The sequence below is a fragment of the Prionailurus bengalensis genome, chromosome C2 (assembly GCF_016509475.1).
Source record: "Prionailurus bengalensis isolate Pbe53 chromosome C2, Fcat_Pben_1.1_paternal_pri, whole genome shotgun sequence".
NCBI lineage: Eukaryota > Metazoa > Chordata > Mammalia > Carnivora > Felidae > Prionailurus > Prionailurus bengalensis.
Window position 1 is genome coordinate 14131697 of NC_057350.1, and position 72089 is coordinate 14203785.

The window sequence follows — 72089 nt, forward strand, 5'->3', positions numbered from 1 at the left end:
ACAAGTAATCTGGTTCTAGAGCCCAAACTGTCAATCACCTTGATAGAGTATTCTTTGTAGATCTGGCCTTTATAGATTGGAAATAGATGCAGTGAGGAGCCATTTTACCAAATGCTGTAGTGAGAGTTTAACTTGAAACCATTAGTGATAAGGAAACACTTAAGTACAGGGAGATATTGCCAAACATATTACATAAGTGCTAATAGAAGTTAATGAATAAGAACGTACTTGATCTACAAAAATTACTCCAGTGAGGAGTGAATTGCAAGTTTATACCTGTCCATTGACTTTTTAAATGTCAATTGCATTGAAGTATAAGTTGAAAGCAAAAAAGTACACATCAGTTTGACAACACAATCAATTTTCACAAAGTGAATACACTCACGTAATCTGTACCCAGACCAAGAAACAGGGCATGACCAGTCCCCAAAGGATCCCCATGTTCTTTTCCAGGTAATATACATTGTTTTTTGAAGGGACATTCCTAATTTATTCTATCAGTAGTTAGAATTCTATCTTGCACAGGGGCACCTGGGTGGCTTAGTCGGTTGGGCGTCTGACTTTGCTCAGGTCATGATCTCGCAGTTCACTAGTTGGAGCCCCACATCCAGCTCTGCTGACAGCTCAGAGCCTGGAGCTTGCTTCGGATTGTGTGTCTCCTCTCTCTGTCCCTCCCCCACTTGTACTCTGTCTCTCAGAAATAAATAAACATTAAAAAAAGAATTTAAAAAAAGAATTGTATCTTGTGCTTTTGTATAAACCCTTTTTGTATATGTAGTTTTGCTTCTTTAAATAGGCAAATCTTCCGAATAAATTAGATATGGATGTTGAGAAAGAATGGCTTCAGGTGAAGCCTGTGCTCGAATGTTACCAGTTAATAGGGGTTCAGGCTGCTGCCTTCACCCTACTGTGTCACATAGCTCTGGTTTGCAAACTGTGTTTTAGCAGTCTTATTATATATTTATATGTGTGTATTTCTTTTGGAATTAATTGATTAACTCACACCATTTTAGAAGTAGGTATGGTCGTATACAGATGAAATAAATATGTGAGATATATATACGTGTATATGGGATGATAGCCATATACAGTGTTATGTTTTCTAAGCTTCAATAATCATTTCTTAGCTAATGACAAACTGATATCTTGGTTTTGGTCATATGTATATAGGAAAGGAACAAAGATAAAGGGATTTAAAATAAGAGAAATTAAGTTTTGGCCAGGGGTTAACACCTGGCAGACAGTAGTTCCCATGTTGCTAATATGCATGCTTTTTGTTGTACATATTTGTTTTAAAATTTGACTTTTGAGAGTTTGGATAGACCATGTGTTCTTCCATTTTCTGTGGCCACCAAAGCCTTTGCTGTCTTTCACCTATCATGATTCGGGGACTTATATTCTTTTTTGTTCTTTAAATTTTTTTATTACGTTTATTTATGTATTTATTTTTGGGAGGTAGAGAGAGACAGAGCACGAGTGGGGGAGGGGCAGAGAGAGAGAGAGAGGGAGACACAGAATCCGAAGCAGGCTCCAGGTGCCGAGCTGTCAGCACAGAGTCTGACGCGGGGCTCCAACTCACAAACCTCGAGATCACAACCCAAACTGAAATCAAGGGTCAGATGCTTAAATGACTGAGCCACCCAGACGCCCCTATTTTTTTGTATAACTCTTAAAAGTATTTGAGTTTACCATCATCTAGACTTTTGAATACAAGAGCAAACATTTATATTTTTTAAATGTGGAGGGCAGAATTTCAGAATTCAGTGTATTTTGTTTCATCTCATTTCCATTCTGTTGTGGTTTGTTCATTTCCAGGCAGAAATAGGAACCAACTATTATTATTTTTTTCATCCTTAAGAAAACAAAACAAAACAAAACTGGAGCAAATTTCTAAAGTTCATCCTTCATTATCCAGACTTGCTTTTCTATACTGTTAATTCTGGTTTTGATTCAATGCGATAAAGGCGTAAATGCTACTACTCCATTTTGAGGGGCAATATTTTATCACATTTTTGGTAAGCTTTTCATCAGAGCCTGCATCTCAGAAAAGCTCCTGACTCATGTCATTTTGTCTTTTTATCTTATTTTCATCTTTTGCTTCCTATTTTATTTATTTATATTTTATGGTGAGCACGACATTTGTATTCTTTAAAGTTTTCTTCTCTTTCCTATAATAAATTATTTGAAAAGGACTTGGCTCTCTTTCTTTGGGTGCAAGAACTTTTTTCTCGTTTGTTACAGAATTCTTTCGTAGGCAATAAAACAATTTCATTTTGTGGTGAGATTTTAGCAAAGTTTCTAAGGCCAGCTGTGTTTCATCCATCCATTTATAGTAAATTTGCAATAAACTTTTTGCCCTAAGTTTAGGCAACAGCTACCATATATAACTTTTCATAATCTAAACTGTATCTACATAAAGAGCAAAATTCACTATATGTTGAATAACGATTCAAATATAGCACGCGTCTATTTCTTTCCTGCTTTTTAGAGTTTCGTGAATGTTTCTGTTTCCCAAATAAACATGCTTACGCCAACAATGCCACCCTGGGTTGGCATATGATGTGCCGCATTCCTGAAAAACTTGTGTGGGGTTTGGAAACAAATGATTAATCATCTCTCTTCCCCCCACCACATTACATAGAGCCAATTTCAGAAAATAAACATAGGTTGCTGACAGATGGTGATTTATACAAAAATAACGGCTTCGTTACTTACAAACGAAATTAGAAAACACAGCCCAGTCGCATCTGGACTCTAATGGTTCTCCGCTGCCACCTGCAAATAGTGCTGCTGGCAGGGTCGCAGGTAAGCGCGGGACACCTGCAAGTCCCCGCATCAGGCAGCTGGAAGGCCACGTGGCAAAGGAGGAGAACGGATGTATGTTCTAAGACGCAGCTCAGAAGGAACTGATTGTCCTCTGCACGGGTTGTAATTCTGCAGCAGGAAAGCCTGCAAGTCCTCTGCGTGTGTCTCACGGAAGGACATTCAGCATGCGGCATGTTGTGTGTGTGTGTGTGTGTGTGTGTGTGTGTGTGTGTATTTGCGTGCGTCGGAAAGAGAGAGAGAAATTTGTGATATTTTTTCTTATTTTAAGTTTGTGAGAGGACGATGTTTTTCCTTCTAGCTCCAAAGCATAATTTCATCTCTAACTTGTAGAGCTATGCTAGTAAAACATGCAAACAAGGACCGTGTAAATTGTTGCCACACTTCAGCTGAATATACTGTATTTGTTTTCCATTGAGTTGTAAAAGAAACAAGTTACAGAGTCGTAAAATCTGAAGTGAGAGGGACCTTGGATGTGATGTGGCATGACTTTTTCCTGCCCACCTCATTTAATATTTAAATCCCTTCAACAATATTCATGTTATCAAACATCCTCTCCTTCAATGTCCTTCATTGCTCTCAAAACTGAAGAGATCTACATGCCTTAGCTGCCTGGAATTAATTAAAAAAAATTTTTTTAGTGTTTTATTTATTTTTGAGAAAGAGTATGAGTTGGGGAGGGGCAGAGACAGAGGGAGAGGAGACACAGAATCCCAAGAAGGTTCCAGGCTCTGAGCTGTCCGCACAGAGCCTGACGTGGGGCTTGAACTTGTGAACTGTGAGATTATGACCCGAGCCGAAGTTGGATGCTTAACTGACTGAGCAACTCAAGCACCCTTGCCTGTAATTAGTTTTAATGCTATTGTCTGGGAGTAATTATAATTTGCCATATTTTATGGTTATAAAGTTTAAAGTTTAGAATTCTTAAAAAAAATTTTTTTTAATGTTTATTTATTTTGAGAGACACAGAGAGACAGAGCATGAGTGGGAAGGGGCAGAGAAAGACACACACACACAGAATATGGAGCAGGCTCCAGGCTCTGAACTGTCAGTACAGAGCTCGATGCAGAGTTTGAACTCATGAACCTCATAAACCGTGAAATCATGACCTGAGCCGAAGTTGGATGCTTAACCTATGAGCCACCCAGGTGCCCCTAAAGTTTAGAATTCTTAACTTTGGATATCATGTCTAATTTAATGATGAAATGTATCAGACAGTGACTCTTCAGGTTATGCCCTATCTCCTTTTCTAAAACCTTTAGTATAAGATTTTAAGACTATTTTGTCCTGAGGTTTCAATACGTAACACAAATGAAAGTTTATTCACCAGGTCATAGAACTCCCTCTTAGCTGGAGAAGTCCTGCATTAATTGTGAGTAGTTGACAACAACAAATTGTGCTTTCCTGCTTGCAAAACATATTTCTTTCCCATCATCTCATTTAACCACCAACATGTTCACATTAGAGATGAGCAAACAGTGGCTAGTTAGTGTCCGATTTAGGGAGACTTTGACCCCTCCTCCTCCAGTTCAGATCCTGTGCTTTTTCCTTCCACCACTGTGACCCTTGTGAAACAGATTTGAATTCATCAATCCATTAGTAATGTCTTCAGGGGGATGTTCGTGTTGTTAGCTGCTGGGCATGGGGCCTTGGTATTGCTGGCTTACAGTAGGTTCTGATGACCTTGAATCCCAGGTCATGGACAAGGCGCCTCTTTGACTAGCCAGCACCTTCAGTGATGTGTTCTCTGCAACAGCATTTTGCAAACTGGCTCAGTTTCAACGATCAATTTTTAGTTAATGGCTGGTGTCAGTACCTTAGCTGAATTCATAGTTCTTAAGAATCCAGTTTATCTTTATCCAGAAATTACTTCCTTTAATATTGAGTGACCAAGGGCAAGCTTTTTGAAATTTTCAGAGGAGCCTGAAGGCTTCTCCATTCGCTCTATTTAAAGGAGGTAAGGACTTTCTGTTTCTGTTTTCTAATAAATAGTCACAGACAGTAAAGCAACTGTGGTGTTCACATCTTTTCTCTTAAGTTCTTTCAAGTGTGCAACGTGGGCCTGCCAATTGTAGGCTACTCAAGGAATCGCTTTCATATCCATTTTCTTCAAAGCATTTACTCTTGGACGGCGATAATGAGCAGTATGTTGAAAGTATGTACTTTATGGAAATGATCAAGCCTTTGCTGAAATGTGATGGCGCATATTAATTCTCAACTCCATTAGGTGAGATGTTGGATTTATTATCTCAGTCTCCAGGTTTTTAATCTTGAAAGTGTAGAAGCAAGTATGATATTTTAAATGTCAGCATTCTTCATTAGCCAAGTTCTTGACCAGGCTAATTCAGTTTCTGCTGCAAGCAGGGCATGGAAGAGAATGAAGAAGAATATTACCAATTTCTCTCCCACAAGGCCATGCCCAGAGTCAATTTGACTGTGGATGGAATAGTACCTAGGACGTGATTTACGGCGCTCCTAAAGGTCCTTTGAAATGAAATTTTCACCCAAATTCTTCCCTACCTCTGTGACTGAAATTTCACCAATTAAAGATTGATGGTCATATAAATTAATTCAATATAATTGATTTATTTAGAGTCTTCTGCCCTATTCCCCAAACCCCACATCTTCCTGTTCCTAAGAAACCGGTCCTGAGAGAATGGAGATCTTATGAGGAAGGAGAATTGCAATTTTAGATTGAAGTGTTAAGTATTAAAAAGAGTTGGCTGTGGGGGACTTACAGTGTCTTGGGGTTTTCTTAGACTTCAGAATATAAGTTTATTAATATAGTAGTGGAAAGAAAAACCTCACTGACTTAAACTTCTGTTTAGCTCAGTTATGATTCTTACTTGAGACAGAGGAGTTTACTTTATTCATTTATTTATTCCTTAATGAATCAAAAAATAATGACCTTTGCTAGGGTAAAGTACAGCCCACCCGAATAGAACTAGATCTTGTTCAGACCCAATTCTGCTTCTTAGAATTCTGAATAGTAGATGGAACATGACTGCACATATTAATTCATCCCTGTAGTTAAGGTACTGTTTTTTTTTTTTTTTGACGATACCTGATGAGTTTCATTTTATATAGGAATCTTGTAAAGATAGTGAAATTAATAGTAAGGAGTGAGTGAATAAATATATAAAATGTAGTTTTAGCAGAGTCAGTATGTGCACCCAAACCAACAGGTGATACACAAATGGAGACACAGTGTGATTCTGGGTGGACTGTAACACATTGTAACTGGACTCCCTTGTATCAGCTGTGTTCTCACCCGGTGCTGACCCAATGCCAAAGTTTTGCAAGATGTCATATTAACACAAATTTCAATGTCAACCCGTCTGATGGAGAATGAAGATGAAGGGATTATACTGCACACCTTGCAATTTCCCAAATGTCTCTTTTCATTGTTTTCCCCTTCTCAAAGATTCCACTCCCCTTAAAATTGCCACTTGATGTCTTTTCATTGCCGGTATTTTTGCCTTTTCACCTCTTTTTTTTTTTAAATTTTTTTTTCAACGTTTTTATTTATTTTTGGGACGGAGAGAGACAGAGCATAAACGGGGGAGGGGCAGAGAGAGAGGGAGACACAGAATCTGAAACAGGCTCCAGGCTCCGAGCCATCAGCCCAGAGCCCGACGCGGGGCTCGAACTCACGGACCGCGAGATCGTGACCTGGCTGAAGTCGGACGCTTAACCGACTGCGCTACCCAGGCGCCCCATCCTTTTCACCTCTTAACCTTGGCATCCTTCTCCTCCACTTCCTCCTTGCTTTCTTCTTCAGCCACAATTACTACAGCCTTTCTCCTTCCCTTCTGAGCTCTCACGTCCATGACGCATCCTGTTACCCTTGTTGTTAGGTAAGTTAATTTACAATTCTCTCAGTTTCCCAAAGTTTCACCCACATGTCTCAACAAGTCAACAAAGCAGCCATCATTCAGAGGTATCTGCTTTTGAAAAGCTCAGCTAGAGAGGATGGGTGGGTCAGTTTTTTGTTTTTATTTTATTTTTTTTCCTGTTGTATAACCCTCGTTCATTGGAACTTTGGCAAACCCACAGCTGGGTGGGTCTAAGTAAAATGTCTGCAATCCTTTCTTTAAGGAGCTCATGGTATAATTCAGGTAAAGAAAAAACAGAAGAGGCACATTGGTTCTAACAGCAGTCCAAAGAGCTGGGCAAAATCTATTCTGATGGGTTGGTCAAGTTCCTTTCTTAGAAGTGGCATATAAGTGAATCATGACTTAAATGGAGTATCTTACAAAGGCAGAGATAAGGTTAGAGAAGGGGTCATCCCGTAACCTGAGTCAATGGCAACTAAATTTTTAGACAGGAAGCAACAAGGCACATATAGAAATGGTAATAATTCTAGCTGCCTCATGCACAGAAAGGAAGAGGCATAGTGGCTGATATGCTTGGAAAGTTTGGCTGGGGATGAATTCCAATGGAGCTCAGCAGCTAATGAGAAGTTTGAACTTCAGTAGCAATGGGGAACCAATGATAGCTGTTGAGCCTGCAAATAACATAATGAAGTGGGACTTTATGAAGATATATTTGAAGAAATGAAGAAGGGGTAGGAAGAGGAAAGAGTCTGGAAGCAGAGATATTAGAAGCCATTGTGATATTGCAGGAAAACCTTAAGATTTGCAATCATTTGTCACCTTGGTATTTTTTTCTTTACCAAATGTGAAGAAGAGAGATTTTCTTTCCTTTTTTCTTACAAACAGATTTTTGGCTTTTTGTTTGAACAGATGTAATGGTTCATTTTTTAATATCCCCTTGAAGTTCAATAATTTACTTGGAAAGATGTTTTAGAAGTTTCATATTCCCTTGAAAGGAAATAAAAGGAAAGAACTGCAGTATTTCTTAGAATAGTATTTCAATGGTGAATTAATGACTTGAACAGTACATGCCGAATATATAAAAAGTATAACCTATTAACTGTTGTCAACTGCCTAATCGGTTTTTCTACTAAGAGATAACATCCAGAAGAGTGTTTCTGGGAATATTAGAAAATTAAATGAAAAATCTTTCCCCTTTATTTAAATGTTATAACATACCATATCACACTTTTGTGCCTATGTAAGTTCCTGCTGAATTTTTCACTAAGGGTAGTGAAAATTTTAATGTGCAAAGCAGTTTTCTATAATTCAGGGGCTATGATAACTAACTCTGGAGGATTGTTCATTAAATTAACTTTTATTCATATATTGGTGAAATAAAGCCATTGTGAAAAAACTTTGTTAAACTTTTAAATTTCTCAGAGTGTTCGTCATTCATTGTTAAAAGTGAACATATCTTAAGGAAATATAATCTTCTATTTAATTGTAAACTACTGTTTTTAATTTTTCACACTCCATGCAAATGTCTCCCAGAAAGGATCCCTAGTCATTGACACAAGGGTGTTAGTGCTTTTATAGTCACAGGTGCCATTTTGCTGCAATCTTGTGGATATTAAAAATTGTTCATGAATTAATTGACATCCCCTTTTGGTGCCTAACATTCCAAATTGCTTTCTGAAGTATTTTGTTATTTTCCTCTCCTACATTATAAACATAAATAAACGTACCCCTCTCCATTTAGTTTTTTTTTTTGGGGGGGGGCACACACTGTCTACACCTGGCCACCACCATCCTCGTTCGTATAGTGGTGAATGTCCCCTCCTGTCACAGTCTCTACATCTGTATTTCTCTTAGCCTAAATATTTAAAAAATTTTTAATGTTTATTTATTTTTTATTTTTTTATTTAAAAATTTTTAATGTTTATTTATTTTTGAGACAGAGACAGAGCATGAACAGGGGAGGGTCAGAGAGAGAGGGAGACACAGAATCCAAGGCAGGCTCCAAGCTCTGAGCTGTCAGCACAGAGCCTGAGGCGGGGCTTGAACTCACGGATGGTGAGATCATGACCTGAGCCGAAGTCGGACGCTTAACCGACTGAGCCACCCAGGCGCCCCTATTTTTAAGACAGAAAGAGACAGAACATGAGAAGGGGAGGGGAAGAGAGAGAGGGAGACACAGAATCTGAAGCAGGCTCCAGGCTCCGAGCTGTCAGCACAGAGCCCAATGTGGTTTTGAACCCATGAACCATGAGATCATGACCTGAGCCAAAGTCGGACGCTTAACCGACTGAGCCACCCAGGCACCCCAGCCTAAATATTTTAATAGGAGTTATGTCTTTAAGTTGAGTCAGAATAAAAGTACTTATTACAATCACATTCAAATCCTGTGTGTAGCATAATGTGAAATTATATGATTTTCATCTGTTACTTTATTAACGGTGGGGGGGGGGAGGAATAAGCTAATGAATATTTGTGAAGTCTCAATACTTATGGCAAATAAAAGAGAAGAGATGGAACTCTCAGAAGTCAACAGGTTCTTTGAATAATAAATAAAATATGACAGTAGGTAGCGCTATTATTTTTATCAAATTTTATTATGAAAAATTTCAACCTTACACAAAACTAGAGACACTAATAAATCGAAACACACTTGAACTCTTGGGCCTATCATAGCTTCAACAGTGATCAACACTTGCCTGTATTATTTTGCTGATCTTCCCTCACTTTTTTCTTTGCTTAAGTGTTTTAAAACAAATCTCAAGAATCACTTTACTTTAAATAGCAGATGTTCTCCTATCTCTCTCCAGCATGTTGCCAACCGCCAGTGTCGATAATCTCTGTGCCTGAGTGCTTTTTTCTGGAGCTATGGGGAGCTGTTGAGCTCTTACATGGAGCAGGCTGGAAGTGCCAAGGAACCAGTAGAGCACCCCAGTCCATAATCCACGATCCAAGGAAGTTGGTGTAGAACAGCCCCAGCTTCCTAGCTCTGACAGTTTAATTCTCAAGTTTGCATTTTGCACTGTTTCCCGAGTGGCTTACCACTGTTCCATTGACTGGCTTGCCTCCCTTCTCTGTAACCCTTCCCTGCTTGTTACCAATATTAGCAGCATTTCCCAAAGGAACAACTTGTTCTCAAACTTGATCTCAGTTATTGCTTCTGGAGGAGCACCAGGAAACAGATGCCCAAGTTTGGATCCTGGATCACTAACAAGTCAGATGAAGAACTCCCACCAACTCTTGTTGGTGGGAAGAAGCAGTATGGTGACAACCCATTCTGGGTTTGGCCGATTGCTTCCTTGTGTTTCATTTAGCTTGGTGCTTTGTATCCTTTATTTACTCTAAAATGGTAGTTAGATTTAAAGTAGTGTTTCTACACAGGGATGATTTAGACTCTTCTGGGACCTTAGGCTGTGTTTGGAGACGGTTTTAATCATCACAGCTTGGAGAAAGATGTGGTACTGGCATTTAGTAAGTAGGCGCCGAGAATGCTGCTAAATTAACACCCTACAATGCACAAAGCAGCCCCTGCACAAAGAATAATTGGGCCCCAAATGTCAGTTGTGCCAAGGCTGAGAAACCTGATTCAGAGGCTTGGTTGGACTGTTCCTTTCTTTCTTTCTCCTCCACTCTCCTTTCCTTCCCACCCCTTCCCTGTGGGAACAATGTCTCAGGCTCATTTTGTACCTTTTCTGCTCCAGACCTGGAATGTCATTTCCCTTCGAGTTTCTTTCCTTTGGATACAAAATGGTGCTAAAACACAAAATCTGGATGCTATGGGTCCTCATTGCTGTTGAGTTGTCACTGTAGACATTTTTTTTGTAGACACAGCCAGGAGATAATATTTGAAGAGAAAAATAAGTAATGAATTTCTTTCTGATATTTCTAGTTCAAATTTCAGGGCGTTTGGGGTGCCTGGGTGGCTAGTTGGTTGGAAGTCTGACTTTGGCTCAGGTCATGATCTCACCGGTTGTGAGTTTGAGCCCCGTGTCACGCTCTCTGCTGACAGCTAAGAGCCTGGAGCTGCTTCGGATTCTGTGTCTCCCTCTCTCTCTGCCCTCCTCATCTTGCACTCTGTCTCTCTTTCTCACTCTCTCAAAAATAAATAAACATTTAAAAAAATGTAAGGGGGTTTATTTAATTTCTTTGGTTTTTAAGCTCTTTTCCTCCTCTTAAGCAGACAAAACTTAGTTTTTTATTTCTATTCTTATAATATACCTGTAATAGTTTCAAAATAACAAAAGAAATATTGCTACTAATGCTAAGATTGCTGAATACAGTTTAAGGGGTCTTTATATTTCTTTCCATCTTAGGATATTATACTTCTAGGGATGCATAGCTAAGATTCCTTATGTTAGAGTCACTTGAAATAATTCTGTTATGCCACCAACCTGGCATTTAGTTAGATTCATTTCTTTCACGTTGTTTTCAATTTTCAGATTGCTTTTTCCTTTTAGTTTTTAAAATTTTTGAAAATAGTTACATGATTCCAAAGTCAAAACTACAAAATGAGGTGTATCCTATCACCTGTATCCTGTTCTCCTTGTCCCCATCAGTAATTTTTTATGAGTTTTTGATTTGCTTCCATTGTTTCTTGTAAAAAATTGTAAGCCAATATGGATAAATCCTTGTAAATCCCCATTTCTTACCCAAATGTAACATAATGCAAAATGTCCTGCACTGATCCTTTTTTTTTTCTGCTTCGTAAATTTTGGATATAACTCCCTATGAAAACATAGGAATCTTAATCTTACTGTATCCACTTTAGAGTTGCCTACTACCAAATTGTATGGATGAAGCATTGTTTATTCAAACATTCTACCACTGGGATGTGGGTTGTTTCCAATATTCTACCTTTATAAATAATGATGCAATGAATAGCTGTGTGCATATGTCATTTCTAACTTTTGTTCACTGCATCATCAGAATAGATATTTAGAAGGACATCTCTGAGTCACACAGTAAACGCGTGTGAAATTTTGCTAGAAAGTGCCAACTCTTCCTTCATGGGAGTTGTGCCATTTTGCTTTCCTGATGATGAAATTATTAGTAATTTGCAACATTAAGCAAGTACTTTTACTATGAAAGTTGCACCGTGAAAGAAGGCTACTTTCCTCTTCACTACGTACTTGCCTGTCGATTCAGTTTTGTCTAGATACCACTGTCCCTCAATTTAATTAGGCTCTTTGAGGTAGCCCAGCATCTCTTACCATCCTTAATTCCTTTCTTTGTCACTACAGTTCAGACCTAGGGGATCTACCAATCCCTGCCTTCTGTTCCTTCTTTCTAAACCACTGTTAATGCTAAAACGTGCAATGAAGCCATAATACAAAAGACAGATGGATGTGACCCAGCTCAAATGTTAACCTTGATTTTGTTCTAAAATATTATTTTGTTAGACTCTTGTTTATTGCATCACTTTTTTTTTATCATTCCCTCAGACTGCTCGGGTTCAACTTCTGGCTCTGATACTTAAGAGCTATGGGGCCCTGGGCAAATTGCTTCCCCTCTCTGTTCCTTAGTGTCCTCACCTGCAGTGTAGGAATAATAATAGTGCATACCTCAGAGGGTTTTTGTGAAGATTAGAAGAAATAACGCATGCCACCACTTAGAGGAGTGCCAGACATTATTGTATTCAACAAATAATAATTTTTTGTTATTGTTATTGGTGCCCATATTACTGATATATAATATTAGCAATAATGAGTCTGTCAGAACAGAATTCTTGGGCCCATGGAAATTCCATTGATGCTCCAAATGCAGGAGAAGGTATTTGTGTTCAGAAGGAAAAGTATAGTGAGGGGTTCCCAGGTGGCTCAGTTGGTTAAACATCTGAGTCTTAATTTTGGCTCAGGTCACGATCCCATGGTTTGTGAGTTCGAGCCCTGTGTCGGGCTGTGCACTGACAAGGAGTTTGGTTGGGAGTCTATGTTTCCCTCTCTCTCTCTGCTCCCCCTCCCCACTCTTTGTCTCTCAAAATAAATAAATAAATAAATAAATAAATAAATAAACTAACTAACTAAAAAAAGGAAAAGTATAATTATTAGAAATTAGAAAATCCAGGTCTTTATTTTGAAAAATGATCACAATTTTTTTTTTACTTCTACCTACCTTTCTTCATACCCAGTGACCTAGTGGTAGTAAGGATTTCTGCTTTTTTTTTTTTGCTAAAGGAAATAATCTGAATTTTGTAGGTTTTTGGAAGATGTCTCAAAAGATCTTAAAAATTCACCTGGTGGTCAGACACGCCATATAGAAATAGTTTTATTTTCCATCTTTGCCATAAGAGAGTGCTCAGCAAAGAAAAGATGAAAGTAGCCTATATCTCAAAAACATCTGGGCAACTTGCCTGGGATTAGTTAAAAATAAGTATGGTCTTTCTGGTGAGGGGATGTCTCAGTTCTCTGCTAGACCTGGGAAGCCACCTTGATTCTCCAGGCTTCCCACTAATCCTTTGTTCCTCATTCTCCAAACTCTTTTCATGAACCTCAAATCTCTCGGCTGATGTGTATCCACCTGCTCTCAACCCAAGACCAGTGAATTTTCTCTCTAATGGCACTTGGTATTCTTTTTTTAATTTTTTTAATGTTTTTAACGTTTATTCATTTTTGAGAGAAAGAGACAGAGCATGAGCAGGGGAGGGGCAGAGAGAGAGGGAGACACAGGACCCGAAGCAGGCTCTAGGCTCTGAGCCGTCAGCACAGAGCCCGATGTGAGGCTTGAACTCATGAACCGTGAGATAATGACCTGAGCCAAAGTCAGACGCTTAACCGACTGAACCACCCAGGTGCCCCAGCACTTGGTTTTCTTACATATTAACCCAGTTTTGACCTATCTCCTTCATTCCTGTCCCCCTGCCCCCATTCACAAATTTCTTTGAGACTGTGACTGTACCTTTTAATCTTGATATTCTCAACAGTGACTAGTACTTTGTACACAAAGAATGCTGAATAAGTATTTGTGGACTGTACAAATAAATACATTTAATGATTATTTTTCTTTTGAATTATAGGACCAACACTTTTTAAAAAATCTTTTAATGATTCTTTAGAATAGGTGTTTACTTATTTGCTGCTGGTTTTGAAGTTATCTCCAAATTTTTCTGTCCAACTTCAATTTTCTGGAGGGTGTCAAGCCTGGTGTAAGAACATTCTAATGTTTTGATTTCATTGTGTGCACTGAAAAGAGTGTCTATGGATTCATATATGAAAGAATGCATAGAATTATTGGATAGAATCATAAGACCAGTCACTGCAAGGCATTTTGGGGTCCACTGTTTATGACATTTAGGAACCCTGATAATTTGCTGCTGCTGCTGTTGTTGTTATTTAAAGTTTATTTATGAGAGAGAGAGAGAGAGAGAGAGAGAGAGAGAAAATCCCAAGCAGGCTCCACTGTGACAGTGTGGACCTCACAAACTGTGAGATCATGACCTGAGTTGAAGCCAAGAGTTGGACACTTAACCAACTGAGCCACCCGGACTCCCCTGCTGTTGTTGCTTTTTCACTTTTATTTTTTTAAGTAACTCTATGGCCAGCATGGGGTTTGAACTCAGAACCCTGAGATCAAGAGTCACATGCTCTACAGGTGCCCTATTGTTTCTTTTTGTTTTTTTGTCCCTTAAGTTTATTTATTTATTTTGGGAGATGAGAGATGAGAGATGAGAGATGAGAGATGAGAGAGAGAGAGAGGGAGGGAACGAGCACATTAGGGGAGGGGCAGAGAGAGGAGGAGAGGGAATCTGAAGCAGGCTCTTTCCCACAAACCGTGAGATCATGACCAAAGCCGAAATCAAGAGCCTGATCCTTAAGCAGACTGAGACACCCAGGCACCTCATGTTGTTGTTGTTTTTAAATCTGTTTGTTTCTCTGTGTGGGAAATCAGGGAAATTGGATATTCTTCGACTAAGTGAGACAACAAGCATCTTTTAGTTCCTGCCTAAAGCCTATGCTCTGTTCTTCACTAACCAGGGAATGGAGAGACACAGAAGGGATAGACAAAAGGAACATCAGGATAATTGTTCCAGGACAATCTCTGCTGAGACAGGTGGAATAGGGACTCAGAAGTCTAGCTGAGTTAAGTTAAAGGTATTTGATAAGGATTTATGGATTGCTTTTGGAGAGCTAACATTTGCTGGCACCACTTGGTTGGCTCCAGTCTGTACTATGCCTAGGAAGATGCTGGGACGAGGAGACCAGGGCAGTTTCAGAGTTGGATGGCTTGCCCGTGCAGCACACGGATTGGAGGCTGCCCAACGCCCTGGCTCCCCTGAATGGGGTCTGTGATGGTGGCCGTGTCTGCAGAGGGCAGCAGGCTTGAGGATGGGCTCCTAAAAGCGTTCAGTGTTGGCACTGCCTGTTTGGCTGCTATCTAAAGGCTACAATATTGATTTTATTCAGAACCATATTTGTTTTACTTTACTAATTAGTCAATTAGCACCAGTTCATTAAAGTATTTTAAAAATTGCCATTGATCCCTTTTGTGTGCCAGGCCCTACGATACCGGTATCTCAAGGCTTAACATTTGCAGTGTTTTTCTCATCTTCCTTTTCCTCCATTGATCCTTTGATCCATTATTCCTTTGCTCAGTTCTCTTGGCTCCCTTCTCCTCAGGCTCCCTTCTAGGTCTTTACGAATCAATTCGCTTGCATCTTACTCCAGGAAGCCTTCCAGGATTTCCACAGTCTTGTTTAGTGCCCCTCCCCCCAACCCTTTCTGTGCCAGCTGTCCCTCTCTCTACTTCTGCTCTCAGTCTCTTAGGGCTTTTGCAAGGTTCATTCTTAGTCTTTCTTTCTTTCTTTCTTTCTTTCTTTCTTTCTTTCTTTCTTCTTTTTTAATTAAAAACTTATTTAAATTCAAGTTAGTTAATATACAGTGTAGTATTGGTTTCAGGAGTAGAACCCAGTGATTCATCACTAACATATGACACCCAGTATTCATCCCAACAAATGCCTTCCTTAATGCCCATCGTCCATTTAGCCCATCCCCCCCCCACCTTAAAGGGATTTAAGGGTCTCCTATGGTTTATCTCTCTCTGTGTTATCTTATTTTTTCTTTCCTTCCCCTATGTTCATCTGCTGTGTTTCTTAAATTCCTTGTATGAGTGAAATCATATGATATTTGTCTTTCTCTGTCTGACTTATTTTGCTTAGCATAATATACTCTTATACAAAAATGCTGATTCAATGGGGCACATGCACCCCAATGTTTATAGCAGCACTATGGACAATACCCACATTATGAACGGGGCCCAAATGCCCATCAACTGATGAATGGATAAAGAAGATGTGGTATATAGATACAATGGAATACTACTTGGCAATCAGCCCGCCCTTTCTATTTTCTTGTGGATGTCATTTATTTGTGTGGCTTAAAATTTTGTTTCAAGGAGGAGGAAGACTCAATATACAGTTTTCATAAGGTCTTATTACTTATCACTGTAGTGTGAGCATTTGGCAATGGCATCAAATATTCTTCATAAATATAATTTGTAGTGGCTGCATAGTACTTACAAGAACCATTATGAAAAGTTCCTGCCAGAATTTGGTTCCAAGAAAAATGTCTATAAATGGATTTTTGGGGAGGCAGCATAATACAGTAAAAATTACTCTGGAAGGGGTATTGTATCAAAACGACAGACTAAACACAGATGCCTACCTCCTACTCCTCCATATCCCTAGAAATGATAGGAAAAAAATATATATATTTTAAGAAAAGGGCAAATCATAACAGTCCTGGAAAAAGAAAAAGATTGTCCTCAGAGGAGAAAAGAAATAAGGAATTCTTTAAAGGCAGAGTGGCGAGGGTTTGTGATGTGCTGAGCTGCTAAAACAGGTGGAAGCAATTTCGATAGCCTGGTGCAATGGGGGAGCCGGCCCGTCCACCTTCTTCCCTGTGCCGAGTAGTGTGCAAAAGAGCAACTCACCTCAAGTTTGAAGCAGTGAGTAAAGAGCAAAAAGATATGTCTGTTCGTGGCTGGTGATGGCGGAGGTAGAGAAAGGTGTACAGATTTGGGTACATTTTGGAGCCTATTGGATCAGTGACAGATTGGATCTGTATGCGTGTGTGTGTGTGTGTGTGTGTGTGTGTGTGTGTAGGGAGTGTGTATTAGTGTTCTCTTGCTGTGTAACAGTATCGCCACGAACAGTGGTTTGAAACAGCACACAATTATTTTCCCAGTTTCTCTGGGTCGGGACTGTGGGCATGGCTTTGTTCGTTCTGTGTTTCCGGGGCTCATCCTGCATCCAGGATGTCTTCTGGGGCTGTATTCTCATCTCAAGGCTGGATTAGGGAAGGATCCACTTCCAAGTTCACATGGGTGTTGGTAGAATTAAATTCCTTGTGGCCTCTCGGACCGAGGGCCTAAGATTCTTTTGTTAGTTACTGGCTGGATGCTGACTCCAGTTTCCTGCCACGTGGGTCTCTGCAACGTGGAACTAGCTTTCTCGAAACCAGCAAGGGAGAGGGTCTCTCATCAAGACAGATGTTCCAGTCTTTCATACTATAACCCCAGAAGTGACACCCCGTCACTGTCATTATATTATATGGCACCATATTCTTTCTATTCTATTCATCATATTGTATTCATTTAACATATTCTATTCATTCTATTCTATGCAAGTCACAGGACCCAGAAACACTCAGGAAAAGTATTTCTCGAAGGTATGACTATAAGACACAGGGGTCATGGGGCCACCTTAAGTCTGCCCACCACAGGAGGTAAGGTGTAGAAAAGGAACCAATGATTTTTCTGAGAAGTTGGTTTGGGGTCAAGCCTGGAATGGATAAGGACAGAGACTTTTTGATTTTAGGCTCCAATCAACACTGGCAGTGCAACATAGGCATGCCACTTTCTTTCCTGAATCTCGCTTTCCTTGCATATAAAATGCAGGAGTTGTAACATTCGGATTTCTTCCATTATATATTAAAAACCCAACAAATAGCAGAAACTACTGCTTGATCCTACCTGTTGAGCTATGTTTTCTTATTATTTTTCTTCCCTTCCGTAATAAACATCTGTGAAGGATGGTCTACATTTACGAATTCTTTTTAAAATTAGCGCTATTCTTTTTTTTTTTAATGTATATTATTTTTGAGAAAGAGAGAGTGCAAGCAGGCGAGGGGCAGAGAGAGAAAGGGAGACACAGAATCCGAAGCAAGTTCCACGCTGTCAGCACAGAGCCCGACGCGGGGTTCGAACTCACGGACTGTGAGATCACGACCCGAGCCAAAGTTGAACGCTTAATGGACTGAGCCCCCCAGGCGCCCCAGTGCTGCCATTCTTAATCACTTACAGTGAAGATTCTCCCCTTCTCTTTCACTGAATGTTTTTCCTCAAAGGTCGTTAATAGGAATTTTTGCCAAATTCAGTGAAGTGATCCCTCTCCTATCCTCTTTGACTCTGTTCTGGCATTAGGTGCTGTGGACTTTACTGACCATGAACGTTCCCCTTTGTTATAGTGCCCATTAGCTTGGTGAACGTGACTTTCCTACTACTCTCTGTTTACTGTGTCTTGTTTATTGACATCTCTGAGTTCCCTTGTTCCTCATCCCCCCTAGAAATATCCCCCACTTTTTCTTTATTCTTCTTCTTTCTTTAATGTTTATTTTTGAGACAGAGAGAGGGAGAGAGAGCAGGGGAGGGGCAGAGAGAGAGGGAGACACAGAATCCAAAGCAGAGTCCAGGCTCTGAGCTCTCAGCACAGAGCCTGATACGAGGCTCGAGCCCACAAGTCATGAGATCATGACCTGAGCCAAAGTCAGATGCTTAACCGACTGAACCACCCAGGAATCCCTCAGACTTTTCCTTTTATCTGGTGGATCATATTTGCCAACAATGTTTGGAGTATTACCTTAAAGAAGATGAAGGCCCAATTGTTCCAATTGGCTTTTTTTCTTCTAAGCTGTTTCTTTTTATGTTAAAAAGTTTAATCACAGTGTTGTAATTAAAAGTGCTTCACAGATGTTGTCTTTTTTTTTTTTTTTCTTGATAAACTGAAGGTTGGTGGCAGGCCTAAGTCAAGTGAGTCTATCAGCACCAATTTTCCAACAGCATTTTCTCACTTCGTGTCTCTGTGCCACATTTTGGTAATTCTTGCAACATTTCAAACTTTTTCAGTATCATTGTGTTTGCTGTGACGATCTGTGATCAGTGGCTATGACTCGTGGAAAGCTCTGAGGATGGTTAGCATTTTTGTTTTAGCAATAAACTATTTTTTAATTAAGGTGTGCACATTGTTTTTGTAGGCAAAATGCTATTTGACACTTCATAGACTGCAGTATAGTGTAGACCTGATTTTTGTATGCACTGAGAAACCCCCAAATTCATTTGACTTCCCTTACTGGAATATTCTCTGACTCGTGCTGGTCTGAACCTGCAATATCTCTGAGGTGTGCCTATATAACTTCCTTGGCACAAGTGACCCCTCAAAATTAGCATCCTCTTCCTGATTTCCCTCTTGCCGTTACGAGAAGTGCATTTGCCATGTGTCAGGAGTGGTTCTTTGAGTTCTTTCTTTCCTTCATGGTGACATCTTATCCATTGCTAATTAAGTCCTGTACGGTTTCCTTCTACAATGTCACTCAAGTCTGTCTTCTTATCCCTATTTTTATTACCACCAGCTTAACTCAGATTCTCAATTATTTTTCAAATCGACAATTCAGTAGAATACTAATAGATGTCCCTCCCTCCATAGCTGTCTCCTGAAACCCATCATTCACACGAAGTCAGCTCTAATCACATCATTTCCTCAATTAAATCCTTTAGTAACTGCTCTTTATCTATCCCCATACCTGTCATGCATATAAGGCCATTCCTTCTCTAACTCTGCCCTCATTTGCCCAAAAATGTCTCCTTAACTTCCCTACACAGTGCAGTCCCCCATCTAAATGGATCAGCTCATCAATCCCCAAATGAACCCCGCCACTTCTGCTCTGCCTTTGCCTGTGATGTTCCTTCTTCTTAAATACCTTTTGTTTTCCACCTGTTGATATCATACTCATCTTTCATGGCACACTCCAACAACCATCTCATTCATCCATTCATTCAAGAGATTAAGATATATGAATGGGTTCCAGCTATGTGTTAGGCACATATCAGACAAAGTGCTACCGTCAGGGCATTCTAGTGAGGAAAACAGACCGTGAGGAAGAAGACCATTGGGGCTGGATCACAGGATCTGGGAGGAAAATTAATATGATGTGAGGTTGGAAGGCTGATAAGAACCAGACCACGTAAGAAGTTTGAATTTTGTTTCCCTAAGAGCAATAGGAAATCACTGAAAGCTTTTTAACTAGGGCAAAACACATTTTATTTTGAAAATGACAGATTAGTGGTTGTGAATGGGGAGTGACTTTTAATGGTTATGAGGTTTCTTTTTGGGATGATGGCATGATAAAAATGTTCTGAAATTGGATAGCAGTGAAATGGAAAGGTTGCACAACTCTGTGAATATAAAAATCACTGAATTGCACGCTTTTAAAGGGTGAGTTTTCTCATGTGAATTATATCTCAAAAATGGTATTATTTAAGACAACTTTTTTTGAGCTACTGTTCTGGCCTAGGTTCTCCAGAAAACGGTTTCAGATAAAGGGTTTATGTGTTGCTTCTTTCTTAGGGAGCAGGGCTGTGGGGCAAGAGGATGAAACAGAAGAGTGCACAGTGCCACTCAGAATGCCTTATTGAGTTGACCTCACTAAGCACCACTATGTGCTCGATTGCATGACACCATTCCCCAAGAAGATGTCTAACTGTCCAGGAAAGTTCATCTGCAGAGAAGATGGGAAGCCTATATCCCCCGACTCCCATCTTTCTTGGTCAAAGAGAAGCATCGACTCCCCTACACTTCTGGCTTACACATGTATGGACACCACATAGGCTTGCCAGTGTCTTTTCTAGAAGTTAAAGGTATGGGAGGTATGAGATGTCTGGTGAGGGAATGAGGCAAACACCATTGTTTTATACCAGCTTGACATGGGTTGAAACCATACAAAGTTGACCCCTGCAGGAGCAGAAAGGATGTGAAGTGAAGCATCCCCGCCTAATAAAGATGCCCATTAAATCTCCAAGTGACCGTGTGAAGTAGACCTCCTCTCTCTTCTTTCTTCCTTCTAGATACTACCGTGTTGATTCATTTTCTCTTTTCTTTTTTTTTTTTTAACTTTTTAAAGTTTTTATTTTATTTCTGAGAGAGAGACAGAGCGTGAGCAGAGAAGGGGCAGAGAGAATGGGAGACACAGAATCTGAAGCAGGTTCCAGGCTCCGAGCTGTCAGCCCAGAGCCCGGATGCGGGGCTCGAACTCACAAACTGTGAGATCATGACCTGAGCCAAAGTCGGACGCTTAACCGACTGAGCCACCCAGGCACCCCTTTTTTCTTTACACTGAATATACACATTCAAATAGATAAAATGAAATTTGGTATTAGAACTAAAGTTTTTTTTCTCCAAATTAATTGGCATGGAGGGTTTTTCTTTCTCAAACTATTATTTATGACAGCTTTTCCCTCAATTAGATTACAAAGTGACCAAGTGGCTATGGAAGAAAGAAGAGAAATAGAAAAAATTAAAAGTATCAAATAATCTGTAACCACATGGCAGATTGATGGCGAATGAATTGCACAGAAAGTTGTGTATTTAAGATTGCCCAGGATCAGAACTATTTTATTAATTTATTAAAAAATTTGAAATGTTTATTTATTGATTTAGAAAAGGAGAAAGAGAGTGGGAGAAGGGCAGAAGCAGGGACGGGGGAGAGAAGATCTCTAGCAGGCTCCAGTGCAGTCAGCACAGAGCCCGATGTGGGGCTCGATCTCATGAACTGTGAGATCATAACGGGAGCCTAAATCAAGAGCCCGCCACTTAACTAACAGAACCGCCCAAAGCTCCCCTGGAACGATTTTAAATTATGCTGTCTTATAATCAAAATAAAATGGTAAACTATGCCATTTTAATTATGTGATACTAACATTACATTCATCTTAAAAAAACCCTCTTTGTTTCTGCTTTCATCTTATTTTCTAAATTTTGGGAAATGTGTTTAAAAACATTAAAATACATTTTACAGACTTTTTAGTGTGTGGAAGGAATAAAAGCTCTCTGTGGAAGTCATTAATGTTGTTCTCGGCATTGTGGATTTCCTGCTGCTCATGGAACTTCCTTTACAGAATGAAAAGAATGTGAAGACGATGCATGATGTTTGGTGGGAGTCTTTGGGAACTAACGATGATTCTGATTCGACACGCTCTCTTCCCTTATCAGCAGTATTTTAGAGAATGAAGGCTCTGTCGCCTTGCACCTGTGAATGAGAACGTCTATCCAAGAGGCCCAGAGATGTGTCCTGGGAGCCAGAAACAAACCTCTGATCATAACAAGCATTGAGATTTGGGGTGGCTTGGTATAGCAGCAAAACTAGCCTTTCTTTATTGATGTGTTCTTCAAGAAAATAACAAAGTGATCTGAGGCACTTTATTAGCTGAAGCCCTTTCAAGTATTAATGACATATCAAAGGCATTTCAGCAAAGTAGTTAAGAGCATGGCTTTGGAGCCGATTCTGCTTATTAGCCATGTGACACTGAATAATTTACTTAAACCCTCTGGCCTCAGTGTTCTTATAAAGTATCATAATACCCACATCATAAGATCACTGTAAAAATTAAATGGGTTAACATCTGCTACGTGCTTAGAAAAGTGCATAGTAAGTCCTCTCACTACACATACTGATAAAACATATAAATAAATAGCACATGGGAAGTGGTCAGAGCAGAATCTAGTATAGAGTAAGCCTCCCATGAATATTGATTATTACTAATATTTAAAATAAAAGCAACTGTTAAATCATGATCAAATACCTGGCTGGGATTTTTCCCGGCTCTGGGGAAGTCTGAAAGAAGATGGGAAATACAAACAAATAAAAGCGGGGGTGGGGGCGGGGAAGGAATTCACGGCTCCGCTCTGGTGGGTTTTACCTCTGGGGAGATGCCTGGATTCCCTGCTGTTACTTCCCTTTCTATTCAGGTATGTCCTGAGAAAAGCAACAGAACACAGGGGAATGGAAAAGAAAAACTAAGGGTTTTTTTTTTTTTCTTTAATTATCTCTGTCACCCAGAGTAAAAGGAAATAGGCCACCTGTGACTGACGCCGCACACGCCTGTCCAAGAGAGATAAGCAGCCTGGGGCAATTTCACACAGCCCAAGCAAAGACAAATTCCTTGAAATCTCATGAAAGGCTGGCCCGGAATTTATCAGGATGATTTATTCATGAGAATCACCTGAGAGATTCTCATTAAAAATACTGATTTCCAGAATCTCATGGCGGTAGTAGGAGAGGAGGGCTCTGGAAATCCAAATTGCAAACAAATTCTTTAGGACGTTGTCCGGTCTGCTTGTTATTTGAGCATCGCTCCCCGGCCGGCAAGTCCAGTCCCGCAGTTCAGACCCAGTAACTGAAATACCACTGCCACCAGGTGGCAGCAGATCCAAATTACAGGTTCCAGTGTCCTACTAAACCGCAGTTAACACTTTTCAAGTAGGCACCGGACTGTCGCATTTAAATGAGGGCAGTCACCTCACAGACATATTTCAAGTTTTCTGGATGAGCTGATGTAGAGTTGATATAATTTGGACCCTTGAAGACACAGCGTCTTATCATTTTAATTCATTTCTTTTGTTAAAAACTGAATGTGAAAAGAGACCTTATCTTCGGAGTCTCTCCAACTCTAAACTCTCACAACATGTAATCAATATGTAGAATAAAAGAAGCCATATTTACTTGCGTAAAAGGATCTGTAAAAAGTTTCTCCTCTTTTTAAAAAAAAATTTAATATAAATTCTAGGTTAGTTAACATACAATGTAGTGTTAGTTTCAGGTGTGCAATACAGTGATTCAGCATTTCCATACATCACCTTAATCCCCATCACCTATTTCACCCATCCCCCCACCCACCTCCCCTCTGGTAACCATCAGTTTGTTCTCTATAGTTAAAAGTGCTGGATTTTTGGTTTGCTTCCCTCTCTCTCTCTCTCTTTCTCCTCCCCCCATTGCTCCCGCCCTTTGCTTACTTGTTTTGTCTCTTAAAAATCTTTTTTTTTTCAACGTTTTTATTTATTTTTGGGACAGACAGAGACAGAGCATGAACGGGGGAGGGGCAGAGAGAGAGGGAGACACAGAATCAGAAACAGGCTCCAGGCTCTGAGCCATCAGCCCAGAGCCTGACGCGGGGCTCGAACTCACGGACTGCGAGATCGTGACCTGGCTGAAGTCGGACGCTTAACCGACTGCGCCACCCAGGTGCCCCTTGTTTTGTCTCTTAAATTCCACCTATGAGTGAGATCATATGGTATTTGTCTTCCTCTAACTGACTTATTTCACTTTGCATTATACTCTAGCTCTACATGTCATTGCACGTAAACAATTCTTCTATCAAAGAAACTGAGAGAGGTGAAATCTTAATAAAGAGAGAGATGTCTGACTGAAATAATTAGTTTTGCCTGTTGGGCTTTATGATTGTCCACTAAGGAGACAATAAGCAAGAGGAGTTGATATCGACATTTTCTACCTTCAGAGAATCCAGACCCTTATTCACCTATCTACCAAGATTATTTCCTAAATATTTGAATTGATGTAGACTTAACTTTGCTGAGCTCAAATTCTTTCTGGTTTACCTTCGTCATGAGAAATGGTCAGACGGGGCAAGATGTAAGCAGAAATAAGTGCTCCTTAATATAACTGGTATTTCGTAATGGATCACAGCATCCAAACTTGTTTTACTAGGAGTCGGTGAGAAGCAAGCGTGGTACAACGTGACTTTGAAATTGAGCATCGTTCCACTCAGCCCCAATGGAGCAGTGTTCAAGATGATTTACAACAAAAATTGTATGTTCTGCATGAAAAAAGATGTTCATTAACAAGGAAGATGCTCATAAATGAAATACATGAAAATTACCTGTAGATTAGCCACAGCCATCTTATTGTCTGGTGTCCCCGCAGCCTCGGTAAAAAGACTTCTTTTGATGGATATGTGTAGCAATGTTTTAAAAATTGAAAACTAAAAAACAAAAACCCCAAAGAAGAGAAAAAAAAGAAAGAAAAAGAAAACAAAATTGTTGAGGTGAAATTCACATAACATAAAATGAACCATCTTAAAGTGAACAATTCAGTGGTGCTGAGTCCATTCACAGTGTTTGTGCAACTGCCACCTGTAGTTGCAAATAATTTTCTTCGCTCCAAGAGGAATTTCGTACTTATCGAGCAGTTGTTATACTGATATTTTTGAATGGCATATGGAGAGAATTTCAAGACTCCGTAGAACAGCTTACATTGTTGCCAAAGGTTTTTTGGTCCAGCTGTGTCTTGGGAGGAGTTTATAATCAGAGGATTTAAAGAGTCTCACATGATGCAATCAAAACGGTGGTTAAACTGCGGGACACTGATGAAAAGAATTCAGTTGTGTGTCAAGGACGGCCCTGGCTTTGAAGCTACAACACATTCCTTTGCAAATAGAAAAGCCAACAAAAACGTGGGCAGTGAGTCTGTGGGTTCCTTTATGGGCATTTTATTGCCAAGTAAGAGAATTATTTATGCAAATTAATGGGAAGATGTTTAGACAACTGTGTCATGCCCACCAGCTGGAGGTATAAAAAGCCCTCTGCAAGAGGAGACCTGCATTCACACTTGGGCAACTTGCTCCTCACAATCCACCCTATTTCTCCTCAACTCCTGCCACCATGACTCGTTTCTTCTGCTGTGGAAGCTACTTCCCAGGCTATCCTTGCTATGGAACCAACTTCCACAGGACCTTCAGAGCCACCCCCCTGAACTGCGTCGTGCCCCTGGGCTCTCCCCTGAACTATGGTTATGGGTGCAATGGCTACAGCTCCCTGGGCTATAGCTTTGGCGGTAGCAACATGTACAACAGGGGCTGTTGCTACGGTGGCAGCTGCTGCAGGCCATGGGGCTCTAACTCTGGCTTCGGCTACAGCACGTACTGATGGACCAATGGCTCCAGACAACTGTAGAACTCTCTGTCGCTTCTCTGTGTGCGAAACAACCTGAAGAGCAACGGCTGTCTTCTTGCCTCCAGATGTGCTTGGGAGATATCTCTTCCACCTTGCTGCTTTCTTACTGAGGCCCTGGTCTTTGACGATGCTGAACAAGGCAACCAGACATCAGATGCTGAACTGATCCTCACCTTACAGCCAAAGAAAGCAAGATGTGTTTCTCTGACATACCTGACTTTCAGCAGTGAAGCAAGTCGTTTGTCTCTTTTAGTTACTTTGCTCATGTACTGTTAAATTCTACATCAACATCAATGTATTACAATAGGGTGTGGGTAGGAAGGGGTTTTGCTGTCTGTCTCTCAATAAATCTATTTCATTCAGCACAAATATTTGTGTTCCAGTTATTTATTTTACTCTGCTTTTATGCTTTTGAATTCATTAGCCAGTTTCTACTTATGATGGTTGACTTTAACCAAATCTTATTTGGACTTAAGACTGCATTCCAGGAGAGGGTGATACCCAATCATTTTTTTCCCCTTTATGTTGAGATTCCAATTTTTAATTTTTTTAAATGTTTATTTATTTTTGAGATAGAGAGACAGACAGAGCACGAGCAAGGGAGGGACAGAGAGAGGGAGACACAGAATCCGAAGCCGGCTGTAGGCTCTGAGCTGTCGGCCCAGAGCCTACAGTGGGGCTCGAACCCAGGAACCGTGAGATCATGACCTGAGCTGAAGCTGGATGCTTAACCGATTGAGCCACCCAGGAGCCCCATGGTTTCAGTTTTTAAAATAAAGATATAAAATAAATATGAAATAAATATATAAATTTTAAAATAAATATATAAATAAAATATTATATATATGTATGTAAATATTAAAAAATAGATAATATAATCCAATATAAAGTTCATTCATGTGTGCGTGTAATATTACTGGGCTCTGGCCACTGTGTTAAGAATTTGGGGGCTGTAACAAACAACTAAGATAGAGACCAGCTTGAGAAGCTGCCTGTTTTCAAGAGATACTCACTCAGCAGACACTCACCAAGTAGACACAACACCAAAGATTGTTGTAAGATTTGGAAACATACAGATAAATAAAACATAATCCTTGTCCTGTAGACTTCAATATACTTTACTCAATATTTTTTTCACAGTTAATTATTTATTTTGAGAGAGAGAGAATGCGAGGAGTGTCAGAGAAGGAGAGAGAGAATCCCAAGCAGGCTCCGTGCTGTCAACATGGAGCCTGATGCGGGGCTCGATCCCACAAACCATGAGATCATGACCGGAACTGAAGACAAGAATCAGATGCTTAACTGAGCCATCCAGATGCCCCTATTTTATTCCATATTTAAAAGGCACTTGAGAGTCTCCTATTTTATACCAATTAATGTGCCATAAATGATTATCCAAAGATAGATATTCTTTACTTATTTCCTTCCAAGGACTTAAAATAGAAAACAGCCTATGATAACATCCATGTGTATATATGGCACTTAACCTAAGATCAAGGACTGTGTAATTATTAAAATGAGGAAATTTAATATCGATATAATATTACCATCTAAATTACAGTGCATACTGTACGTACAATTTTTTTGATTGTTCTATTAATGTCCTTTGGAGTTATTTTTTTTCTCATCCATAGAAACATAACATAAACAGTGTTGTAAGCTTTCATAGAAGGGAAGTTTGGGTCTATAGACATGACCATGAGAGAGGCTAGTAAGAGTTGCATATCAAGACAGATGTCAGTGTGCAAAAGGGACAAAGAGCAGGGCTATCCGAAGACGAAGTGGGCTTTCACTTGCAAAGCTCCAATACATAGGCAGGCTGACCCATTTGTGGGAAGATTCTGGAAGCATCAAGTACCAAACAGGTGATCTGGGATATCTATCAACCAGTAGAGTCTAGATTCTGTCATCATGGCTAACATTTACCTAAAGCCATAATTGTTCTAAAACCATAATCATTTTGTTTCACCAATTAGATTTTTTTTTTTTATTTTGACACAATTCTGGATTCATAGAAAAGTTGTCAGGACAGGGAAAATCAGTTCTGCATGTCTGGGTTTATTAAATGTTTACACTTTGCCCCATTTACTTTATCACTATATATAATACATATACATTACTGTGTGTATGTATAATATTATTTATATTTCATAATATAATATTTACAGAGTGGCAAATCCATTTCAGAATAACTTTTAGGTATCATGCTCATTTGTCCTTAGAACAAGGACAGAATGATTATGAACATTAGAATATTTAATATTAAAACTGTTATTGAATCCACAGTTCATATTCAAACTTTGTTAATTGTCCCAATTTGTCCCTCATAGTTATTTTTCCCCTTGTCCAGGATCTGAGCCAGGATTGTGTGTGTCTCTTTAGTCTTTTAGTCTGGATCGGTTCCTCAGCCTTTCTCAGTCTTTCTTGACCTCAACTAATTTCAAGGTTGCAGGTTGATTATTTTCTAGAATATTCCTTGATTTGGGATTATCTGACGTTCCTCATGATTAGGTTCATGTTGAATATCTGTGGTACAGATGCCATAGAAGTGGCTGTGTTCATTTAAAAAAAATTTTTTTAAACGTTTCTTTATTTTCAAGAGACAGAGAGAGACAGAGCGTGAGCAGGGGAGGGGCAGAAAGAGAGAGGGAGACGCAGAATCTGAAGCAGGTGCCAGGCTCCGAGCTGTCAGCACAGAGCCTGACGTGGAGCTGGAACTCACGAACCAAACTGTGAGATCATGACCTGAGCCAGTCAGTGGCTCAAACAACTGAGCCACCCAGGCACGCCCCAGGCTGTGTTCTTCTTGGTGTGTTGAATCAGGAGTCACATGACGTTGTCCTATGCAAATTTGGTTGGTATGGATTTTGATCACTTGGTAAAAGTAGTGTCCTTCACGCTTCCTCACTATGCAGTTGCTGTTTCCCCTTGACTATGAAGTTCTGTCATCAGTCATTAGTGTGTTGATACCCAGATACTACGTAAACATCCTATTCCTTATCAAGCTTTTACCCACTAATTTTAGGATGCATTTGCAACTTTCTAATTTTATAAATCCTTCTTCTATTTATTCGTTGGCATTCTACCCTAAGAAAGAACTTTCTTTTCCCCATTTATATTTTGTGCGCTTATGTATCTGTATCAATGTTTATAGCAGCATGGGCATGTGGATTTTTATTTTACTCAATGTTATAATCTGTGAATGTTACTATTAATTTTGATGCTCAGATTGCCCCAGATTTGGACAGTGAGGAAATCTGCACACAGGCTCCTAAGTTCTTTAGAAATGGCCCTCATCACTATTTGATCAGTTCTTTACTTTCTGGCTCAGCAGAATGTTCCAGGCTCATCTTGAACTTCTCTTCTCCAGTCAAGGAATCAGTCATTTCTCCAAGACTCCAGACTTCTTGAGTGAAGATGACTATTTAGAAGCTAGGATATGGGTGTGAAGCATGCTCATTGCTACGCTATTATTGCCATATATGCTCATCTATGCCTCATCATGTGCTAGAATAATCAGTGCCGTGACCTGCCAATTGTCCTTTCAGATTTAATAATGACACAGGGACGAAGCTGCACTGGAGCGCTGTGTATGGGGGAAAAGTTCACAACTGATTCACCTTAGGGTGAAAGAGGGGCTGGCTGACCTTTAGGCTGGGGCGGGGTGTGTCTCCAGATGTCAGACTGTAAAGGTCAGTTGCCCTCCTACCCTCCTGTTCTTCAACTAGATTTTCATTTAACCACCCTACCTCTGTTTCAGCCCCAATGCGTACATGTTTCTAAGTGTTGTTGGCCTTGATTCTCTCTGGGGATTTGAAGGGAAGATTGGCTTGCATTTTGCTTGTAGTCCCCTTTCATGGTCTCTGCTGTAGCTTCCTCCTTCTTTTATTTTTATTTTTATTTTTATTTTTATTTTTATTTTTATTTTTATTTTTGCTTTTAATTTTTAAAAAAAAAATGTTTATTCATTTTTAAGAGACAGAGATAGACAGAGCATGAGCAGGGGAGGGGCAGAGAGAGAGGGAGACACAGAATCCGAAGCAGACTCCAGGCTCTGAGCTGTCAGCACAAAGCCCAACGCGGGGCTCGAACCCACGGACTGTGAGATCATGACCTGAGCTGAAGTTGGACGCTCAACCGACTCAGCTACCCAGGCGCCCCTTAGCTTTTAATTTTTTTAAAGTTGTTAAAATGTTTTTATAGCTTATTTTTGAGAGAGAGCACAAGTGGGAGCATGGGAGGGACAGAGAGAGGGGAACAGAAGATCTGGAGTGGGCTCTGTGCTGACAGCAGCAAGCCCGACGTGGAACCTGAACTCACAAACTGCAACATCGTGACCTGAGCCAAAATTGGACACACAACCAGATGAGCCGTCCAGGTGCCCCGCTTCCTCCTGCTTTCTGTTTTCTCTTCTTCTCTTTCCCGTTGTCCGGAAATTTAGTTAATCCCTCCTCAGTTGATATTCTGGGGAGCAGCAGGGGCAAAGTCTGTTTGGTTTGTGAGCTATCTTGAAGTTTAAAAATGTAAATATCTTGAAAAGCACAAGAAGGGATGAAGTACAACAATTTGTCTCCTTTTCTCCTGCAGTAATGATGTGACAGGCACAAAAATAGATAATTTCACTATTTATATGCATAACAGTTATTTTTGAGGTAGGCTTCATTACTACCATGCTACTGAGGAGAAAACAGATGTTAAAAAGTTAAATAGTTTGGTTGAGTGATATCATCCATTTGTAAAGAAAAAAATGTCAAGATATAGCCAAGGAGCATCTGACTCCAAATTCATCCCTCCATTCTTAAAACAAGTTATACAGCACTTTTATTTACTTTTTTAAAGTTATTATCTTTTTAAGAAGTTTATTTATTTATTTTGAGAGAGAGAGAGAGAGAGAGAGAGCGAGCAGGGGAGGGGCAGACAGAGAATATGAAGCAGGTTCCATGTTGTTAGCACAGAGACTGAAGCGGAGATCATGACCTGAGTTGAAATCAAGAGTCAGATGCTTAACTGAGCGAGCCGCCCGAGTGTCCCTATATGGCACTTTTAAAGTTATAAAACTCTGTCCCAGAAATATCCTGTTTAATATCACTTCCTATGCCATTGATAATTAGGTCTTATATGTACATAGTGATTTACAGTTTACAAACAACTTCTAGAGAATCTTACTTAACTCTTTTTCTATTGGGATATAATTGACAACATTACATCAGTTTCAGTTGTACAACATGATTCAAGATTTGTATACATTGCAAAAAAAATCCCCACAATATCTAGTTAACATCTATTCCCTCTTAAGATTTACTTTTGGCAACCTTCAAAAATATAATACCTTATTAACTATAGTTACTATGCTGTACATTATATCCCCAGAACTTATTTGTAACTGGAAATTTGTACCATTTTATTACCTTCACCCATATTGCCCAACCCTGCTTCCAGCAACCACCAATTTTTCTGTATCTATGAGTTTAGTTTTTTTTTTTTCTGTTGTTAAGATTCCACATAGAAGTGACATCTTATGTTATTTGTCTTTCTCTATCTGACTTAGTTCACTCAGGATAATGTTCCATCTATGTTGTTGCAAGTGACAAGATTTCCTGTTTTTATATGAATAAAATTCCATTATATATCATATTTATATACATCACATTTTCTTTATCCATTTATCCATCAATGAACACTTAGGTTACTTTCATGTCTTGGTTATTGTAAAACATGCTGCAGTCAACACGGGGGCACAGATATCTTTCCAAATTAGTGTGTTCATTTTCTTTGGATATATATCCAGAAGTGGGATTGCTAGATCATATGGTAATTCTAGTTTTCAAGATTTTTGAGGAACCTCCATACTATTTCCCAAAATAGCTGTGCCATTTTACATTCCCACCAACAGTAGGTTCCCTTTTCTCCACATCCTCACCAACACTGAATTCTATTTAATTCTGACAATTATCTTGGGAGGTTAGGTATCCTGAGGAAATTGGTAAGAATTGTGTAATTTTTCTGTAGGCAAATACTCCCCAAGTAAGAAAGTGGAGACTCAAATGAACTATCAAGCTGGGGTTTCTAGATTCCTTCCAAGCCCATCTTTCTACCACTGATAAGAGAGACAGAATGTCAACCATGTGTTGATTTGACTCTGGGATTATCAAGATCCTCCGTTATTTTACAAGCTTGCCAAACGACTTTTAGTGAATATTAGGCTCCATTCTCTACCTTGCTACCGAGTCCTTAGATTTTGCCTCCTCACTTTCCCTAAGAAATGCTGTCAGATCTTTATTCCTAATATTTCTGCCTGATTCACATCCTTGTCATTTCATGCCTGGATTACTACATCAGCTGCCTATCCAGTCTACCAGCCAGGTCCCAACTGCTTTTCCATACAGCAGACATAATCATCTCTCAAAATGTGAATATAATCATATGGCGTGCTTTTTTTCCTCCTTCCTTCCTTCCTTCCTTCCTTCCTTCCTTCCTTCCTTCCTTCTTTCCTTTCTTCCTTCCTTCCTTCCTTCCTTCCTTCCTTCCTTCCTTCCTTCCTTCCTCTTTCTTTCTTTCTTTCTTTCTTTCTTTCTTTCTTTCTTTCTTTCTTTCACAAACTCAGGTAATTTTTTGGTTATTTACAGTTTTCAGGATAAAGATCAACTACCAATTCCTCTAGCCCCATTTCCTATTTGTCCCTACCATCCTTTCCTTTCTCCAGTAATCAGACCTGCCATATTTCTTTGCTCCTTTCTACCCCCTTCTTCATCTGGTGAACTCCTACAGATCCTTCAAAACATCCTCCACCCCAGGAGCTTCCCTAGTTCCAGTTTAAAAGCCCCACCTCTATTTACTTTAATATCACACCGTTCCCACTGCCAGAGCCCACCACCAAGGAGACCATCAGGGACACACCTGCAGTCAAAGCTGGGTTATTAGCTTGCTGCAAAAGCAGAAATCCTGCAACAGGAGAACTGCAAGATTCCTCGATAAAAGGGTTTTAGGGAGGGTTTCTTCTAAGATCTGGGCTGGCATGAGGTGATTTTGGAAAGGACCAAAGCAGGCAGCAGTCTCTTCTGGATTGGATATGATCTGCAACAAATTGCCACAAAGTTAGTGGCTGAAAACAGCACATATTTACGCTCTTACAGTTTTGGAGGTCAGAAATTCACAGTGGGTTTTACCTGGTTCCAGTGGAGGTGTTGGTAGGACGGCATCCATCAGATTTCCTTGCCCTTTCCAGTTCTAAAGGCTTGCCCCCAATCCCTTGGTTTGTGTCCCCTTCCTCCATCTTCACAAACAGCAGCAAAACATCTTCCAGTCTCTCTCCCTGATTCTGACTCTGACCCTCCTGTCTTCCTCCTTCACTTTTGATTACATTGCCCCCCCCACCCCCAACCCGCCCCAGAGGATCCAGGGTATCTCCCTGCCTTAAGCCAGTGAGTTAGCAACCTCCACTCCTCTTTGCCACATAACATAACATACTCACAGCTTCCAGAATGAGGATGGCAGCTTCTTTGGGGACCATTATTCTGTCTCCCACAGGTACTGTCGTGAAGCAGGCCTTATTCTCTGATTGGATGTTTTAACAGTTTTTAACAGTTTTCACTTGAACAGTTTTTACATCCAGTTTTACTGGACAAAGCCTGAAGCTTTTACTGGTAAAGAGACAGTGGTCACTGAAGACGATGCCTCGTCAGTTTTGTGTTGGAATAGTGTTGCTGTTTTCATCTGTTCTTGGACGTGATTACAGAGTAGTCTTGTTTTTACCTGCTCCGTCATTGTCACAGACTGACCTTGCCTGACTTGATGTCCCGGAGCTGGTGTATGGACCAGTATGGAATGCTCTGGTTCATCATTAATGAGGTGAGGGCTGCCGTTTCTCTTTCTTGCCCCCAGCGATTCCCTCACTAGACTGCGAGTTCCTTACGGATATGCACTGTGCCTAATTCAATGTGCTGCATCGCACACACTTGATAAATATTTATGGGATTATTATAATTATTTAAAACCCTAGGGAAAAAGCTAATCCTTTGCTCCTTAAAATACGGTCAGAGGACAAGCAGCATTGTCATCACCGTTCAAAAGGCGGAATCTTGGGCCCTTCACTGACAAGATCGCAGGTGATTTGTGTGCACGTAAAGTTTGAGCCCTGGCCCCGTCCGGTAGATTCTTATCCCTAAGGAAGTAGAGAGGGACGTGCATCTCACTCTTGATTTTGCAAGTATTGACGGAATGGTATGAAGATTTTCAGCAAAAAAGTAAAGTTTTTAAAAATACTATTTTTCCTATGTTTTTGTTCTACTTTTACTGCTATTTATGGAATAACTAGTTTACGTTTTTCATTTCCACTGCGGAGAGAGGAAAAGCACTTAAAATTGAAGCAGGAGAACTTTCTATCAGATAAATGGAAATATTTCTTGCTTCTGAGGACTGCCAGGCAGAGATCTCTTCGGATATTCTATAAGACATCCTAAATGTGCTGAGAATCATTGTCTCTAAACATACTCTGTTATTTCTCAGACACCAGTTCCTTTGCAGTGACTTGCCTGTGAAACTCCTGACATTATCTTTGACAACAGTGTTAGCAGTTAGGGTGTCCTGTTCTTTTCTCTTCCCCTTCCAGTCACTCTCCCCTCTTAGGTGATCTCTTTACAAATGTGCCTCATTGCCTCCACGTTGAAACGTCTCTGTCCAATGCAGTCGATTGCAACTTCAGAATTTTCAAGACTTTCCTAATGAGCAGCCTTAAATTTTAAGATAAAGAAATCTTTGGGGACATAGGTCCTGCTTTTGAAATTCATATTTATTTTTATGTTTAGTTTTTGGTCAGCAAAGACTGAGGAAACGATGCTTCAGGTAAACAAAGCTTGCCATCGTGTGTTGTTAGGCAGTTAGTACAAAACATTTTTAAGGCAGAAGGACATAACCTTAAGCCTTCCAAAGGGCAACCAGTGGGTAAAGATGCTGAAGTGTCATGCTTATAGTCATCAGTGAGTCTGTTTAGTGCTGAGGTAGCACAACAGACCATAATTTCTTAACCTTTTTCCTTTGGACTAACTCAGTTTACAGGTTGGTGCTCTGCTTTTAATTTGTACACATTTCCAGTTTCTGGCTCGAACCCTCCCTTTGTGTCCAAAAAGTGGACCTCAGTTCCTGGTTTTGCATTACTATGAATAGAAAGTAGATGTCAAAAATGACCTTCCTCTGCCACCAGGGACTAAAAGCTGACAGCAAAAACATACCTTCCTGGGGATGACTTTTCATGTTGGTCGTTAAGCACCTGTGAGGTGCTTCTGACAAGAGTCAGTGAGCTGATTATGCATCCAGGCATCACTGTGGTGTCACCTTACTTCTTAAGGACACATCATGGGTTCTGCATCAAATAGCAAGCTTCGGTAATTAGGTGCTTGCCCTGATAATTAACCAAGTGACCTCACAAACGTGGCTTAGCCCCACAAGTGCTGAGATAGCAAGGTGTTGAAATTGTGTCTCAAGTTAGCCCCAAGACTTGGTCAGCAAGTTCTGGGCTTGTCCTGTGACACTTTGGGGTGTATTGTCTGGCAACCATATTTGACTGCATGTGATCTTGACTTGAGGACCGTGTTTCTTGACTTTGGCTGTATTGACATTTTGGGCTGGATAGTTCTTTGTTGTGAGAGTTCAGGGGGTGGTGCTGCCCTGTACGTTGTAGTCTGCTTGGCAGCAACCTTGGCCCCTACCCATTAGATGCGAAGCAGCATCACCCCAGTCGTGACAAACAAAAATGTCTCCAGACATCGCTGAATGTCTCCTGGGAAGCAAAGTTACCCATGATCATAAGTCATATTAACTCTGGTTTATCAAGCCTGGCTAAGAAGGTGTCTCCTTTTTATCCTTCACCATTTCACACTCATCTCATTTTGAGATTTGTGTTTTGTTAAAGAGGACACCTTTCAGAGAGCTTCCCATTGAACACTACAGATTTCTCAAGGTGTGACCGAAGCACTGCCTTTACTGGAATCCCTGGGACTGCTTATTAAAAATGCAGATTCCTTGGCACTACCTCAGACCCAGTGAATATGAATCTAAAGGAATGGAGCTTAGAAATGTGCATTTAAAACAAGTATCCAGGGTGATTCTTGCAGAGACCAAACTTCGGAAACTATTGTGGTGGAATGTTTTGCAGAAACTTCCACAATTCTCTTCTGTGATTCCATCACTGCATTTTGTTTTTTAAAGTGATGGCAGGTGGGAGCCCATTACTTTGTCTTAGCAGGGGTGTGTACTGCAGTGAGCAAAAGTGTTCATACAGCCGTGTGCTTAATTGACCAAATTCCAAGGAGAGAGGGTTGCATTGTACTCTTGGCTCATCTGTGATTTTGATGTGAGGATCATACCATGGTTGAGGTGTTGAGTCCCAGGAAGTCAGCTCATCTCATTTTGTAGTCAAATGGCTTGGGGCCCAGAAAAGTGATGAGCCTGAATTCTCACAGCAAGTGAATGGCCAAATTACATTTAAAATATTAATTAATTAATGCATCCATTCATTCAGTTGATATTATTGAAAACTTACACCATGCCCAGTAATGAGCTAGAGAGGGATCAAGGCTGATTAAAGGCATCATTTCTGCCCATGATTGAGCAGGGTAGTGAACCAGATATCCGTCACTTAGGTAAGAGTTAAAGACAACTATGAAAAGTACTGCAGATACGGGGCAGATGGTGGTCTTCCATGATGCTGTCGGTGGATGTAGCTCAGTCAGGGGAAGGGAGTGCAGAAAGGCCTTCCAAAGGAAGTGGTTGAGCTGGTGTCTAGAGGTTTCTGGGAGGGGAGGGAAAAGAATTCCATCAGAATAGGCAGCAAGTGCTAAGGTTCTAGAGTGAGAAGGAGAATGGTACCTTTCAGAAGGTACATTGACAGTGAAGGTTAAGCATTGATTTGGGGCTTTTAGGACAGTTTAAAGATAAATTTTAAAAAATTATCCTGAAAGCAGTGGGAAGCTATTGAAACATTTTGATGTGTGTGTGTGTGTGTGTGTGTGTGTGTGTGTGTGTGTGTGTATCATAACCAGATCTGCCTTTTGTATACACTTTGGTTATTGGAAGCAGATTGTAAGGAGGAAGCTGTCACTTGACTAGCTCTGAAGGCACTACAGCAGTGTAGGTACATAAATAAATAGCTTGCTTTGGGTAATGTGACAGGCTGAAAAATGGGTCCCCCAAATTGTTTGCTCTGAATCCCTGCAACCTGTGAATATGTCACCTTACCTTACTTTTCCACTACCTTACCTGGTAGTGAGGCAGAAATGGGTAAGTTAAGGATCTTAATCTGGGGAGTTTATCCTAGATTATCCAGGCAGGCTCAGTGTGATCCTTAGAAGAGGGAAACGGGAGGGTCACAGTCTGTAGTGTAGTAAAAGCAAGAGATCGGAGGAAGGCAGGGAAGGGGCCACGGCCAAAGAATGCAAGTGACCTCTAAAGCTAAAAAAAGCTAGAAAACAGATTCTCCCCTCAGAACCTGCAGAGGAAGCCAGCCATGACTACACCTTGATTTCAGACTTCTGACCACGAGAGTTTTAAGATAATAAATTTATGTTGTTTAAGCTACCAAGTTTGTGGTAGTTTGTAGCGTTAGGAAATAATAAGAAATGAACAGAGGTAGTGAAGTGGAGATGGAGAGAAATTAATAGATTCAAGAGACTTCTAGAAGGTAAAATTGACAGCACGTTGTCATAGATTGGATTTGCAAATGAGGGGGTGCCAAGGGTGACTCCTCGGTATTGATTCTGATTGTTCAGATAGTATCATCTCACAGCATGGGTGTAGATCTTATTTTAATATTGAAAACCAGATACAGCTTCTGAGTATGAGGCCCTAGATGACAATAATTAAATTTTGTATGCAAGTTAGTAAATTAACTGAAGGGAAGTCATGCTTTGAGGGTCACAGTGTTTGACTGTCAGACAGTAGTAACTGAAAAGCAATAGTTAGGAGGATTGAAATCAAGGGTCTGAGCGAGCATCTTCCCCGGGATAACTTTACATTATAGAAGCATGACAGTTCTCTTTATAAGCTTCTTATAACAATAATTAGATGCTGTCTCTACTGGCTCTTTTATTGTCTCTAATTGTCCCAAGTGCTCTACAGAGCTTCCTAACTGGAGGATCTCAGCACTGAATGACCGGTGTGCCAGAAGCACTGCTCGTCTAAGCCTCTGGACGATTTGGGCCGGATCTGGAGTGGCAGAGCTCAGGGCATGGCTATTGTCTCTCAGCGAGTCCCACTTGGTTATTCTACTATATCCTAAAGATGTGTAATGTGCCATGTGGGAAAAAGATTGGGAAGCCCTGCCCTTCGGTATTCCTTCTTACAGTGTCTTTCATGGATGTCTTGTATCAGAATCCCTGGTGGGGGTATTGGGTAACAATCCTGATAGATGAGTGTTAACCCACATGTGTTCAATCTACCTCTCTAACAGTTCTTTTTTTTTTTTAAGTTTATCTATTTATTTTGAGAGAGAGAGAGAGAAAGAATCCCAAGCAGGTTCTGCTCTGTCAGCTTAGATCCTGGTGCAGGGCTTGATCCCATGAACTGCAAAATCATGACCGGAGCTGAAACCAAGAGTCGGACACTTAACTGACTGAGCTCTCCCCCCCAGGCGCCCCTACCTCTCTAACCACTCTTACTTTTATCCCCTTGTTTCTACTGCCACTCTAGTTTAGGCTCCTGTCCTCTCTTACCTGACTTGGTGTGATGGCTTTCATGAGACTCTATTGATTATAAATCCAGTGACCATTCCTTTCCTTCTTTCTAAGTTGGCAGAGTCTGCTTAGCACTATACCGGCAGAAAATGCCTGGTACATGCTTTTCCACCCTTCTCTGGGGCCCAACCATGAGAGGTGATTCCATTCTGGATCATGGGAATCCACTGTAAGGCAAATATGAAATGAATTCTTTGGAGATAGCAAAGGAGCTGTGGGAGAAGTCCTCTTTTATGCTTCTTGGTTTTGGATGTTGATGCAGAGAAATATGAAGCATGCACCTGCTACAGCGATCCTGCAGCCATGGGAAGAGACTGAAAGTGTCCCAGCTCTGCACCCTGATATCGTCAAGCCCTGAAGTAGCCCTGGAATTGCTTGTGTTCTTGTTTCCTATTAGTTGTGAAAGATAAACTTTTTGTTTAAGCAGGTTTCGGCTTGGGTTTTTGTTACTTGCATTCCTACTAGATACAATTTTAAATCTGGTCTTCATACATACCTCCAGGATTTCCCCATTCTAATTCTTTCCACACTGTCAGAGTAGTGATCTTTTAGAAATGCAAAACTGGTCATGCCACTCCTAGCTTACTGCATGAGTGGTTCCCTTTGCCTCCATGGCACATACAGTCTCATATGCCCCCAACTACCTTTGTAGCCCCACCTTCCATTAATTCTCCTGTCACTATGGCTATGGACCCTTTGGATCATCTGTGACTCCTGTACTATTTAACACTGTTGAGGCTTTGCTTTAAAACACTTCTTCCTGGAATATCCCCTAAAGCCACCATCCACCGCCCACCCCATACAATGCCCACCGATAAAAAACTCATTTTCAAGACCCAGCTCAAATATGTACCCCTTCCATAATGAAGTTTTGCATTCCATGGCCACTGCCGCCTATTTCAAGGAGACTTGTTCACTCTCTCCTTCATCCCTAAAGTCTACAGAAGGCAGCAGGGACTTCCAGAGTAGAATGTATAACATTGTTTATTCATTTACATATCATTTTCCATTTAATTACCATTTCTCATTCATCTTCAGATCCCTAGTACCTAACAATATACCTGGAACACAGCTGATGTCCAATAAATGTCTGTAAGAATCAATGTCTGAAAAGACAAATGGAAGAGAATTCTTGTATTATAGAGTAACCACTGGCATATATTTTAAAACTCATTTAAAACATTCCCTTGTAATTTCTCTCTCATTACTAATGAATACTCATATTTTGAAGCTGAAAACTGTATCTTTGAAGCTTATAAGACAAGAACTGTTATTTAAAGTTTATATATTTATTTTGAGAGAGAGAAAGAGTGCATGAGAGCAGAGGAGGGGCAGAGAGAGGCAGAGAGAGAGAGAGAGAGAATCCCAAGCAGACTCTGCACTGTCAGCATGAAGCCTGACACGGGGCTTGAACTCACAAACCATCAGATCATGACCTGAGCCGAAATCAAGAGTCGGATGCTTAACTGACTGAGCCACCCAGGCACCCATGACAAGAACTATTTTTATTGTGCATACTGAAATTGACTCTTAAGATCTGTACATAGTGCATTTCTTGCTTCTTTGTAGAAAATCGAGCAAGATTCTTCCCTATGTTTATTCATGTCAGAACTTCTTTAAAATCAAAGAAATATGAAAGGAGAAATCAAGTTATTTATTAAGTAACATCTTAAGATTTTTATTAAAAGAGAAAAGGGTCATGAACTTTATCCAAACCAATAAATATCCAGTAATGATTAATTAGTCCAGTACTGTGTCATTTTTTTTATGTGAGAATATAGTATTTTTCTCCTTGTCAAACCTTTATGTCACATGACCCTGTTTTTTTTTTTCTTGTTTTTTTTTTTTTTTAGACACAAAAGCGAGACATTTTACTGCAATTGATTTAGAGAATTTCTACTAGGGGCTCCCTGCATCGCATTTCCTCTCATGTTAGGAGGCTCTGGAAAGGCTGTGGACCTTTTTGGTACCTGGCTTAAGGAGAGGTTGAGTAGGAGATACATTTAATGTGGATATTGGGGGACAGACTTATGTGGTTTGCAGTCACTTCCGTGTCTAATTAGGCTATTTCTAGCCATCGTTGTGTGGGACTGGTTTCCAGGAATTCTCTACCATCCACTCAGCCAATTCACCCCAAATTTTTGACACGATGATGCAGGGTCAGAGGTCATATCTCAATATGAATTTGCCCCATGGAATTCAGCACAGGATGCGTAGTGGAGAAAATAGTTCGAAATGTTGGAGTTAGAAGCTCATCTGTGGAACAAATATTATAGAACCAGGACAGGCAGTCAAGTAGTAAAAATACTTTTTTCAGAATTTTGTAATAATTGTAATTTTTGTTAGTGTGTACGTTTTTTGGTGATTTCTTTGAGCATTTAACAAATGTTTAATTTTGCATTTAATTTTATATTTTTACGTTGTATTCTTTTACATAAAAAAGACTCTCAACATTGTATAAACTTCACACTTCACAGGCCCTAGACCTTCCCTAAATAAACCTATATCAGAATAAAGCTTTCATAGGCACCGCGTAGGATTAAGCTAGCTACGAGTTATGTTTTACAATGACTTGCTGCTAATGTGTCTCCTTAAAATTTTCTTGGGTTAGGCTTTTTTGTAGACTTTCTAGAGAAAAATCAGGATGTTTACTATTAATAGGGCCTGAGATTTTAAAGCTTTTTAAAAAATGTTTATTTATTTTGAGAGAGAGACAGAGAGAGAATGCATGAATGAGTGGGGGAGGGGCAGAAAGAGAGGGAGGGAGAGAGGGAGAATCCCAAGCAGGCTTTGAGCTGTCAGTGCAAAGCCCAGTGTGGGGTTCCATCCGATGAACTATGAGATCATGACCTGAGCCAAAATCGAGAGTCAGATGCTTAACTGACTGCACCACCCAGGTGCCCCCAGGGACTATTTTAAAAAGACAGTTTATTTTAATTTTTATTCACCATTACTACTCAGATACAGAGCTGGGTATTGTGCCCTGGAGGGCACAGCTAGCATCTCAGAATGGGTAGGTGGTGAGGGAAGAACTCATTTAAACAGAGAGTCATAATTGAACTTTGGCATTAATTCAAATCTTTTTTCCTTTCCAGTGTACAATGCTATATTTTGTTTCATTTTTCTTTTTTTAAAGGTTATCAGTTTTTCTTTAAAGAGCAGAGCAATGTGATGGCAGAAGAAATATAGTGTAAATCATTCTATGATTTTTAGGGAAGGCTCTACTGTTGAATACCTTTATATTTTGGGAGCAAAGCTAATTTGAATTCCCTGAACTTATTTAGGCCTAAGTCACATGAAGTGTTTGGATTTTAAGATCTGAGTCATCCTAAGTGGCCATGGAGCTTTGTTCATGAACAAAGATGGCGGCACAGCTCTGTGAATTTTCAAAAAGGCGTCTTCTGTAGTTAATCAGTCAGTGGTTAGAAGGCTGGCAGAGTTTTGTGTTTTTCCAGGTGTTTCACCTTGCCTTTGGATTCAACTTGTGACCTCTATGTACTCCCAGAAATTTAGACCTTAGTTGCTGGTGACGGGGAGGAAAGTTATCTCTAGGATCTAAAGTAAAATTTGGGGGGCAGTATGTAAGATGTATTGTTTCCATGGCCTTGTGAGAACGATTCGTGATAGCTCTGTGCCTTTCTATTTCTGTGCCATGTGTCCTGCTGTATTTTCTGTATGTTTTCTACTAAGTGCCATTCTGGGCAATCTCAGTGCAAGTATCTAGAATAGGTTATTAGCTCTTGTGTGACTCAAGTTACTTTTGATCCATCTTGTCCCTTCTTTCATTCATATTTGAGAACTAAATTTCTATTTAAAGAGGAGTGCTTCCCTTCCCGCTCCTGAGAAGTGAGAAGTGAAATATTGACCTCGTATGTTACCTGGCCCTTCACAATTTCATCACATTTGTCAGATAATCTGCTTTTATTAGATTCAGTGAAAAACAACAACAACAACAACAACAACAAAACACATTTCAGGATAAAATTTGCCATTCATTTTTCTGTTTTTATTTTGTTACTATTTTCAATATTTATTTGAAATGCTTTTTTTTTTTACAATAAGGTTTTCTTTAATTTTTATTTTGAGAGAGAGAGCATGAGTAGGGTAGGGGAGAAGAGAGAGGGAGAAAGAATTCCAAGCAGGCATCCCCTTGCCAGCACAGCTGGCAAAACTCCAGCTCACAAATCATGAGATCATGACCTGAGCTGAGCTCAAGAGTCAGATGCTTAACTAACTGAGCCACCCAGGCTCCCTTCAATATTATTTTAAAAATAAGATCAACAAATCATAATTATTTGACAGTTCATTTTGAGAGTAAATCCACAAACTCCATTTTTTTTTTTTTTACAATTATAAGGTTATTAGTTCAGGCAGTGGTCTCAAAACGTGATGTTAGATATAGTTCAGGTGGGAGTTATAATTATGATTAATTTTTTAACCGGTTCTTAAACCAGAGTAGCTATAGACAGAGAAAAAAATAAAAAGGAGACTTTCCTGCGAGTTCTGTAGCATTTGTCTTGCACATCACCAAAAAGAGAATTCTTTAATCAAGTGAACACTAAGAAATACGTCAAGTGTTAGTTGGATTCACTATTTATTATTTCATTTGTTAATTCGTTTGACACAGATTTATTGAATTCCAACTGTGTCCTGTGGACCCTGAGAGAGCAAGAATAAGAATTAACAAGCTCAGAACCTTTCTGGGTTGTATAAAGACTGCTTGCAGAGAATTAGATCTCGGGTCGTGGGACTCAGTTCTTTGAAGTCACTGCAATGCTTTTTTTAGTGGAGGGACACACTTTGTTTGAAGGGATCCTATGCCCGCATCGGATGACATCACAGCTTTCTTAAGCAGCCGTAAAGACATCTAAAGCAAGGGCAAATCACATTAATGAGCTTTTTGTGGTGTCAAGAATGAAAATGAGGGCCTGGTGTTTTTCACCACGCCCCACCGCCGGGGTATATAAAGAAGGTTCGGAGCCTGGGGAATCCATCACACAGAGGAAACACATTCCCCTGCTCCCTGAGCCCTCCACTGCGGACACCATGCACTGCAACACCTTCTCCGGGGCCGTCTTCCCAGGGTGCTACTGGGGCAGCTGCGGCTACCCCCTGGGGTACAGCGTGGGCTGTGGCTACGGCAGCACCTACTCCCCCGTGGGCTACGGCTTCGGTTATGGCTACAACGGCTGTGGGGCCTTCGGCTTCAGAAGATACTGGCCATTTGATCTCTACTGATTTGCTGAAATTTGCCAGGCGCTGAATCTTCTCTCCCAAGGCTGAGAGGCACCCCTCCACGTCCCTCCCCCTACCTCCGTCTTTAGTCCTCATTTGCCGCTCAACCTCCCAGGCGCTGCTTCTCGGGCCTAGCCCTGGAGTCCGGAGGGAAGAACAGGAACGAGCCGATGACGCCTCCAGCTGCCTTCCCTGCATGATGTTCTTTGAGACATTTTCAGAAACCTGATACCCAAACATGTATTTCTTCTGAATTTTTCACCACGCTCACAACTCTTGATAAAGTTGTGGGTGTGGGTGTGGAATTCTCAATAAACTTGTCTTAACCAGCATACGACTCACACCTGAGCCCAGTTTCCTTTCTTGGTGTGTGCACGTTTTCTGTTACACCGAGTGGGGGAGGGAAGTGGATTTATCTTTCTCCCGTGGGCTTGAGAAGCAGTGAGAAAGCGAATAATCCTTGATCTGGATGTGATAAACAGTCCGAAGGGGCTGCTTGTGAGGAAAAGAAAAAAGCTTGTCTTAACCTTCCTTTAACTCTGACATCCACCTGCAATCTCTGAGCCAACAATGTACCATTCAGTGCTTGGGGTCTGTCATCTCCCGACTCCTGCCCCTCCTCAAGGAAACCCAACATGGTGGTGGTGGGGGCATGGGGTGGTAGGGTGGTGGGAGGTGGGGAGGTGGGGAGGGTGGAGGGGTGGGTGGAGGGATTTTCCACTTATGTCCCTATGAGTGCAAATGAAACCCACTCTGTTCCCTCTCCCAGGGACAAAAAAAAAAAAAGCATAAAATACCTATTAAAAGATTCTGAGGCCTCATGTAATAGAATAGCTATAGGTTTATTTTAGGAGTCTGAGAGTCTTTTAGGGGAAGGAATAGTTCTCTCATAGCAAAATATCTATGGTGTTTATTTTACAGGTTGGAAACTCCAGGTTAGAAACAGGGATGGAAAGCTTCTTAATCTTTGTACAGTCAATAGCAGGTAGTGAGTTTTACTCTTTAAAGATATGAGTGACTTCATAAACATGGGGGGGAAAAGTAACTCTAAAGAAGTGTTTCTGAAGATATATCAGCCTTCTTTTGTGTTCCTTTAGAGAAAAGAGCATTATTTCTTTTATAAGCCAAGTCAAAAAGGTCTCAATCCTCCTGTTGAAAGCATTTTATGTATAGTACAAATATTCTTGGTGACAGCAGGCTTTGCTTAACCCTGCTCTTTTCTTGAGTATCTGCACATATTGCCTATGATTCACCTTGTAGCTGAAAACATAAAGGCTATTTGGAGAAATTACTTTGAAAGAGAATATTTTCTCCACCATATTTCATCCAACAGATATCTTTTAACAAAATTCAAAAAGACATCTTGTTCAAGGATTTACCTAGTGGATTCTTTCCCAGTACACCATTGTGATAGTCAATACAATTTCCAGTTTGAAACTTTCTAGGAGCTGCGTATTAATTCATACTGGGAATTGAAATTTAAACATTCATGTTAGAATAGAATAGAAAAAGAAAAGAGGGATTTCTCAGGAATCAGAGGGTCAGATAGAAGCTGGATGTCTATTCCACTGTTCTAGAATGATGACTAAGTTACATAAAATTTGTGCTTGAAGAGACCTCAGAGAGCTATCTCACCCAGTGTTTCTGAAAATGTGGTATGTGGGAGAATCACCTGGGGAGTTGTCTGGGAGGATAAGTTATTATGACTCACCTACAGGAGTTCTGATGTGGTACATCTGAGGTGTGATCTAGAAACCTATTTTTTTTCCAACTTAATTGAGGTATAATTGACGAATAAAAATTGTATAGATTTAAGGGGTACAGCAGAACGTTTTGAAGTGTGTATACATTGTGCAATGATTACCACAGTCAAGCTAATTAACATATTATTCACCTCATATACTTCTTATGATTCTTATTTCAGGTATATGAAAGGGTGTTCAACATTGGCAGCCATTATGGAAATACAAACCAAAGCACAATGAGTTAACATCTTATGTGTGTTAGAATGGCTATTATCAAAAAGATAGGAGATATGTTTGGTAAGGATGTGGAGAAAAGAGAACCCTTATACACTGTTGGTGAGAATAGAAATTGGCTCAGCCACTATGGAAAACAATATGGAAATTTCTCAGAAAAATTAAAAGTAGATCTCCCAGATGATCCAGCAATCCCTCTTCTGGGTATACACCCATAGAAAATGAAATCATTATCTCAAAGAGATATCTATATTCCCATTTCATTGCAGCATGATTCATAGTAGCTAAGATATGAAAACAGTATCCCTTCATGGAGAGGTGAATGGATAAAGAAAATGTGGTATATATACAATGGTATATTATTCAGCCTTAAAAAAGAAGGAAATCTTGCCATTTGCAACAACGTGGATGAGCCAGAAATCTAAAGATTCTAGGAGTACCCCAGGGATTCTAGCTCAGGTGGTCTGAGGACCACACCATAAGAAGCATTGTTTTAGGCCATTACTTACACACACACACACACACACACACACATACACACTCACACACTCTCTCTCGCATTTATCATCTATCTATCTACTCATCCTCAGGTAAATAATTCTTAATAAAAGAAAAACATTTACATCACAAGCTAACAAAGAAAGGGAAAAATCTTAGATATCCAAAGATATATGAGATATGCATTGACGTACATCTGTGCTTGGTACCTTTCAATCGCAGTACTGGGGTATGGTGCCATACTCTGCCTAAAGGAAAAAATGTATTATTGGATAATTTTATAAATTCATATTTTCCTAAGTAATATGAAAATGTTCTACATCTCTTGATATTCAGCAATTTTTAACTGCAATTCACTTCTATTACCTATGGTTTTAAAAAATGTTTGTACTGGGGCATCTGAGTGACTCAGTCGGTTGAGCACCTGGCTTTGGCTCTGGTCATGATCTCACAGTTCATGAGTTCAAACCCTGCTCCAGGCTCCTCACTTTCTCTCCATTTCTCTCTCTGCATGTCATGAGATTCACTCTTTCTCTCTCTCTCTGCGTTTCATTCACTAGCACCCCCCATCCCCCCCCCCCCCCCCCGCAAAAAAAACACCAAAAAATGCTTATGCTCAGTCCTCCCTCTCCACCATCCTTTAGATGGGAAAATCTTCTCCAGGGTCTGGGAATTTATATTTAAACAAATACCCCTAAGTGATTTACCTTTGTGCCACCAATTTGGAACAATTAGAGGGTCCTTTATTATGGCTTTTTATTTCCCATTTCCTTGTCAGCTTCTTCTATTTGTCATTGACATTTATGTAGGATTCATAAAAATAAAAACTGAATAAATACATTTTACAGATAAAGTGAAAAGAGTAGGAAGATGCTACACCCCAGCTCAGCTGTGGTCTTTAGGGGGTATAGTTAGGTATTTGTTTCTAACTGTACATCAGTTTTAGTATTGAGCTGAGCCAAGTTTAGTGCCCTGCACATAGTAGAAACTCAATAAATATGACTGGATTATCCTACAAATTTCTTCAATGAACATGAAAAATATGTTAAATATCCATTTGCTAACATCTTGTAATTATTCTTTAATTCATAGCCATTTGTGGATGGGAAAGCTGATGATTGTGCATTTGACGCCCCAGGTCACACATGAAGAAAAGTATTCTTTTTCTTTCCTACCTTCTCATTAATCCTTTATTGCTCCCCATTATCTGAAAACTAAGTATGTATATTTAAGATTTCCCTGCTGAATAGAGCCTGTAGATCTGAGCAAGGTGATTTGAATATTAAAGGCATCTTATCTACAGAAGAACCTTTCAGAGAAAGACGAGAGAGACTGAGAGAGAAATATTTTTCTTCACATTTTAAGATGGTTCAGAGTAATTCTTCCCAGAAGAAAGGGATGGCTAGAAGACATTTTGAAGTATTCCTTGAATTATGAGTCTGCGACTAAGCGTTAAGTGTTGCCAAAATTATATGGCATCATGCTCACCGGAATGCAGAGGGCAGTGCTATTTCTACTCTGCTTACCATTTTCTTAATGTCTTGTTTCCATAGCCAACCGATCTCCATTAAGGAAGGATGTCAAATGCTGCAAGTTTCTTTAACATTTTATTTTTTAGCATTTTCACATTCTATGTATCAAAAATATATTCTCAGGTCTTTCACTCACTCCCACCCCCAGGTTTCAGGCTTCCTGTCTACTCTCCTAAGTCCTCTGCTCTAATCGTTAGGCTCTCAGTTCTTTGATTACTCAGAAGTAACGATTCATTAGTTGTAGCTAAATATACGAATGATAGGGGCGCCTGGGTGGCGCAGTCGGTTAAGCGTCCGACTTCAGCCAGGTCACGATCTCGCGGTCCGTGAGTTCGAGCCCCGCGTGGGGCTCTGGGCTGATGGCTCAGAGCCTGGAGCCTGTTTCCGATTCTGTGTCTCCCTCTCTCTCTGCCCCTCGCCTGTTCATGTTCTGTCTCTCTCTGTCCCAAACATAAAAAAAAAATTAAAAAAAAATAAATAAATATACGAATGATAATTTATATTTACCCATTTGGTTCACAGGAGAGGTTTAAAGCCCCAAAGGATTTTCTGAGGCTAACTTTGATAGATGTTATCTATCACTGTTATGTGATATCGTCTTCAACCTTTCCCAAATATTCTCTAAAGGTTATTTTGAAGGCATCTAATGTCTGCCCTCATCACATGGTTGGTAGGAAAATGCTCTCCAAATGTTACTCCTTATGTGACCACAATATTTGATTACACTATCCAATAAAAGTGTTGGCCATGAAGTTATGACAATCAGGAATGTGAAGATGGTGAAGTCATAGTGAGTCTGATGTATGTAGGATGTCCTGTACAATATTTATATTGTTCTTGAGTGTGAGAAATGACCCAATGATTCTCCTTCTTTCCAATTTTTCTTTTGTCTGCATTTTCTTTGTCTTTTGTTCTATATCTTTGTCCTTGAGTTTTTCATTTCCTAGAGAATTGCAGGATTCTCTTCTATTTCCATAGATCATATTAAGGCAGGGCTAATTCCTAAGCAGATTTATGAGCAGTGTCTCAGAAAAAGGAGAGATCGCGAGAAGTCCCCTCTTAGTACAGAGAAATCTTACAGTCAAAATAAGTCATCACTTTCAGAGATCCACACTGGCCCTGCCTTCCAGACGGCCCCATAAAGGGCTTTCAGACACTGTGGATGCATAAGGAAGACTATCAAATATCTTACAAGTCAGAGTTCTTTACTTACTGAAGATACAAAGGGAATGTAAATATAAAACACTGAAGCATAAATGGATGACACTGGTATTTGACAAATTATTTTAAAGTGACAATTTTTTTTCTCATCCAAAGAAAGTTTTCCTGCTCTTTTGCTCAAAGCTTCAGGCACAAAAAAACAGAAACTGGCAATCCTTCATACTCACATGGATGTGATTTTTAATTTCCCATAATTCTCCTCCAGCTAAAGGGTGGTCTTTCTCAGAGCCATCTAAAATGTGACAGCTGCTTCCCAGCAGACATCACAGTGTCATGGTTCAACTCATGGTTTTCTGATGACAAATATGCAAGTAAATCATATTTAAAACCAACCAACCAACCAACCAACCAACCAACCAACCAACCATCCAACCTTGTGTGCTCTAGAATAGCATAACTACTTTTGAGCTAAATGTATGGTAAACATATTTTTCATCTCATTGATCTCTTATAACACTGAAAACCTTTTAAAGTGGGTTTATTTGAGATTTCAAGTGAGGCCAACATTTTGAATATATTCTAATATGATTTTTCTCTCATTTCGATGATAAAAATAATTAGCAAAGAGAACTGATATTTAATATGCTTTTGGGCTTGTAGTAAGTCATTATTTCTCTTCACAACATCAGGAGGTTGGTTTTATTCCAGGTTCTATTTTCCTCATGAAGAAGCTGGAATTCAGAAAGTTCAAATGATGTGTTAATGTCTCAAGGCTGGAGAGAGACAGAGCATGGTTATAATCAGGCGTATTTGATGTCAAGGCCTTGCTGCCTGCCTCCTCCTAACCAGAGTTGACTCCAATTTTATCCTGTGGAACTGTGTGCTCCATGAAGGGAACTTAACTGTTCACCACTGTGTCCCCAAAATAAAGCACAGCATTTGACTCATACTGAGTCTCTAATAAATAGATGTTATTTTTTTCAAATTAAACTAAAGAATCCCTAATCATGGCAATACTGTCCTTTGAAAGTCATTTGTTCAAATCTGAAAATGGTACTATTTGTGTGTGTGTGTGTGTGTGTGTGTGTGACATCCAAGAGAGATGTCATAAGTATGTGGACTCTGAGCCCAGAAACCCACTCCTGACATGCAGGAGAGGCCTGCGGAAGGGTCAGGGTCTACTGAGGGGAGGAAGAGATAACGTCATGTAGCAATTTCACTTCCCCCGGCTCTGTCTGTGACATTCATTCAACTGTATCTCTTAGAATTTTAGAGAAATCAAATATAAAGGATTTTTCAGTGAAATTCTTTTTTATACCTTTGTTAATTTTGAGAGAGAGAGAGAGAGAGTGAGAGAGTGCAAGCATGAGAAGGGAATGGGCAGACAGGGACAGGGAGAGAGGGAGAGAGACAGAATCCCAAGCAGGCTCCATGCTGTCGGTGCAGAGACCAACATGGAGCTCAAACTTAGGAACTCATGAACCTGAGATCAGGACCTGAGCCAAAATCAAGAGTCGGACGCCTGAGTGACTGAGCCCCCCAGGCTCCCCTCAGTACAATTCTTCATAAATGTAAAAATGATTTGATGCTCCGTCTTAGAATGAGGGGATGTGAGTGAGCTATTCAAAGTTGCACGGTCCAGGCAGAGAAGGCCAGTTAAGAAAGCAGGAAAGGGAAGGAAAAGAGGCGTAGTCATCTGACAAAGATTTTCTCCTTGGCCAAACTAGTCAGGCTCCTCTGAACCCTCTTCTCAACGAGGCTCTGACTTTTGGTCTTCCATTCTTGTCCCTACGCTGTCAAATTCTAGTAAGAAACCTGCTATGTCGGTTAAGCCACCACCCCCTACTCTCAATATCTGATCATCCTCGTATCTATCGGTCTCCTCACCCTCCACCATCTCTTAGGGGCCATCCTATCACCCTGGCCTGCCTTCAGCAAGAATCCTGTTAGATTGGTTTAGGCTGAAACCAATCCCCTTCCTTCTGACCCCCTGATACTTCCTTTCAATAATTTTCCATCCACAGACTCCCACCCTGTTCCTTGGCTATAAATGTCCACTTTTTCCTTGTACCTGGAATTGAACCTAGCCTCACTCCACTATTACAAAATCCATACTACTCCACTGTAGTCACTCCTCTTGAATAAAGTCAGACTTCCAATCTTTAACAGGTGTCATGAATAGTTTTTTAAAACATGTCTCAGTTCTCCATGTTCTTTATATGCTTTCAAATTTTGCTTTGGTAATTTATAACATCAAGAGGAACTTATTTTGTTACCTGAGTGCTATGCTATACTCTTCCTGGCCCATAAGGCTTAATTTATCTGTACTATTTTATATATACACAAACTCTTACTGTAATCCCTGTCCTACTGCGTCCACTCAACATTTTATAATTATGGCATTTAGCTGTATATATTTATGTTGATTGTAGGTTTATTTGTCTTCTCTTTGCTTCTAATTTGAAAGGTTTGTGAGATCTGCAAGCTGTTTAATATCTATACCTCAAATGCTGGTATAGAGTTTTATGAAGCATGAGGACATTCAGTAAATTCCTGTGGACTACAAATATAGTTTGGTGTTGCAGCCAGCATATTTTTTGTTGTTGAGAAGTCTGGTAATTGGAGGCGTAAATCTGGAGTCTGGTCTAACCCAAGACTTTGAAGACACAGCAGTAACTTCTCTTTACAGGGACAAAACCCATGAAGAAGAATCCCTTTTTGGCAGTTAGTCAAGCTCAAACTTCTTTCAAAAATAATGAGGATCTCTTCTTTTTTTCAATGAGATCTAGGATTAATGAGAATGTTAATTCCCCTGATTTAAATAATGAGGGAGGTACCTTCTTCATCATAGCCTTCCACTTCGGTTATACAAGTCACATAGGAAGAAGGATCCCTTTACGTGTTGTAGCCATCAACCTTGCTGCCTGATCAAATCCTTATCTTCTGGACAATGAATGGTGACTTCCTCCCTGACAACTTCAACCGGAGGGCTGCTGGTGAAGTTGTGGGTATTCTCTGGGCCACAGTCTTGACTGTGTATATGGTAGCACCTTCTTACCTGTGGACTATGGCTTGGATTATGGCTCTAGACGTTACTGACCACTTGGTTGTATTAGGCAACAGGAGTCTACTGGCTGACTGGCATGTCTGAGACCATGGAACTTCTGGGACATTTTGTTCTTTTGTTCCAGTCTGATTCCATCTTTCTTTGAGTCCCAAGATGCTGCTTGACCAAATGCAGTTTCTGCATTCACTGGATCAGGTTCACTCCAAGACACATCGCCTTTACGTCTTTGAACTTTTCCAGAAGTGAATCATTTAGGTTTGTGATTCTTATTTGAAGTATGTCCTGCCCTAGCACATTTGCCAGTAGTTCTTCATCTTGAGGGCACTTCTGTTTTCTTAAAAACTTATCTGAGTCCACAGAGGACATGTGGTTTAAATATGCGTTTTTTGGTTTAAGTATATTTATGGTAGTCACATTTTCAGTTACATTGCACAAAAAAACAGTGTTTTAAATTCAGTAAAATGAAGATTGATTTTACATTTTATCAGGAGATATTAGCTCTAATGTCTGGGCTAATTCAAGTAGGGACTTGGTGATGTCCAGGTTAATTTGGTTTACATCTTAATATCCGAAGTCCAGTAATAAAATCAAACCGATTTAGTTTGGATCCCAAATAACACAAAATGACTATCTACATTGAAGAATACATCACATACCAGCTCGATTTTAAATTAGTTTAAAAAATTAAATATATTAACATGTGTGGTTATGAACATATATTTCTCTGTCATACTATTTACTTTTATCTCATCTCTAGGACATGTTTCTCAATGTGTGGTTTCTGAACCAGCAGCATTGGCATTAACTGGGAACATTTTAGAAACACAAACTCTCAAGCCTTCTGTCTCTTTTCCTTCAAGATCTATAGACTCAGCACAATGCGTTTTAACAAGCCATTTAAGAGATTCTGATGCATGCCACATTGGGGAAATACTTGCTCTAGAACTTTAACTGCATTGGTTTGCCAAGTTAACATAGAGTAATTTTAGTTAACCATTTTTAAGAGTTAGATTTGGAATATACAAAAGAAAACAATGATTTTACCATACATATACATTGTACCTTATGATTTTACTGTATATTCATGTACATTGTCTTCTTAGAGCTTCCCAAAACCTCAAAAGTTAGGAAAGGTTATCTACTCCCCACTAGGCTATTTATGGCTTTGGATATGGATAGGGTGGCTTCTGGCTTCTTGACTACAAAAGATAATGGACATTTGACCTCTATTAATCAATTTCTGATCATGTGAACTATGTCATCATCTGCGTCCTCAGGAACTGAACCTGAAGCGATGTTTTATGGACAGCTTTCTAGAGGCTAAAATGAGAACTTCACGACCATCCAAAGTAGAGTGATCATGAACTTCGTGGACTGAACTTTAACTGAAGTCTTAATTTTTTCTGATAGAATGCTGCACCTTATTTTACATTCCCTCAGAGTATTTGATTTTCATTTTTCCCACTAAATTTTTGTTTCCTTAGTTTAATTGACTTCCTTATTCTAATAAATATACTTAACTTAGCCTATAAATGTGATTTTCAATTTTGTTCTTTTCTCTTGACTCTTTCTTTGTGGATGTGTTTTCCAACTATATTTTGCAATGAACACATTATTTTGCTATTCTAAGCATTCTCTCTACTAAGGGGGTATTGACTTAAGGAAAAAGTAGACAGTCCATGGTGAGTTTGTATAGAATCCTCTTGCCTTCCTCTTATTCATATTATACTCCCAAGTAAGAAATCTGTGGATTAAAATTAGCCCCTACCTTTCTAATCTCTAGTGTATTGTGTGCCTCAGTAAGGATTTGTAGTCTTTAAAGAATGCTCTTCAGTTTCCTGTTGTCTTTTATTCTGGCTCAGTGCTTACAATGTCAACTAGGAGACTCAATAGACAGAAACCATCTTGAAATTTACATCCTTTTTATGTCCATCATTTTCTGTCCTCAGTTTGCTTTTTAGTTAGGTGGCTGATTTCCCGAGTCTGTTATATGAGTTTAATGGTTAAAACATTGCTAACAAAAGGACAAAATTATGAATGAAAGTAAATTCCAATGATGTTAAGGCAGTATTTGTCTCACGCAACAGGCTAAGAAAAGGTTATTCTGTTGAGCGTTCTCAGTTGACTGCGTGAAGGAAGATGAGAAATACATTTTAAACTCCTTTAAATACAAAAGGTCAAGAAAGGTGAACTTTATTACAGCAAATTCTATTTCATATTCTGGTTTATTTCTGAATCACCAAAGTTGACCTCTTTAAAAATGGATGTGGAAGACAACTGGCAGAAAAATTCACGGCTTTAGGGTATCAAACCCGAGCAAAACTAAATCCCCAGAATAATACTTGTGTCCCTCTGGGTCCCAAACATTGTGCACTCATGGTCTTGCATTGAATTAGCTATTGATGCTAAATAATCTTTTAAAAAAAACTTGTCATCGTTAGTATTAAATATCACTTTAAGAATACTTTCATAATTACCTTTATAATGAGTTTCTATTTCTTTTTTTTTTTTTTTAATTTTTTTTTTCAACGTTTATTTATTTTTGGGACAGAGAGAGACAGAGCATGAACGGGGGAGGGTCAGAGAGAGAGGGAGACACAGAGTCGGGAACAGGCTCCAGGCTCCGAGCCAACAGCCCAGAGCCTGACGCGGGGCTCGAACTCACGGACTGCGAGATCGTGACCTGGCTGAAGTCGGACGCTTAACCGACTGCGCCACCCAGGCGCCCCGAGTTTCTATTTCTTATAATCCCCTTCAATACCAGCCTATCTGGCAATATCAAAGCAAAATCTAGTATGAGGCATTTGTGTAAGTAGTAAAAACAGTGTAATATAGATTTAAAGCTCTATGAAAAATGTAACTTTATCTAACAATAAAATCTAGAACATCTAAGTGAAAAGAAGATTTTTATGCTTTTAGGGAAATTCTCTATCAAGCTAGATAAGGTCTTTTTAAAAATTAAAATCAGCAGATACTAAAATTGTGTACATGTTTTAAAACATGCATAAACCTGTGTAATCATCAGGACAATCGGGATATAGAACGTTCTATCACCTCAAAAAATTCTGTCACACTGAAGTGGTTTTAATCATACTCTCTTCCCTAATTCTTGACAACCATTGATCTATTCCCTGTCACTATAGTTTTGTCTTTTTGACAAGGTCATATACAGGCAATTATACAGCATATAACCTTTGAAACAAACTTCTTTAGGCAAGTCCTATATGGGGTTTTCTAAACTCCTTGCATCTGTCTTTGGTTAAGAATAGGCAAAGAGCAGAATTCCTTTCAGAATTTGGGGTAAGCCTGAACTTCCAGGTTGACTGTCCAGCCACTGAACGAGAAGAAATTTGGGGATAGAGAACCTGGCAGCTTCTGTAAGCCTGTTACCAACTTTGACAGACATGTAACATACACGAAATTTATTTTACAGTAACCTGGATTCTGTGGTTTTCGAATCTGAGCACGAGTACACATTCTAGCCAGGCTGTTAAAGGATGCACACTTCGGAGCTCTGCCTCCATAGATTCTGGTTCAGTAGTCCAGAGGTGCAGTCTATTTATCTGCGTGTTTAACCAGCATCAAATGATTATGAAGCAGATTTTGTCAGAATTACCTTTTAAGAAACAGTAATCTAGATAAAGGAATCAACACGTTCACCACATTTTTTTCAGGGATGCCAAATTAAGCGTTACTGCCAACCCTTGAAGTGAAGGAATGGATTTCAAAGGCGACCCAAAGAAAGTGAAGCGCAAACAGGAAAGTTGGCCATGAAGGCGCAAGAGCAGGGCAGTGCCTGGGAGAGAGGGAGAAATCTTGGCTCAGGAAATTACTACGGAAACCAAACAAGTCATATACCAGGAATGAATCAGCAGTGAAATGTGTAATTAAAAAAGAACCTGATACGAATGTGAGTTAATAGAAGCAGGACGTGTAGGAGGTGCTAATGAATCCTTCTGCGATATGGCTCGATCCAGACCCGTATTGGAATACTGATCCTGTTTTATCTTCTGAATGTCATTAAGAATGTAGGAAATTGAGGAAGAATCTGGAGAAAAGCATTGCAAATTACAAAAGGGAAAGGAATTGAGCCCCATAGGAAAGATGAGAAGACTATGGGTTGCAATTTGCTTTCATAAAAAAAAATAAATAATATTCTGTTTTTTAATGAATAATTGTTCATTGCAAACCATACGGAAAAAAAAAAGAACATAAACATCGTCCATTAATTAGGAGTAACTAATATTATCTCCTCAGTGACTGGAAACAAAATAATTTTTTAAATCTCTTTTATAGTGTTATTATTTTGAACACTGTCCCATGTAATTAAAAATTATTTGAAAACATAATTTCAAAATGACTGCATATTTCTCTACATAGATACAGCATATTTAATTTATTTAATCTCAGTTTACATATATTGGGTCTTTTCAAACACTCACTGCTTGCAATAGTGTTTTAATCAACATCACTAAGTAATCATTATTCCCATTATAATTATTTCATTTAGACTCCAATTACAGCCAACACACTATATCAAAGATCAGAAATATTTTTAGGGTTCAGGACACATGTTATTGTCTACTGCTAGGCTGTTGCAGTGAAAATAAATTCCTTATTCCTTACTATGTCCTATAGGACCCTGAAGAGAACTTTCCTGAAGCCCCTAACTCAATTCCTGTTTATAGGATTTACCGCTCGTTAAAATTATCTTCTATAATTATTCGTTAACTATAAAAATGATCAAAGTATTCCATGGATGTTTCAAAAGAAACTTGTACAAAAAAACAGGTAGCAAAAATGTAGCTTTATGTAGGATCTACCCCCTCCTACCTTCTATTTCTTCTACTGGGCGACAACCATCTTCAGACACTTGAGACACCTTTTTTCCACACTTAGTCATGTCTACCTAATAATTTTATTCTGCATTTTTTGTTTTCTCAGTTTTACGCGTGATTTATTAGCTTCCTATTATGTGAGATGAGGATTTATTTCTTTTATGTGTACCTCACCCAGGACACACACATTTCTCCCCTCTCTACCTTCCCAGAAGGTTATATCACACTAGCATTGACGCTAGCCTGACCACTTTACAATTTCTTTTAATGTTTTTATTTTTGAGAGAGAGACAGAGCACGAGCAGAGGGGCAGAGAGACAGAGAGAGACCGAATCCGAAGCAGGCTCCAGGCTCTGAGCTGTCAGCACAGAGCCTGATGTGGAGCTCGAACTCGAGAACTGCTGGATCATGACCTGAGCGGAAGCAGGTCGCTTAAATGACTGAGCCACCCACGTGCCCTTATACTAGCCTGACTACTTAACCAACATTTACCCCAAGTCTGTGGTGTGTTGGAACAGTGTTTCCTCTCCAGGAATTAATGAACTGCCTACATTCACCACCACCAAGCCCTCCAATCTCTTCGACAGAACTGTAAAATTCCTCATAACAGCTTTGCACACATCAGGAAATCCATCAGTTCCTTCTTCCCCTCTAGAAGTATTTCTCTTGTAACCCTGTTCTGCTGTCTCTCTGATCTGGACTGCCGCCCTCTGGGTGAGGCGCGTAACTCAAATTCTCTTACTCCCTCCCCAGCCCTTTCACATCACTCATTGCCTGGATTTGCATTTAGATCTCTGGGGTCTGGCAGAATATATCCTGGAGCAGTTTTCCAGGCAGGTGGGTCTTTAGGTAAGCTTTCTGAGATCCTGAATGTCTGAAAATATTTTATTTTATTGTGTTTTTTTAAAGTTTATTTATTTTTGAGAGAGAGGGAAAGAGAGAGAGAGAGCAAGAGCACGCAAGCAGGGAAGGGGCAGAGAGAGGCATGGGGACCCACGATCTGAAGCAGGCTTTGCACTGACAGCACAGAGCCCGATGCGGGGCTCAAACTCACAAACCGGAGGCCATAACCTGAGCTGAAGTTGGATAGCTAACTCACTGAGCCACCCAGGTGCCCCTGAAAATATTTTATTTTACTGTGATAGTTGGTTTGCAAATGGACCGGTTTGCTAGGTTAGAAATAGTTTTCTTCCAATTTACTGAAAACATTGCTTCAATTTTATTCTGGTTTTCAATTTTGCTTTTGAGGTATCTAAATGTGCCACTTCGGCATATTGATTATTTTAAATAAAAGATAAGAAGCAACTTGTGCCATTTCAGATCCTCTGTCTACCTGAAAGCAGGAAATAAATGTCCCATGTGAAAGGCATGCTCCCTACACCAGGAGGTAAAGAGATATCCTTATCGCTAAATATAGGAAATTTAAAGCTGAGAAAGCTGTATAAACAATGTTTGTTACTTTTTACTAATTTACTACCCCAGCTCAAATTCTGTTTAGAATTCCTTACCTATTGAAGGTCCCAAAATCAAGTTTTCTTTGTCCTGGCAAGTCCTCACAGATTTATTGTCATATTGTCTAGAAAGTTTTATACTGCCTGCCTTGGTCATTTCTTTGAATCTCAACTTCGTTATTGGGCTTCTGTGTGCGCGTAATTAAACTTCGGTGCTTTTCTACTGTTAATCTGTCTCATGTCAAGTTAATTCTTCATCCAGCTAGAAGAAACTTGGACACAGGAAAATTTCTCCCTTTCCTTCTTCCCTCCCCTCTGTGAAAGCTTTCAAGATTCTCTTCTTATAGGCACTGGCCTGGAAATAATTTTTAAGATACATTTTACTACCAGGTAGATCACGAAGGACAGATTCCTGTGACTTTTGTTCTTCTAGAATATCACATTTATGAATGTATTTGTGTTCTTTTTTACATGCTGGGTTTCTTTTGATATTCAGTCTTTCTACTTCCTTCCTTCCTTCCTTCCTTCCTCCCTTTTTCTTTCTTTCTTTCTCTTTCTTTCTTTCTTTCTTTCTCTTTCTTTCTTTCTCCCTCTTTCTTTCTCTTTCTTTCTTTTTCTTTCTTTCTTTCTCTTTCTTTCTTTCTCCCTCTTTCTTTCTCTTTCTTTCTTTCTTTCTTTCTTTCTTTCAATTCTGTTTCTCTGAGAAGATTTTTGCCACTTCTCATGACCCATGTCACAACTCAATTAAAGTGAAAAAAATAAACTATACAATCATCAATAGTCTGAGAAGAGAAGGTGATAAAATGTCAGTGATCTTTCCTATAAACGGACTGGTCAGTCCAGCTAAACACTGTTTTGTCAGTCAACAAAATTGTGAAGTCAACACTCAGGCCACCATGACTTCCAGGTTAAACACAACTCCATTGGGAGTGAGCAGCAGTGAACCCTGACAAGGGGCAGTATTGGGCACCCTAGCAAAGAAGTATTAGTGACCATGTTGAGGAAGATCATATTCTGACACTTGCCAAGGTGAAGGTTCTTGTAATCTTGTGTTCCGGTATCCTGGATAAGTCCCGTCTTTAAGGTTTATCTAATCCTGTCAATCCTGCTTATAATTCTGACCTTTTTCACAGCCCCTACTACCCTGTCATGTGCCTGGGTTTCTAGCATATGATTTTTGTTCATGGATGTTATGTGAAACATTACCATGGGCTCTAATTTTGCCTTGCAAGTAAAATGACTTTCCTTTTTTACTGAAATCTGTCTAGCAATTTCTATTTACCTTCTAAACTTCTATTTGTGAGAGCAAAATAGTTCACCTTATGTTCGCACAGCAATTCAGAGTATTTCACTGATTGTGCCAGCACTTTAGTGATTTTTATGGGAATATATCAGCACTTTGTGGTTCCCAACATAATATCAAAACAAACAGAAAAGTAGAACTCTGGAGCCAGGATGGAATTTCTGTAGGTGTCAAGGTCTAATCCAGAGACCTATTGAATAGATAAGGTTTGTTTATATTGCTTTACTCTTATGATGACAAATCAAAATGTAGATTAGGCTTCATTTTCGAATGTGCTACTTGAGCAGGATCTCAGTGTCTCTACTTGGGCTCTCTCTTAATTCAGGGGCCAGCAGCTATTAAGTTTAATGTGATCCCCATTGAGCACAGGTATTCATTAAAACACTGCAACTCCCTGAAAAGCAAGTGAGGCCATTTGTCACCTGGGTGCTTGTTAAGAGGAATGGCACACCATGGCAACAGGTCCATAGTGTTAGCTAATGTTGGCATCTCTGGATAATATGTGTGGGCAATTGCTACATTTTGGAAATGTCCAGCTTTCTAGTGGGAGTCCCAGCAGCATCCAAAGCCCTGTGTTGGGAAAGGCAACATCCTAATTAAGTGAGGTTTGTTCAGAGACCCTCAGTTTCTGGAGAAGGTCCACCTAGGGCTTTGAGAGGGGATAAGATTTTCATAGAGGACGAAGAGATTTCAGTGCTTTTGAGTAAAATAGACACAGCCTGGATTTAGAGCTTTAGATCTGGGGTCAAAAATGGAAGACTTTCATTTCTTAGTGTAGATTATAAGTTGAGGTCGGTTTGGGGAATTACGACTTAACCTCAACGCATATTTAAGTGTCTTTAATGAGTATAATGAATATAACGTCACATCTTATATAAGAGGACAATAGATTAATGAGGTTTATTATTTTCTTTAAGTCCGTTAATAGGATATGAGTCAAGAATTTACTTGCAGTATCCCACCCTCTGCTAGGTAGATATAAATGGACATGTGGATCATGGAGATTGGGCTAGACTAGATATCCACTCCTGGATATCAGAAGATGTCCTTAATTCTAAAATGTCATATTATAGCAACTACTGTTCTGGCTGGTCCCTGCCTCCACCCTCCAGGCTTTTCTGGAAGTTGTGACTCTGGATATGGTGTCTTTGGAGACTTGGTTTATGACTGGGGCTCCAGCTATGGGTGTAGTTATGGCTACAAATATTTCCAATGACTGGGGTATAGATGTGGATATGGCTCTGCTGTTGGCTGGGGATATAGAAGCCCAGCTTGCTGTGGAAGATATGGGTCAACTGGACTCTACCACTTTTTGACTGGGGACTTTCACACCTTGATCACCATGACCTGTCATCTCATCTGCCTGCTCAGCTCACACCTCAGCACCAGTTCCTGTATTATTTTTGGTAACTAATTTCCCTGTTCTTTGTTGTTCTTGGGAATCCAAATGCAAGTGTTGAACTGACCTTTTGCTTCAAAGTGCATTGACTGGGATACATTTTATTGAAGTTCTTCAGATACTCTCCATTGAAAGGTCCATTTTCCTCTTGATGGAATGTTGTGCTCAGGCCATGGAACTTGTAGTTCACTTTAGTTCAAGTTAGGGGTTCTGTTTCTATGCTGATTTTTCTAAGTATAGTTGCCTTCTCAAAGAAAGCCAACCTCAAAATAAGTGCTTTATTCATTGTCTTGCTGAGAACCACAGCCCAGGAGGCAGGATTTCAGATTGCCCTGAAGAACTTCTCCAAAGGTCCTTAGCTACCAGGGTGGGGAGATTATATATGCAAAAAGGGGAAGGGGTAGATTTGCTTGCAAGCAATTCTCCAAATACTCGGCACCATATAAGGTATACGTTTTTATAGTTGTAAAAATTAAGGCTTACTGATTTCCACATAGACACCTGAAAGACCCTTAGGTCATCTTAATACATGATGTTTCTATCATATCTGATTGTTAAGAAATATTGCTTGAACGCCTCTGCTTAACTGGTTTTCCAGTTCTTCCTGCTTTTGATGATCTCCTTGAGGTCACTGACATCAGTCCCCTACTGAAGCTTTACTGTATGCTCTTTACCTAAGGTAGCCATTACTGATTCTTTCCGATTTTGGGGAATCAGTTTTGTATCATTGTTGCATATATATATATATATATATATATATATATATATATATAAATAAAATTTTTAATTCTGCTTCAGTTTGGGTCCTGGGTCTGTGTGCTTGATCCCTGAATACTTTCTCCACTGATTTTGTGCATTTCTTTCCTAAACTTGCCCTCTGTTTGATTTGTTTATGATTTTGAATTTTCAGATGTTCATATTTGGGTAGATTTTTTTTTTTTTTCTGTCCTGAAAAGCTGCTCAGATATATGTCTAGATTTTGGGCTTTCTTTTAGGACTGCAATTCTCTCAAGGTCCTCTCTATTTTATCACTGTTAAAACAGGAAAGTATTTTAACCTACATCGTGTGGAACAAAAATCCAACTGAGTAAATTTGAAGATCTAATTGGTTTTATTAAACAGTTCATGAGTCGGGCAGCATCCTATCTGGCAAGTAGAGGGGAGCTCTGAAGAGTTGTACAAAATAGAAGATGTTTTGTTTTTTTTTTAAATTTTTTTCCCCAACATTTATTTATTTTTTGGGACAGAGAGAGACAGAGCATGAACGGGGGAGGGGCAGAGAGAGAGGGAGACACAGAATCGGAAACAGGCTCCAGGCTCTGAGCCATCAGCCCAGAGCCCGACGCGGGGCTCGAACTCACGGACCGCGAGATCGTGACCTGGCTGAAGTCTGACGCTTAACTGACTGCGCCACCCAGGCGCCCCTAGAAGATGTTTATAGGAAGGAGGGTGGGGCAAGAGAGTTATTAGCAAAAGAAAAGAGAATTGTTTCAGGTAAGATCACCTTCTCTTAGGGGGAAGGGTAGGGGATCTTATTGGGTAGATTACTTAATCAGACTTTATTTAGATGATGGAGAGTCCACTGGACAGATTACCCTCACTGATGCTGATCAGAAAATTCCTGACTGACTGGTTAGGACTACATTTCTGTGAGAGGTTGAAACCGTAGTTAGGTTAAGGTCTTAAGCCCTGGATCTGGTGAGTTGGCCTAAGAGATACCATTTTGGGCCTGTGGTTTCCTGTTTAACAAAGATGTACAAAGAGGAGCATTCTTGTTTCCTGAAATCATGTAAAATCTCCTTTGGAACCAGAGCTTAAATATCACCTAAGAAATTCTCCGGAGAACTGAACATTTTTTTGTGTATACTGGAATATTCTTTAAAAAAAAATTTTTTTTTTTAATGTTTATTTTTGAGACAGAGAGAGACAGAGCATGAACGGGGGAGGGGCAGAGAGAGAGGGAGACACAGAATTGGAAACAGGCTCCAGGCTCCGAGCCATCAGCCCAGAGCCCCACGCGGGGCTCGAACTCACGGACTGTGAGATCGTGACCTGGCTGAAGTCCGACGCTTAACCGACTGCGCCACCCAGGCGCCCCATACTTCGTTTTTGTTCAATTTTATTTTATTTCATTTTTTTTCAATATATGAAATTTATTGCCAAATTGGTTTCCATACAACACCCAGTGCTCATCCCAAAAGGTGTGTTTTTGTTCAATTTTAATGTTTATTTTTAAAAGAGAGAGAGAGAGACAGAGCACCAGAAAGGGGGGGGGGCAGAGAGAGGGGGAGACACAGGATCTGAAGCAGGCTCCAGGCTCCGAGCTGTCAGCACAGAGCCCTACGCGGGGCTCAAATTCACGGACCGTGAGATCATGACCTGAGCCGAAGTCGGATGCTTAACCAACCAAGCCACCCAGGCGCCCCTGGAATATTCTTAATTTTCAGTTAATATCAGTAAAAGATTGATTATTCATCTTCTGTTTTTTTTTTTTTAATTTGTTTTAAGGGTTGAATACCCAGAGGAATAAATGAATAACAAATACTTGCTCCTACAGTGCAGCGTCAATGGACTCTGAATAGCAGCCAGATAATTGATCATTTCAGACTATATTTTCTGAGTTGATCCTGAGTGTTTCTAGATGACATAATTGATTAAGGGAAGATCCCTGTACATTCATAGGACAAGATAGTATCTATTATATAAAGGCCTTTTAGTCATTCCTGTTAATTTTGGGGGGGGTGTGGGGGACAATAATATTTCTAAAACTTGCGGTATTCATGTGGTATTAATTAACCCTCATGAGAAAAGCACAATATACGGAACAATCTTTATGTTATCATCTTTAGTTTGTCAGGTTGTTGACACGGGTTATTTTGCAAAAAAGAGTATGTGTGAGAGGGTGGAATTCATCCTGGCAGAAAGATGTAGTATGTTCTAGATTGTACTTTGGGAACATGTTATCTTGCACGCACACTTAAGCAGATACTATGTTTTAAGATGAAAAGTAACAGAAAAAGGAAGAAAATGTACATACAGAATAAATGTAACATTTGCCTTGGCTTCACCTTCTGGAAATCTGAACGGCTCAATGTTCATTCTAACGTTACTCTGGGCGTCTCCGAACTTACCATCTTTCCTGATCCTCTGGTGGCTCCAATGGTGTGAAAGTGTTGGTTATCCTGGCAAGGCCTGTCATTGGGATTTTAGTTATTGTCTAAATATTTACTTTCAGCTATAAGCAAGCAGTCTAGAGGTAAGTTGAGCTGCTCTTGTTTTTGTATATTGAAATGCTATCTGCTAATTGAGGTATTCATGATTTCCAGAGAAGGGATGTTGTAGCAATTAGCAAGGACAGTGAAAGCTGTTGATTTTTGTATCAAAACTGTGAAGAACTGATAAGCGTCTGAATAAAGAGAGAAATGCACGGATAACCAATCCAAATATTATGACAGTGCATGCTATCTAGATCAATGTTTGTCAAACTACCACGGGGGCCGGCTATACCGTGATTTTAAGAGTTAAAAAAAAAAAAGAAATACAGGCCCAGGGTGGAGTCAGTGGCCCCCAGGACCGCAAACCGAGATTTAATTGTAATTTCAACTTCTCCCAGGAATAGAATTTTAAACCAGTCTGGAATTTCTTGGTCACCACCAGGGAGGTACACTGCCTGATGAGACCTCCTACCTTTCCCTGAGGGAAGGTAACCTCGCCTGAGATAATCCTTACTTTTCTTTTGCTGTAAACCTTCTTATCCCACCCAGTTTCTGCTTATAGAATCCTTCCATTTTGTCCAGCTCCTTAGAGCTCCTTCCTGTTTGCCAGGTGGGAGGCTGTCTGATTCACGAATTGGTGAATAAAGCCAATTACATCTTTAAATTTTACTCAGTTGAATTTTGTTTTTTTAACATAAGAAAAACAGATTTGGTTTTCATCTTCATTTCTGGCATGAAGCTCCTAAGACCTTTGAAATCTCCTAAGTGAGGAGAGGAACAAAGGTGACTTTGGTTGAAGAAGTGATTTTCAGACCCCACCTTAGGCTAGGGGCTGGTTGCCAGGGGGGGCCCCCCCGACCATCTGATAAGGGGTTGGAACTTTCAGTCCCACCCCTTCACCTCAGGGAGGGGAAAGGAGCTGGAGGTCGAATGAATTCCAGCAGCCAGTGATTTAATCAATCGTGCCTCTATATGAACCCTCCATAAAAACCTGGAAAGATGAGATGCCCCCATCACGGTGAACACATGGAGATTTGGGGAGAGTGGAGGGGCACAAGGTTCCACATCCTTTCCGCTTTCTTTGCCCTGTACATCTCTCCCACCTGGCTGTTGCTGAATTCTATCCTTTTGTAATAAACTGGTAATCTAGTAAGTCCAAGATTTCTTTTGAGTTTTGCCAGCTGTTCTAGTAAATTAAATGAGCCCACAAAAGGGGTCGTTGGGACCTCTAATTTATAACCAGTCGTTCAGAAGTAAGGTAACATCCTGGGCTTGAGACTGGCATCTGAAATGGCAGTGGAGAGGGTGGGCAGTCTTACAGGACTGAGCCCTTCACCTGTGGGGTCTGACACTATCTTCAGGCACACAGTGTCAGAATTGTGTTACATTGTAGCACACCCAGCTGGTGTCTGGAGAATTGCTTGATTGTCTTGGGGGCATCACGCGCATAGACACAAATTGGAATTGGATGTGGTTACTGAAGAGGGAACCAAAGGCAAGCTGAGGACAAAGCACAGCTGACCGCCCCCCCCCCCCCCCCCCCCCCCCCCCCCCCCCCCCCCCCCCCCCCCGTGGGATATGTGTGACATTCCTGAGACATGCCTCTGGCACTCCTGGCTGCCCAAGAACAAAGGAAAGGAAAGAACACAAAGGGTTAACTGGTAGAGATCACAGTCCTGCAGGACTTGAGTCTCCATCAGTTTACAAATGTCTTAGTAAATTTCAAGAACAAGGCAATCTTATCAATTGCCTAACCTCCAGAAACCTATAGACTCAGTTTCCTGGAGCCCCAACGTCACCTTCCCCTCCATAGTGATGTAGGGAACAAAGGCAAGAAGAAAATGTAGATAAAATTAAATTTCTTTATAACCTGCAGCCCACTGACAAATACTTTAGGCAAACACAGGGTATAACATTCCTCCCGGAACTCCCTACAGTCTTAACGTTAAGGCTTTGCTAGAGGGAAGAATGACTTCAGCTCAACAATAGCCAAGGCCTCCAGTGTCTTATGAGTCCTCTTTAGCATATGAGAGTCCTTTTGGAAACCCCCGTCTTTCCTTACCCCCCACCCCACAACTCCATAGTATATACTCAGTCACTCCTTGCCGCAGTGTGTCTCTTTCTGCCCATGGGTCCTGTCCCCTGTGCTTTAATAAAATTACCTTTTTGCACAAAAGGCATCTCAAGAATTCTTTCTTGGCCGTCAGCTCCAGACCTCCATCGTTACTTGAAAATTGCATCAGGTTCACTAAATTAGACCTCAAAGTGCAGGTTGTTGTTAAAAATCAGATTCTAATTCAGTGGGTCTAGATTGGGGCCTGGCAATCCTTTAAGTCAGCTGCTGGGAAATGCCAGTGTTGGGCACAGGATCTAGATAACTTTAGGATGAATACAGTGTGCCTTTTGAGCCAACAAATATTTTCCAAAATTTAAATATTGGTATACGGTGATGGGGAAATGTTGGGGTTCAGAGTTAACAGCCAAGAAAGAATTCTTGAGAAAAAGGTGGTTTTATTAAAGCACGGTGGGGGACGGGACCCGTGGGCAGAAAGAACTAGGCTGGGGTTGTGACAGGTGACTGATTATAGGCAGTCAAGTTGGGAGGGGATTAGAGATGGAAAAACTTCCAAGGTATTTTGGAAACAAGGTTTCCAGGACTCTGACGGGGCTAGCTATTGTTAGGAAAAGGTCATTTATTACCTTTAGTAAAAATTTAATCGTGAGACCTCTCAGATGTCTATCAGTGGGCCGCAAGCTTGGAGGATGATTGCTAACATATTTTGGGGAGTAGGGATAAAGGAAGTTTCCAAAGGAATTTCTGTAAGTTTAAAGTAGACTCATTGGATCCTGAGGGGTTGGGCTAAGATTGCCTTTTGCCCTTAAGAAAAGCTGAGCTCCCAGAGGGTCAATTTGCCTGTTTTAAGGACTTGTCAATGGGCTGTAGGCAGTAAGGAAATTAAAAAAAATTTTTTTTGCCTTTGTTTCCCACATCATAAGGCAAAAAAAAAAAAAAAAGTTTGGTTTATATATTTTAATCTTTGTAGAATTGTTTATGTTCTAGCCTACAGAATACTAAATCACAGCTTGATTATTCATTTCAATTAGATACGAGTATTTCAAGGAAAATTCTACATGAGATTTCCCTACATCTTCTGAGAATGAAGTATAATTGAAATGTTAAAATATTAAAATTCAGTATCAGCAAATGATTTAGGGAAAAAAACCCAAAATGCATTTTCCTTTCACTGTAAGAGTTTCACAACAACAGACCTTAGAAAAATACTCAAGAATGATACTGCCTTTGGGGCGCCTGGGTGGTTCAGTCGGTTGAGCCTCCAGCTTCGGCTCAGGTCCATGAGTTTGTGCCCTGCGTCGGGCTCTGTGCTGACAGCTCAGAGCCTGGAACCTGCTTTGGATTCTGTGTCTCCCTCTCTCTCTGCCCCTCCCCCACTCATGCTCTGTCTCAGAAATAAACAAACATTAAAAAAAATTAAAGAAAAAAAGAATGATACTGCCTTATAATTTTGACTTTATAAAAAATGTATGTTGAAATTAGTGCTATAGAATCTTAGGCTGAATAATATTTTTGGGAAAAAATATTTTTGAGATTTTCCCAAGGTATATATTTTCTTCCAGAGAATATTTATATTAATTTTAACTTAAAGTTTTCCCCCTGTGTTATGTTCTTCTGTTCCCCCAAAGGGTTAATGATGTAATTAATGTGCAGTTTCTGTGTCTTGCATATTAGACATTTGGACATAAAAAATGAAAAATCTTTTTTAAGGTTGATAATAGATCATATCAATGATGAAACCCACCATGAATCTACTTTACTCTTCTGCTGAAAGACTTCTGGAACTCACACGGTGAACAATATTGTAAATCAGGTGGAAAAAATACATTTGTAGAAAAAAAAATCCATAAAGAAAAGTGATTACAATTGCCAGTGACAATGGGAAAAATACAGGGAAGGTTCTGAGTGACTTAGTAATTATGTACATTATGATTTTTATTCTGACCCTTCAGTTTTATGTTCAGGGCATAATTGTAGCACACAGTGGAGAAACAGAATTATTGTCTATAATCAGTAAGATAGTGAGCTAATTAAATCATTCTTTAGCCAAGGACAGACTACATGACAAAGAGAATTTTGAGACTTCTTTTTCATACGCTTATATAAGATGTTCCAAATGAGATGAAATAGTGTTTATCACCTTAAATGGTGCTTAAAAGAACATTAATATTGCACACAGCAGATAATACCAATATAGTAGGACATCCGATTGTTTGCAGGTTGTTAATCCTCTTGCTGGAATTTGCTGCCGAAGTAACCAGACTCATGCATGTATTTCTTCCCTCATTTCTGCTTCCTGTCGTTCTGTTCTAGCACAGATGCTGAACTTGGTGTGCGTACAGTGAAATCTGAGGGGTAGATCTTAACTCACTCATCTTGAGAGTCATTAACTCTGGTCCATTACCATCTGATATTTAAGAACAAATTTTTCTCAAGTGATTGAACGAAGCAACACGTGTGTGTGCAAATGTATTATTTTCTGTATTCCGATGCTTTGACAATGGGGCCCTGCTGACCCTCAAAGGACTGACTTTCTCAGCGCCAGCCAGTTAATTTCTTGAGATAGCAAACAAATCACCATAAGTCTACCTTCCAGATGCAAACCAACCAGTCCAGAGCCCACACCTCCAATCACCTCTTTTGTCAGGCCCTCACACTCCAGGCTACTCTCCACCTGCTCAAATCACCCCAGGCCCAACTAGCAGACAAGGAGGGACAGATCTCAGTGCCTAGAGCCTGTAGAAATCACTCAACTAGCCAATTGTAAGCCTGTTCACCCTGCCTCGCCATTTCTTTCCTTGAAAACCACAATAAAGACTCTTGCCCCCATTTCTCGCTTCTCCCTCCCGAATGACCCTCGTGCTTCTCCTGGTGGCCTTCTGTGGTGTGGCGCGCTCCCTCTTCTTGGGATCCTTGAGTATAACAAACTACCTTTTCAGTTGTCTGATGTGTTGGCCTCACCATAACTAAATAATAAGAAAACTCTATATTGTAAACAGCAAAGAGAGTAAGGATTCATTTGCTATAAAATTGAGGATGGAAATCTTAAGTCCATCTCTGAAAATATTCAGAAAGCATCATGTGAAGTTTCAGCTTGTGAGATGGCCTCACCGGAGATGCATCAGTGCCAATGACCACATTTTTAAGTCAAGAGTTAAAGATGAGATGCCTTTTCCTTAGGTGCTGATAGAGAGGAAGAGAAGCTGGTCCCAGTGGTGATGCAGTTTTCTGTGTAACACTTTGTCAGCTTGCAGAACAACTTGCTTTTCACCCACATGGACCTAGGGAGCATTTACTTGGTTTTGCAGCTGTTCGGGTTTCATGACCCCATGAGCAATCTTACCGGACAGGCTGCTGAAAAAGTTGTCTTCTGTGCCAAAACCTCAACCAAGAAACATTTGTCCACGTAATTTCTGATAGGGAGATAATATTTTTTTAAATTTAGATTTATTCATAGCCATCAGGACTTTATTCTGTCGTAGTGATATTTCACGTTGGCCTCAGCTTCAGTTGAATCTTGATGATAACTACGGCCATTAGACGTTGGTGGAAATGTCTTTGGTTCACTTCAAGTCCTGGCCTTACAGTATAAGTACATATTAATGACTGCTGTCAAGTATATTTTTTTTATACAGTAGATTTCCCTATATGCCTCGCAGGTGAATTTAATATAAACATGCTAAAGACGAATGACTGAATGAGAAGGGATAAATAAGAGTCATCAAGGAGATTTGTACCCAAATAAAAAATGGATTGGTAATATCTAATACTCCTTTGGAAAAGTTGCTTAAAATATTGCTCAGAGGATAAGTGTGCAAGAAAATGAATAACACTAATTTACCCCTGGTACATGCCCTTTTATGTGAAGATATAATAGTGATTTATTGGAAGTGAATACGGAAAACTTCCCCCCTCATTATTGATATCACTCAAAACATGCAATAAGACATAGGCCAACATGTTTGGAGTTCCCAAATGGGCATTAAGTCCTAAATTTCTATTTTCTGACCTTAAATTTCACCTGCATGTCCAGGTTGCTTTGCTTCCTTCTTTGCTGAACTGTCTTCTCAGAGGTACACAGATATGATTCAGAGTTGGTTTCGGTTGAGTTTAATGTTTTCCTTCTCAATCTTGACCACCCTCTTGTGCCTACAACATTAGTGAACCTCCTGATCTGTACTGTTCCCCAGGCTAAAAATCACTTCAGTGGCCTTGACCTGTTCTCCCCTCAGTGCAATGAATCTCCAAATTCTGGTGACAGGTCTTCTGTCCAGCTCAGAATTTTCACTTCATTGTGGTCTTCGTGCACTTCACATATCTTCAAGCCACGTCCAACTTGGAAGACTTGTGTTGGCTTCCTGGCTATTTCCCAAACCTCTAGTCTCTCTCTACTCTGTTTCATTCAGAAGTAGTTCAACAAATAAGTTTTGTTGCTATCAAATGCTCTCTTAAAAACACATGTCTGCTTTTGCTGCTTACCAGTTTTAAGTCCTCTGATAGCTTCCGACTGCCCATGGGAGAAAAAAAAATCCAAATTTCCTAGCATGGCATATAAGTAGGGTCATTATATAATTTACCACCCAACCTGGAACATTTTGGACAGGTTAAGGGAGGCTGCTATGGTCTGACTGAATGTTTGTGTCCCTCCCCAAAATTCATCCATTGAAATCCCGACACCTGATAGGATGGCATTAGGAGGTGAGACTTCTCAGAGATAATTAGGTTGCGAGGGTGGAGTCCCCATCCATGGCATTAGTACCCTTATAAAAGAGGCCCACTTATGAGTGCTCTTATAAAAGATATCTCTAGTTCCTTCCACCATGTGAAGAAGCAAGAAGTCTGTGACCCTCACCTTACCATGCTGCATGCTGGCACCCTGATCTCAGACTCCCAGGCTCCAGAACTGTGAGAAGCACAATTCTGTTTGTTGTTTATAAGCTACCCAGTCTGTGGTATTTTGTTATAGCAGCCTAAACAGACTGAGACAAAGTCCTATTAATAATGATACTGGAACCACAGGGACTGCCTGGCAAACCAGAAAGTACAGTCACTCGTCATGTAATTATCATCATTTTGTAAATACAGCTTAGATTTCGAGCTTCATCCCTTGCGAAACTGTGCCATACACCTCGTTCATCCACTAGTTATTTTTTTAACAAGTAAGTTCTGGGAATCCACTCCCTGGTAATTACTATTCTAGACAAAAATCATTATACCTGGAGAACTTCGTTTTTAGCATTGGAGACTTACAACAAATGAGCGGGAGATACCATGTCAGACAGTGAGAAAATAAGGGAGGTTGATGAGATAAAGTGCCAGGGAGGGGAGCTGAAATTTTAAATAAGATGGTCAGTGATGGTCTCCCTGAGAAAATGTCGTTCAAGCAAATTTGGAAAGGGGCACCTGGGTGGCTCAGTCGGTTAAGTGTCAGACCCTTGCTATTGGCTCAGATTACAATTAAGCCCCGCATTGGGCTCTGCGCTGGCTGTGAGGAGCTTGCTTGGGATTCTCTCTCTCTCACTCTCTGTTCCTCCCCCTCTCACCCTCTTTCTCTTAAAATAAATACAAATAAACTTCAAAAACAAAAGAAACTTTTGAAGGAGGATAAAGTTGTACTCCTGTGTTTGTAAGGGGAAAACATTTGAGGCATAGTGAACAGCAGGAGTCAAGGTGCAAAGGCTGGGCTCTGCTTAGTGCATTGAAGAAGCAAGAACTTGAATGGGGATAGAGGTTTGAAGTTGGGTGGGTGCGAGGAAATGAGGCCACAGAACCTAGAGTAAGGGTTTTAGCTTTTATTCTAAGATGGGAGTCCACTCTAGGGTTTGGAGAAGAGTGAAAACCTGACTTACATTTTAATTGGATCTCAGGTTGCTATGTTGATCACATCCTATGTAGGAGTAGGGATGGGCAAGAGTTGAAGCAGGGAGACCAATTAGAAGGCGAT

General features: G+C 40.1%; 2 protein-coding genes across 2 annotated transcripts; both read left to right on the plus strand.

Moving 5' to 3' along the window:
• Window positions 1-25297: 25297 nt before the first annotated feature.
• On the plus strand, window positions 25298-26037 carry LOC122492285 (keratin-associated protein 7-1). The gene has a single exon (XM_043595998.1). The coding sequence runs from the start codon at window positions 25378-25380 to the stop codon at window positions 25639-25641; it is 264 nt and encodes an 87-aa protein (XP_043451933.1). The 5' UTR covers window positions 25298-25377; the 3' UTR covers window positions 25642-26037.
• Window positions 26038-43374: 17337 nt separating this feature from the next.
• On the plus strand, window positions 43375-43969 carry LOC122492286 (keratin-associated protein 8-1). The gene has a single exon (XM_043595999.1). The coding sequence runs from the start codon at window positions 43440-43442 to the stop codon at window positions 43629-43631; it is 192 nt and encodes a 63-aa protein (XP_043451934.1). The 5' UTR covers window positions 43375-43439; the 3' UTR covers window positions 43632-43969.
• Window positions 43970-72089: the final 28120 nt, after the last annotated feature.

Coding starts and splice junctions, on each gene's coding strand:
- LOC122492286 (XM_043595999.1), top strand. CDS start 43,440: ATGCACTGCAACACCTTCTCCGGGGCCGTCTTCCCAGGGTGCTACTGG.
- LOC122492285 (XM_043595998.1), top strand. CDS start 25,378: ATGACTCGTTTCTTCTGCTGTGGAAGCTACTTCCCAGGCTATCCTTGC.